General features: G+C 41.6%; 1 protein-coding gene and 1 non-coding gene across 2 annotated transcripts; both read left to right on the forward strand.

Annotated features, from left to right (window-relative positions):
- Nucleotides 1-269: 269 nt before the first annotated feature.
- CCAR1 (cell division cycle and apoptosis regulator 1) lies at nt 270-53,329 on the forward strand. The gene is made up of 25 exons (XM_036734674.1): nt 270-517; nt 1,699-1,816; nt 21,381-21,553; nt 21,949-21,993; nt 23,180-23,212; nt 24,456-24,649; nt 27,171-27,285; nt 27,371-27,563; nt 29,349-29,478; nt 29,609-29,770; nt 34,266-34,491; nt 35,018-35,131; nt 35,638-35,804; nt 36,555-36,765; nt 37,602-37,685; nt 41,863-42,048; nt 43,555-43,746; nt 45,957-46,196; nt 46,531-46,639; nt 47,890-47,972; nt 48,518-48,664; nt 48,948-49,068; nt 49,208-49,393; nt 50,000-50,205; nt 52,930-53,329. The coding sequence occupies exons 2-25, from the start codon at nt 1,744-1,746 to the stop codon at nt 52,987-52,989; spliced, it is 3,450 nt and encodes a 1,149-aa protein (XP_036590569.1). The 5' UTR covers nt 270-517; nt 1,699-1,743; the 3' UTR covers nt 52,990-53,329.
- LOC118830398 lies at nt 35,422-35,487 on the forward strand. The gene has a single exon (XR_005009043.1). It is a non-coding gene; the product is annotated as a small nucleolar RNA SNORD98 (small nucleolar RNA).
- Nucleotides 53,330-72,089: the final 18,760 nt, after the last annotated feature.

Consider the following 72,089-nt stretch of genomic DNA (forward strand, 5'->3'; position numbering starts at 1 on the left):
GAGGGGAGAAATGACTTGGCGTGTTCACGTGTTTGGCGTGTGACATGTGCGTTCCCTGGGAGGACGTACATGATGAGACTCGATATAGAGACTCTTGGAGCTGGTTCGGGCCATCGCTCCATGGTAGCCCTCACGGCTTCAACCAGCCGACAGGTCGAGGAGACACCTTCAAAAGAAGATGGCGGAAGCGAGCGCCCCGTCACGTGACGCGCTCGGACCTCCCTAAGCCAACTCCTCCGCCTCGGAGAGAGCCCGTAGTGCGCACGCGCAAGCGTCGCCAGGCCCATTGTTTTGCTCCCACCTCCGACAGCGGCTCCGGACGCGCTCTCGCGTCGGTGCGGTGTGGGTCCCCGCGTCGAAGCGTGACAAGGGGCCTACGGGAGCGCGCCCGCCCGAACGTAAACACGGTGCGTCCTCGGTGGGCAGGGCGGGGCCTGGGCGAGGAGAGAGAGTCGGCGCATGCGCAGGCGCCTGACGGGTTTGAAATGGCTTCAGCTCTGGCGGCGACCCGGCTCAGGTGAACGTCCGGTCGGGGGGGTCGGGGACCGGCGGGCTCCGCGGGGCCGGGCCAGGGCCCGGGGCGCCTCGGGGGCAGGAGGGAGGCCGCGGCCCGGTAGTCTTCGAGCGCCCGCAGGGCCCGGCCGCTGTCCGGGGCGCGATGGCGGGAGGGAGGCGGCCCCTTTTGTGCCGGGCGGCGGGCGCAGGCCCGGCCTCTCTCGGGCCTCCCCGCGGGCCTCGGGGCGGGGGGCTGCTCCGGGGCCTCGGGCCCGGGGCTCAGGGGCGGGCGGGGGCGATCCCGGGGCCGGCCGGCCGAGGCCGCTGACCTCCGCTCCCCTCCCCCACCGGCCCTCGTGGGCAGAGCCGGCCGACCGGGGCGGCGCTTGGAGATCCCGGAGGCCCCTCCGCCCGCGCGGGGCCCGAGGGCGCCGTGGCTCGGACCCTGGCCCGGGCGGGGGGCCCGCGCCTCGGGGGCGGCCGCCGGTGTCCTCGGGCCCAGCCCCCGCCTTGAACTTGGGGGTCGGGGGTGAGGAGACACTGCCCCGCGGCCATCCCTGTGTCCGGGGCAGCAGCGCCCGAGCCAGGGTAACTGGGGGGCCTTTGGGTCCCTCCCGCCCCCCGGGCTGTGGGTCCCGGTGTTGGCCGGAGCGGACACCGAGCTGTCTCAGGGTGAAATGCCCCTCTCGGAGAACCGGAGCCCTCCCTGCTTGCGGGGGAGACCGTCGGGGCTTTCGTGCCCACTTTGCTCATTGGCCGGGTGGGCTTCGTCTCATGTTTGGTGGGGGTGGGGAGGGCGTTATCTTGTTTATTCAGAACTTGGGAGTCGGGAAACCTAGGTTCAAATCTCATCTTCGATACTCAGTAGTTTTGTGACCCGGGGCAACCTCTGGGTGCCCTCGTGTCAACCCTAAATTCTCCAAGCCCTACTTGGTGGAGGGAATTCCTCAGGCAAGATATCCTCTTGTGCTCCATCCCAAGATTCTTGTGTTCTACTTGATAACAGATACTGTATTTTTATTTTACTTGCCGTTGGAAGTCTCTTCCAAATTGTCGAGCTCCACAGATCTCCCAAGTTGCCCATGACTCTCTTCCCCGCCCCGCACCCCCCCCAACTTGGGAAATGATTGTTCCTTTCTCCATCAGTAAATTGATAGATTGATGGAAATTTAAAACAGGGTTTAATTTTTTTTTTCTTAATAGATCACTGCTGTAGAAGAAAACCAGCCAGAGGTTTTGTCTTACGCCATGGCTCAGTTTGGAGGACAGAAGAATCCACCATGGGCTACTCAGTTTACTGCCACTGCAGTTTCACAGCCAGGTCAGCCCACAAACCCTCTCTCTTTGCACATTTTAGGGGTCATGCTGTTATTTCAGTTATACAAAGAGGCTGTCCACGACTTTGTTACACCTAAGTGGCAAATTGCCTTCAAAAATATATAAGCAGATACAGCTTAAGAGTCTAGCCAGACCTTTTCAGAATGTTTAAAATGCTGAAAGTTAATTTGTTAGAATGTGACTTTGACGACAGCTCTAAGCTAGTAAGTGACCAACTCTCATTCTCTAAAATATGTGTGAGTGAATTCGTATGTCTTTGTAGATCATTTTAGGGTAGATGTAGCATTTAACTGTCACTCGGTCTGGCATTAAAAGATGCTAGTGTATGCAAATGATCTTTAAAAGCAGATATGTAAGAATGACTTGCTCATTTAGGCTTTATATTTTTTTCAGAGTGATCATGGCTTTGAGTTCTACATAAATTTAGTGGGAAAAAGATTTTGCCCTATGTAAGACCTTAACAGTTTAGACCTTAATCTTAATTACTTACTGACGTAAACATAAAATTGTGGTCAGGAACAAGATAAATCTTTATGAAACAAATGAAAGTTCATAACCCTTTTTGAATTTATACACTTGCATTTCAATATCATTCTTCTTCCCTTCGTGTAGGAACAATTCTTTGCCTTTCAGTGAGATCTCCAGTCTTTCACTGTTTCTCTTTATATCAAGTTCTGAGAGATCATTTTGGCATTTTTCAGTTGGAGATCATGGACTAACAGCACATTCGGTACTAGATTATATTAGAGAACTGGATGATAGGTTAAGAACTTTCCTGTAAGGCATCAGAAAAGGAGCTGTCCTATTCTTCTTTCTCAGTACCTGAGCCTTTGGCAGATTTTCAGGTTGCCCTATTTGAAAAGTTCCATTTCTGACTCCATTGCTAGCCTCAAATCTGTTTTTGTTAAATTGTACTTGATAGAATATATCAAAAACCTAATTTTAGGTTAGCTCCAAAGAGACTGAGCATGAGTCAGGCTCTAGTCTCAGCAATTATCTTTTCCTTGAGCTGTCTTAAAATTAGAATGTAATAAGCATCTAGAGTTCATTATCTTGAAGATCATCGTAAGTGTTTTCTGTAAAAAGTGGAAAACTTTAAATTGAGTGTTTCTCTTCAGTGAACTTTAGAAGAGGTTTGTAGCAAATGAATAGTGAATAACTATTTCATACAGATACTAGCCTTTGGCACCAGTTAACACTATTATATTTTTCATTCTGGCTCAAGTAATTTTCATAAATATTAATTTACAGTAAGAAAAATGGCTTTTCTTGGGCTTCTCTTCAGTTTCACTAGAGTATATTAAGCATCTGCTATGTGCCCTGAACTGTTCTTTGATAACAGTATAATGTTCTACTTTTTCTGTACACAGCTACGTTCAAGTAACTCCTTAAACCTGGTGTATTTATATACTCTTAACAAAGAACCTTAATATGACAGGTATACCACTTAACATTGTCATGTTGTTTTTTAATGACTTGAATTAATTACACTCCCCTCCGAATGAGAAATGGCATTACTCTGTTAAAGGTGGGAGAAGGAGAAACTTTGATTTATGAACTTGTCAAACACAACCAGCCACCTTTGAGCGCAGCTCTAACAGCTGCATTCTGGGCTTCAGGGCAGTTGGGATTCCAAATGTTAATGGGATATATGCTAGTAATATGCATGCTTATGCACAGCATTGTGCATTAATCTATTAATAATTTTCTTAAAGCTTTCTTCGAGTGTGTTATTAACCAGAAATATTCAATACCTAAAAAGTCATCAGAAATGTTTGTTGCTTTGTTAATTATGATTTAGCCACAGCTTTCAACCTAAAAAACACAACAACAAATTTTCATATAGAGTTGTTTAATGTCAGTTTATGTGAAACATTCTTTAATTTCAGGGGACAGCATTCTTGGTAGCTTTTTTAAAAATTGTCCTCATATAGCCTTTCTTTAAAGTCCTCTTTTTGACATCACTACCTCTCGGGGATTGATATAGAGTCAAATTGATTTCATTTTTAGGTAGATTTTAAATGAAACACTGACAAGACTTATCTTTCACCTTTGGTCTGAGAGAGAAAACTCACTATATGTCACCCACCTTCTTGTATTTTCAGGTCGAAGTTTCAAATACCTATTCTATAAGAAGGGTTATAATCAAGGAAACTTTGTGTTGTAATATAGTGTTTGTAGTTTGTCAGGGAGAAAAAAACTCTATTGAAGCACCATGACAAATGCTTTAGGCACACACTGGGTTGTCACTCGTATTTTGTGGCAGAAGACAGATTTAATGTTCAAACCACAAAAATGCACCTTACGGAATATCTTCAACTTGAATGAAATTTTTTTCTTTTTTCTTCTTGTACTTGTTTTTATCCATGTATATGTTTTAATGTGCCTTGGTAAATAAGGTCATGTGTAGTGATCAATAAAACTGTTTGGTTTGCCTGTTTTGCTAACTAAATTTTCCAACAAGATTGGCATTTTCTTTTTTCTTTTTTATTATTTAAGTTAATAAATTATTTGCTGGTGGCAATATAAAAATTGCATAACTAATTGTATATCCTAATGAATATTTTAGAATATATCCCAAATGTTTTAGTAAATACATGGATACTTCATCAACTTGATTTCTTTGTTTGGAATATTTTTCTCATTCACATGCCTTTCATTTGTTGGTCTGGTGGCACTTCAAATGTGCCAGGAACTGTGGCAGGGATACAAAGTGGGGGGAGGGCATGAGCCCCTTTACTCAGGGAACTCACAGTCTAATGGGGGAGTCAGCATACAGATATCTATGTACAAAGTATATATGGGGTTAAAATCCGGTGGGATCTCAGAGGGAAGGTGCTGAGATTAATGAGGGAAAGGGAAAGGCTTTCTGTAGAAGGTGGGACTTAAAGGAAGCCAGAAAACCTTGGAAGTAGAGATGAGGAAGAAGAACATGACCAACATAGAGGACAGCAGGTGGCGAGTCCTGTTCAGGGAGCAATCAGGAGGCCTCCATTCACTGGATCACAGAGTATGTGAAGGGCAGGAAAGTATAGGAAGACTGAAGAGGTAGAAAGTGGGGACTGGTGATGAAGGGCTTTGAATGCCAAACAGATGATTATATATTTGATCCTGGAAGCGATGGGGAGCTGCTGGAGCTGATTGAATGTGGGGGAGGGGGATATGCATTTTAAGATGAATTTTCCAGCTGACTGGAGGGTGGATTGGAGGGAGGAAAAGCTTAAGGAAGGGAGACCAGCCATAAAGCTACTGTACTTTGATGTGGGCCTACACCAGGGTGGTGGCTGTGTCAGAGAAGAGGGGATCTATACGAGAGTTGGGATGACTGGACAAACAACAAGATTTGATATTTAATTGGAAAATGGAGGGGTAGGGGTGAGATTGAAGTGTTGGGATGGCACCTAGGGTTAAGGCCTGGGGGAATGAGAGAACTGTGGTGCCCTTAACAGTAGTAAATAGTAAAGATAGAAGAGGGAAAGAGTTTGGGGGGAAAATAATGAGTTTGGTTTTGGACATTTGCGTTTGGGTTGTTTATGGCATCCAGTAGGCCCTTGAAGATTTGATACTGGAGTTTAGGATTGGAGAATCAGCATAGAGATCATCATTGAATCCATGGGAGCTTAGGAGATCATCAAGTGAAGTAGAAGAGGAGAGAGCCCAGGACAGAATCCTGTCCTGTGGGACACTCGTGGTTAGCAGGCTTGACCTGGATGTGTATCCGGCAAAAGAGACTGAAGAAGGTAGGGGAAGCAGGAGAGAATGGTGTCCTGAAAAGCTAGAGAGAAGAAAGCTTCAAGGAGAAGAGGGTGTTGGTCAGTTTTAAAGGCTACAGAAAAGCCAAGAAGGATGAGGATCCAGAAAATGATTTGCCAATTAAGAGGCCATTTGTGCCTTTGGAGAGAGCAGGTTCAGTTGAATGATGAGATTAAGGCCCCCGTTTCGTACTATCTTTGGTGAGATTGGTCGGATAAGGTCTGGACCTGGGACTTCATGAAAAACTCTGTCCACTTGTGCACCTTCTCTATAGCATAAGAGTCTTAGAGAGTGGCTGTAAGTAGCCCTGGGGGAGGTTAAGTGACTTGCCTCTAGTCACACCACCAGCACGGGAATGACGGTTGGATTGTTCTGAGGCCAGGCATCATCTTAAGGTTGGATTGGGTTTGAACATAATTTTAAAGTTGTTTTTGTCTCTTCCTTTTTCTTCTGTCCTTTACATTTAGTCTGTTACCAGGTTTTGCCTTTTATCTGAAACATCTCTGCCTCACTCCTTGGGAAAGTGTAGTCTGTGAAAATAGTTTTGGACTTGGCGTCAAAGAGCTGAGTGTGAATCCTTTCTCAACACTGATTGTATGTAGCTGGGTGACCAAGGTCTTTTCTGGACCTGCTGCTGTTTGTGCCCTTAGCTTTACCTTCATCACCTCATACTTATTATTGTGTTTCCTAGGTAGTTTCCCCCTTTTTTTTTTAATCTAGCCCCTCTCTAAATGATAGTGCTGCTGACTGTCCTCCAAAACTTTCATCATTTGTGCCTGTGTAAGAGCCTTTACTGGCTTTCTCATGTTTACTGTGTAAAGTCCAAGCTCTTCTGCCTGAATTCCATGACTTCCATATCCTGTCTCCATCCTCTGTGTCCATTGTGACTCTCTCCAGTACACACTTACATCATATATAAGACAGGTTGACCTTCTCATTGTACATTGCTGTACTATTCTAAGTTTTCTTTGACTTCAGACATTTCCTTTGAGGAAAAGGGAGCTAGTGAAAGGAAGACTTTGTTCCAAACACCTTTCTTTGTATTTCTCCCTTGGCAAGATAACTATTTTTGTGGCTTTAGTAGTCATCTTTATATGAATGAATAATGCATTCTCACTCCCCCCACCCAGAGTAGATGTCACTGCTTCTGAAGCTCTTATCCTATCTCTGTCCTCCTTTTCATAGCCAAATTCCTTTTAAAAAAAAAAAAAGGATTTTCTCGACTTCCTCTTCAGGTCATTCACCAGGAGTTCTCTCTTCTTTCTTCTTCATCTTATATAATTCATATATCTTTCCCGATATCTCCTCCCTCACTCCCATCTCACATAAAGATGTGGCCATTCTTGTCAAGGCAGATGCTTCTACAAATGCCCATCATCCTATTCCATCTTCTCTAATAGATTGTCTCTCTAATTTTCAATCCCTCCCTTTATACTCTCTCCCTCCCTATTGGCTGCAAATCCAACAATGTCTCCTATGTCTTTTGGGGGGTGGGGCGGGGTTTCCAGGTAATCGGGGTTAAGTGACCTGCTGAGGGTCACATAGCTAGTAGATGGCAAGTTTCTGAGGCCAGATTCGAATTCAGGTCCTCCTGACTCCAGGGCCCATGCTCTATCCACTGTGCCACCTAGCTGTCCCTCCTGTGTATTTTTAAAAATTCATTTGATTCTACCATCTCTGCTAGTTTCCATCTTCTGTCTCGGCTCTCTTATGTGAAACTCCTTGAGAAAGCTTTCTGTAATCAGTTTCTCTACTTCCTCTCCTTTCATTCACATCTCACCTCTTTGCAGTTGGCTTCAGACCTCATCACTCAACTGAAACTACTCTCTCCAAAATTACCAGTGATTTTTTATCAGTCTGTTGCCTTTTCTCAATCCTCATCCTTGACCTCTGCAGCATTTGACACTGTTGACCAGCCACTTAGATACTGCCTCTTCTCTAGCTTGTCTTGACAATGCTCTCCCTTTTTCTGCTCACTTTCCTTTCTATTCTATTCGTTTAGCACTTGCTGCCTGATTGTGGTTGTTCCTTAAGACTCTGTCCTTGGCCCTCTACTAGTCTCTCTCTACACCAGCTGATTTGTTGATCCCATTAGCTCCCTAGAGTTTAATTATTAGATCTTTAGGGATAACTCCCAGATCTGTGTACCCACCCCTAAGCTCATGACTCATCACCTAGTAGACATCCCAAACTCAGCACGTCCAAAACCTTCACCCCCAATTGGCCCCTCTTCCACACAGCCATATTTCTGTCGGACACCATCATCCAGATTTGCAGCCTTGGTGTTATCCTAAACTCCTCACTAATTCTCCCTCTCCCCACCCCCACCCCCATACATTTGGTTCTCAGGATCTCAATTCTGCCATCACATCTCTGCCATCCATCCCCTTCTTCATACTTTCATGGCCACCACCCTACTCTAGGCCCTTATCACTTCTTAACTGCACTTCTTTCCTTCAAGTCTCTCCTCACTCAGTCTCTCCACGCAGCTGCCAATGTGATTCTCTTTAGGCACAAGTCTAATGATGCCGTTCTCCTCGGCCAGTTTCAGGGCCTCCCTACCTACTGCTCCTCCGCTTGACCCTCGGGTCCCTTCGCCACCTGTCTCCAACCTATCTTTCCAGCTTTGATTATCTGTTACTTCACTTTGCACGTCCTGCAGCCCTCCTTGCTGATGCTTGCACACAGCTCCCCATCCCCTGCCCTGTGCCCAAAATGCCCTTTAATGCCCGTCGTCCCCAAAGGGTGTGTGATCTCCCTCCTTTGAGGGTGGGCTCTTTTATCTGGGTGTTAGTGGTTACAGTACCCGGCACTCAGTCAACACTTAATGATCGGCTTTTTGGCTCATTGAATTCTGTTTGCTTCATTCGTCGTTGTTGTCCACCTCCTCTAGTCTATTTATTACTATTCTAGGTGTTTGGCTTTCACTTTATATCCTTTTTCGAGCTTGTTTCTTATATCCATTCATAAAGTCTTTTTGGATGAGCTGTTCTTTTTTCTAAAGTTTTAGTTGTGGTTATTTCAGAGTTGATGCCTTCCTGTGATTTTCACCTTGAGATTCTTTTCACCCCTGAGATCTCTTTACTGGAGTGGCAGCTTTTGTTTGTTTGCTTATAGCTACTGCCTTGGTTTTTCAGTTAGGACTTTGTCCCAGGGCCAGGCTCTGGCCCTTCCTGTACTTTTGGATGGGGTGGGTAAGCCCATGTATTGTCTCTGGGTGAAGTCCCACAGTTGGACAGTGTTGTACCCAACCTAGATTCTACCTCTGCTGTAGCTTGAGCATTGTTCTCTTGTAGTCTGTGGGTGGGAAACTGCCAGGATCCAGACCCTGCTCTTTATGGATCTTGCCTGGGTCTAGCTGAATATAACATTGATAGCACACTCCACCCGCTGCCAATCTTCAGCTTCCATCTAGGTTATAGGGCTTCCAAACAAGTTATACTGGCAGTCATGTACCAGAGATCTTTAGCCCAGGATTTGGACTCTGGTTCTAACTCATCCTCTGTTGGCTTCAGTCTAGTCTCCTTAAAGAATTTCCTGACTCACATCTGATGGCTTCTGCCAGGTTTCCCTAGACATCTACCTGGCTAGCGTCACCTGTAGCCTTTGGTTTGAGCCTTCACTCCAGAGTTGGGCCTGGTTTTAGGTTGATGCCCTAGACCTTCAGACAAGCTGTCCTTGGCCCAGTTTCCTTTCTTCTGTCTCCTGTAATACCTGGACTACTGAAGCAGCCGTTGCTTCTATTCTTTTCCATTTCCTCATGCCACCGTTTATGGGATGGAGTTGCTCTTTGGTTTTAAAATTTTATTGGTGTTCTTTGTGTGTGTGTGTTCATTTTTAATAGGCCTTCCTCAGGCAAACTGGGTTTGCCCAGAACCTTGCACATTGCCATCCTAACCAGAAGTGACAGCTGGCTGGTAATTGAACATTCCCTGTGCTTTTTCCTCTTCTGTACCTGTTCCTTAGGTGCCTTGCCACCCATCTTTTATCAAAGCTCTGCCTACCCTTCAAAGTTCAGCTCAAAGCCTGTCTCCTGATTCTCTGGCTTTTCTAGTCAGATGTGGTTAAGACCACACCATGCAGCACAAAATAGGTACTTACTAAGGGTGAAGTGACTTGAAGTGAATTGACTGAATTCTCCCCCTGAGCCTTTAGAACAATTTGAATTTTCTTGTGGTTCCTGTCATAATCTTCCTTGAGGTACATAGAGTCTTAGCTTTCATAGACTGTTTGAAGGCAGGTCTCTTACTCGTCTTTATATTCCCATCAAGGTTTAACATAGAAACTTACCGCTGTGTAGGCATGTAGCAAATGAATTCCTGACCCCCTTTAAGTCAACTTTATTTATACACTTTTCCCCAGCCTAAAATGCCCCAATCTCTCCACATACAGGCTTTACTAATCTTGCAAGGCCCAAAGCCTCCAGGAAGTTTTCCTCACCCATCTTCAAATTCCTGTTGTGTATACTGGATCGTAGAATTGAGAGCTGAGAGTCCTGAGCTATCACCTGACCCAGCTTCCTTATTTTATGCTTGGGGAACCAAGTTCCAAAGAGAAGGTGGCCTGCCTAAAGTCACCCAGCTTTTAAATGACAGAGCAACTGGGACTGCAAGTCTACTGTGCCACACCGTCTTATATTCAGTGCCACTTTGTTGTTTAGTTCTTCATTGTTGGTGTGCATGCTGTCGCTTCTTCAACAGGATTATAAATTAAGAACCCTTTGGGGGCAGACATCAGTTATATCGCTATCAATGATGAAGGCAGCTAGATGGCTGAGTAGATAGAGTGCCGAACTTGGAGTCAGGAAGACCCGAGTTCAAATTGGCCTGAAATACTCACTAGCTATGTGACCCTAGGCCAGTCACTTGTCCTCTATCTGCCTCAGTTTCCTTAACTGTGAAGTGAGGATCATAATAGCACCTACCTTGTAGGCTTGTTGTGAAGATGAAATGAGACGATGATTATGAAGTGCTTGCCCCAGGGCCTGGCACATAATAGGAGCTTAAATGCTTTTTCCTTTCCTGTTCCACTTAACCCCTTGTCTGCTTCAATTTCTTCAGCGGCAAAATGGGGATAATTATAGTGCCCACCTCACTGGCTCGCAGCGAGAATTAAATGAGATCATATTTGTAAAGTGCTTAGCCAAGCCCAGCACAGAGCAGGAGCTTAATAAATGTTTGGTTCCTTCCCTCTGGCCATCCTAATCATACCGGGGACCTGGCCGCCCAGGCTTAGTCTGCAGTCTCCTTTACTGCTTTTTTATTTTAGTTGATGCTGTTCCCTAATTTTCTCCTTCACCCACCCTTCTCTTGTTGCATCTGTCTTTCAAATTCCAAAGCCACTTTTTTGTTACCTCCCCGATCCCCTAAATTGGTACAGAGCATATTGCATCTCTGTGTGTACTTGGGTCATAATTCTTGTATGGATGTCAGTTACTACCCCTGCTCCCTGAGGACAGAGACCACACATCTTTTCCAAACTTGTTATAAACACAATAGCACGTAGCTACGTGGCACTTGATGGAGATTGGTTGAGTTCAAATTGAATTTTCATGAGTAGAGAGAATCCAAAAAATACAAATTAAATCCGCAGATTTTACCAGGAGATGGTGGGAGGGAAGCAGGGAGGCCTGGGTGTCTGGGGCACTCCTGAGACAGTGGCCTGACAGAGGCCTCCCCATAGGTGATTTAACCTCTCGAGGTGAAACAGGAAGGTCAGTACTTCATAGCAGAAATGCTTTAGCATGCTAGATGAGTTGGTATTTTTCATGATAATCAACAAGCTTTTATTAAGTGCTTTCTCTGGGCCAGGTAGGTACCGGGGATAAAACAAATAAAAACCTGCCCTCAAGAAGCTTATTCTCTTGGAGGAGACAGCACGTGCAGATTGTACATACACACACACATAAATGTCTACAGAAATACTTATATACGAAATAAATACTAGATAGGTTTTATGAAGGAAGACATTGGCAACTTGGAAAATCAGAAAAACCCTCTTGGAAAAGGTGGCCCTTGTGCCTAGCTTGGAAGTGAACCAGGCAGAGGTCGAGGAAGGCTTGAGGAGATAGCCAGATAGAAAATCACTGGGGCAGTCACTGGGTGTCGTTTGGGGACCCACCAGAAGGCCAGTGTGACTGGATGCTAAAGTGGACAAAGGATAGTAAGATGTAATAAAGCTGGAAGGGTAGGTTGGAGCTAGGTGGGAAGGGCTTTAAAGGGCCAATAAGTTTGGACTTGATTCCTGAGGCACCAGGAAGGCACTGAGGAGGGAAATGGAAAGACTTGTGGGGTTTTTTGTATTTTTTTTTTGAAAAGTCATTTCAGCTTCCTGGAAGTTGGGATGAAGGGAGGGGGCAGACTGAAGACTCTGAGTGGCAGGAGAGTGCAGTGGGTAGACCACCAGCTGGGCCTGGAGTCAGGAATGCCCTGTGCAAGTCCTGCTGCATACTCTAGCTGTGTGATGCTAGACAAGTCACCTAATCCCTTTCAGCCTCAGTTTCCTCATCTATGAAATGAGGACCCACCTCACAGTGTTGTTAGGATCAAATGAGAGAATGTATGTGCAGAGTGCTCTGCAGTCCCTGCTGCGTGAACAGTTGTTATGGGACAAGATGATCTTGTGTCATTAGATTGCTAACCCTACTGTGATGTAGATGATTTGGGAATTGTAGCAGAATTGTTCTTCAGAGCTGTCGGTGCATACTGAAAGGGAAGGAGTGACCACTTTGACTTCTGAGTCTTAGGCCGGGGGTCTGGGTAAGGAAGAAGAAGAAAGTTAGTTTCCTTCTTCTTGACCCTCAAGGTTATCTCCCTTAAACTTCTTTGTTCTCTTCCCACCTTTTTTCTTCTTCAGCCTATAAGCCCAGAAGTTATCTAAACTGCCCTAGGTTAAAAAGTATTTAATTTCTCAGCCCCTACCTCTTTTCTGGTTCCTGAATGGAAGAGTGGTATTTTCTAGGTCTTCAGAAAAATGTTAACATATATAGGTGTACCTTGGAGATGTTGCAGGTTTGGTTCCAGACTATCATAATAAAGTGAGTCACAAATGTTTTGATTTCCCAAGGTATATAAAAGTTATGTTTACATCATATTGTTTGGCCTGTTAAGTGTAAAATAGTATTGTGTCTAAAAACACTATATAGCTTAATTAAGAAATAACTTGCTAAAAAATTCTGACCATTATCTGAGCCTTCAGAGAATTGCAATCATTTTTGCTGGTGATGGGTCTTGCCTTGATGTTGATCAGGGTGGGACTCACGCAAGGCTGGGATGGCTGTGGCAGTTTCTTAAGACTACAATGAAGTTTACCTCATTGATTGACTTTTCCTTTCCTGAAAGATTCTATGATGCTCTTTGATAGCATTCTACCTCCAGTAGAATATCTTTCAAAATTGGAGTCAGTCCTCTGAAACCCTGCCACTGCTTTGCCAAGTAATTCTCTGTAATATTCTTCTGTATTGTTGTGTCTCAGAGAATAGGGAGGCCTGAGGAGAGGGAGGAAGATGGAGAACAACTAGTTGGTGGAGCAGGCAGAACACATGACATTTTATTGGTTAAGTTTGCGATCTTACATGGATGTGGTTTATGGCATCCCAAAATGCATACAATAGTAACATCAAAGATCACAGATCACCACAATAGATGTAAAAGTAATGGAAAAGTGTGACATGTTGTGAGAATTGGCAGAATGTGACACAGAGACATGATGTGAGCACACGTGCTGTCAGAAAATGGCACAGTGGGGGGGGCGGAGCCAAGATGGCAGCTGGAAAGCAGGGACTAGCGTGAGCTCCCCGCCGAGTCCCTCCAAAAACCTATAAAAAATGGCTATGAACCAATTCTAGAACTGCAGAACCCACAAAACAGCAGAGGGAAGCAGGGCTCCAGCCCAGGACACCCTGGATGGTCTCTGGGTGAGGTCTATCCCACACGGAGCTGGGAGCTGGGAACTGGGAACTGGGAACGGAGCAGAGCAGAGCCCAGCCTGAGTGGCTCAGACCAACCAGACCAGGAGCCAGGCAGAGCGGGCCCTAGCCTCCTGAATCAGTGAGCTTCGGCAGTTACCAGACTTGTCAACCCACAAACACCAAAGACAACAGAGAAGGTTAGTGGGAAAAGCTGCAGGAGTGGAAGGAGTTCGAGGTTAGGCCACCGGGGCAGCGGAGGTGGGGCAGCTACAGCTGCTATTGCTTCTGGCTTCAGGCCCACCTGGTGGGAGGAATTAAGTGGTGGATCAGAGCAGGAGTGCACAGCCTGCTGAAGATCTAAGCCCAGTCCGGGTTGGGGGTTCTTGGGGAAGGAGGAGTGCTGGTGCAGCAGAGCTGGCGTATCCCCCCCAAACGTGGAACATAGAACTCTTTAGTCTACAAGCAGTCATACCCCGCTGAAAAACTCAAGGGTCAAGTTAGTTGGTTGGGAATATGGCCAGGCAGCAAAAACACACCCAGATTCAGTCTCACACTTTGGATTCTTTCTTTGGTGACAAAGAAGACCAAAACATACAGCCAGAAGAAGTCAACAAAGTGCAAGAGCCTGCACCAAAAGCCTCCAAGAAAAACATGAACTGGTCCCAGGCCATGGAAGAGCTCAAAAAGGAGTTGGAAAAGCAAGTTAGAGAAGTAGAGGAAAAATTGGGAAGAGAAATGAGAAGGGTGCGAGAAAACCATGAAAAACAAGTCAATGACTTGCTAAAGGAGACCCCCCAAAATACTGAAAAATACACTGAAGAAAACAACACCTTAAAAAATAGACTAACTCAAATGGCAAAAGAGCTCCAAAAAGCCAATGAGGAGAAGAATGCCTTGAAAGGCAGAATTAGCCAAATGGAAAAGGAGGTCCAAAAGACCACTGAAGAAAATACTACCTTAAAAATGAGATTGGAGCAAGTGGCAGTTAGTGACTTTATGAGAAATCAATATACTATAAAACAGAACCAAAGGAATGAAAAAATGGAAGACAATGTGAAATATCTCCTTGGAAAAACCACTGACCCGGAAAATAGATCCAGGAGAGAGAATTTAAAAATTATTGGACTACCTGAAAGCCATGATCAAAAAAAGAGCCTAGATATCATCTTTCAAGAAGTTATCAAGGAGAGCTGCCCTGATATTCTAGAGCCACAGGGCAAAATAGAAATTGAAAGAATCCACCAATTGCCTCCTCAAATAGATCCCAAAAAGAAATCTCCTAGGAATATTGTCGCCAAATTCCAGAGCTCCCAGATCAAGGAGAAAATATTGCAAGCAGCCAGAAAGAAACAATTTGAGTATTGTGGAAACACAATCAGAATAATCCAAGATCTGGCAGCTTCTACATTAAGAGATCGAAGGGCTTGGAATACGATATTCCGGAGGTCAGTGGAGCTAGGACTAAAACCTAGAATCACCTACCCAGCAAAACTGAGTATCATGCTCCAAGGCAAAATATTGACTTTCAATAAAATAGAGGACTTTCCAGCTTTCTCAGTGAAAAGACCAGAGCTGAATAGAAAATTTGACTTTCAAACACAAGAATCAAGAGAAGCATGAAAAGGTAAACAAGAAAGAAAAATCATAAGGGACTTACTAAAGTTGAACTGTTTTGTTTACATTCCTACATGGAAAGATGATGTGTATGATTCATGAGACCTCAATATCATAGTAGCTGAAAGGAACATGCATATATATATGTGTGTGTGTGTGTGTGTGTGTATGTGAATGTGCATGTATATATGTATGTGTATGTATATATATATATATATGTAGAGAGAGAGAGAGAGGACACAGGGTGAGTTGAAGATGAAGGGAAGATATCTAAAAGAAATAAAATCAAATTAAGGGATGAGAGAGGAATATATTGAGAGAGGGAGATAGGGAGAGATAGAATGGGGTGGATTATCTCGCATAAAGGTGGCAAGAGGAAGCAGTTCTGTGGGAGGAGGGGAGAGGGCAGGTGAGGGGGGAATGAGTGAATCTTGCTCTCATCAGATTTGGCCTGAGGAGAGAATACCATACATACTCAATTGGGTATCTTACCCCACAGGAAAGAAGAGGGAAGAAGATAAAAAAAAGGGGGGGGATGATGGAGGGGAGGGCAGATGGGGGTGGAGGTAATCAAAAACAAACACTTTGGAAAGGGGACAGGGTCAAGGGAGAAAATTCAATAAAGGGGGGTGGGTTGGGAAGGAGCAAAAATAGTTTTTCACAACATGAGTATTGTGGAAGGGTTATACATAATGATACACATGTGGCCTATGTTGAATTCCTTGACTTTTTAGGGAGGGTGGGTGGGAAGGGAAGAGGGGAGAGAATTTGGAACTCAAAGTTTTAAAAACAGATGTTCAAAAACAAAAAAAAAGTTTTTGCATGCAACTAGAAAATAAGATACACAGGCAATGGGGCATAGAAATTTATCTTGCCCTACAAGAAAGGAAGGGAAAAGGGGATGGGAGGGGAGGGGGGTGACAGAAGGGAGAGCTGACTGGGGAACAAGGCAACCAGAATATACCCCATCTTGGAGTGGGGGGGAGGGTGGAAATGGGGAGAAAATTTGTAATTCAAACTCTTGTGAAAATCAATGCTGAAAACTAAATATGTTAAATAAATAAATTTTAAAAAAATAAGAATTAAAAAAAGAAAAAAAAAAGAAAAAGAAAATGGCACAATGAAACGAGGTGTACCTGTACAAAATAAGATCATACTGAAATACCTCTGGCCTGCAGTTGACACAAGGACTCCCAATCTACAAACATTTGGCAAGAGAAGAAATTACTGGCACGTAAGGCTTTAGATTGCAATGAGTTATTGAATCCTTGGCATTGCCACTTAGGAAACGTTACCAAACCCTAGAAGATGTGATATTAAAGACATGCTTTTTGTTTCTCATTGTTTAAATCGGTGTTGCTGACGGTTTCCATTTATTGGTTATATTAATGGACTCATACTCTGGCCATGATTTCTTGATTATGAGGAAAAGAGACTGTGTTGTGTGTTTGCTCATGGCCTCAAATCCTTGGTATGGTAAGTAGACTAAAAAAATGCAGGGTTTTGTCTTTTTTTTTTTTGAAAGAAATTCCCATACTTTCCTGTGGGCTCTTCTGATTAGATTAATGAAAAGTTTTCAACTCCAGCTTGCCAGGTGGACTTTCTCATGCAGGGGGGAGTCTAAATGTTGGCTTAGAAAGCCATGTAAACACTATCTGTGTTCTATTGTATTTTTATTTTGTTAAATATTTCCCAATTATGTTTTAGTCTGGTTAGACCGGCTTAGACCCAGGAGTGTTGAAGCCTGCAGTGCTTGCGTGTTTGATAGCCCTGCTCTTGTGTATCTGTCATTTTACTGTGGAAAATACATTCAGTGCAGAACATAATCCAGGTACAACTTCTCATAAATGAACTTTGACAAATCTTCATAAAAAATCTGCATGCAACTAAAAAATAAGATACACAGGCAATGGGGCATAGAAATTTATCTTGCCCTACAAGAAAGGAAGGGAAAGGGGGATGAGAGGGGAGGGCGGTGATAGAGGGGAGGGCTGACTGGGGAACAGGGCAACCAGAATATATGCCATCTTGGAGTGGGGGGGAGGGGAGAAATGGGGAGAAAATTTGTAATTCAAACTGTTGTGAAAATCAGTGCTGAAAACCAAATATGTTAAATAAATTTAAATAAAATAAAAAAAAATCCACTCAGTGTTTACCAGAGGTCTTCTCCTGGATCCTTTAATATCTTAAGTATACCAAGTAGCATTTGCACTGTTCCATTTATTGTGTCTTGCTAACGATTGCCCTTCTTCCCTTTTTGGTCCTAAAAATCCTTTGTAATGTCTTTTTGGTCATTTATCATGTGCATATCATTATTGATTATGTTCTACCTGTGTCCACCTACCATATGCCTTTCTACTGACCGAGTCATTGAGGTCGTGGAATTTGCTGAGATTAAAAATAGTGATTATTTTATTTAATTATGTTGAGACTTTAGTTACTGGCCGTAGAAGAAACCCATCCTTCAGACTGATCATCATCCTAGTTTTTAAAAAATAAAGCACTCAGATACACAAGCACTAGACATGTAACATTAGGCAAACTAGATTTTGCCCTTTAGTTAAAGATTGTTTCTCCTTTTGTGTTTGCCTATTACACTAGTTTTGAATATTTGCTAATGAATTTGAGTGCATAGCATAACTTTTATGGACAAACTTTTATGGAAACAGTAGTAATTTCAGAAAAATTAATATGTTCCCCAATGCAGATCGTGTCAGTGACTATCGTTAACAGGATTTTACTGACCCAGTCTCTAACCTGAGAATGATGAAACAGCAGGCCAGAGACAAAGTGTCAGTAATCAGATAGCCTTTTAATTGATTAGTTTCATTATAAGGAACAGATTTGCAAATTGGGAATTCCCCTAAACAGAATTCTACCCCACTGAAGTGAAGACAGAGATTTTATACATAAATCATAATGGAAAGAGAGGGGGGAAGATGCATTACAGTCATTTTTCTCAGGGCCAATGTGGTTTCCCATTAATGGAAGACAGTATAACAATCCTGGAATCCTGTGGGCGCAGTGTTGCTCAGGTCTTTGGGGTCGTTATTTGGTGGGTCACAGTAACACAGTTCTGTGATGGGAATGGGTTCTGCAGTCTTTGATTCACTTCACTTGAGAAGTGAATATTCACAAGAATGCCATGATTGTGAGCATCATCAAGGTCTGATTGATCATTTCAAGGTGCATTGTCAGTCTGACTCACTAGAGAGGCAAATGTGAAAAATCTAATCTATCATTACCCATTCATTACCCATATTACATCAATTATTATAAAAATCATAATTCCCTTCACACTATTAAAGGACTGTTTCACTGGTTCACCTGCATGAACCTGACATGTTCTCTCTTCATGTTATTTCTTTTCTCTTTGACATAAGCACAGGACCTCTAGGAATTTTTTATGTATCTAGAGCAGACGAATGGAGAAAATACCGACAACAGTAGAAATGAAGTTAAAAAAAGGTTATCTCACTCCAGCATTCAGTTAACTATGATCCATGTGATCCATGTAATTCCTTTCAGCCAATTTGCCTTCCTGCAACTGATGCAGGTCACAGCTCATCCATGCCTGTCTGTTTATGTGACTATTGTCCATGTCCACCCAACAAGTCGGGGGCCTTTTTTGCTTTCTGTTGACACTTCAAGGACATCAGTGGAGTACAAGGGCTGTCCATAAGTTATCCCTTGTTCACACCATGTAACCACTTTTCATTTATAGCAAGAATGTCAAGTTTGGTATGATATGTCTACTGTCATTGAACAAGAACCTTGTACTTGGACAGCTGATGGCCCAGGTCTAAAATGGTACCAAACTCACATAGAAACAGGGGCCACTAAACTGTACATGAAGATCCCTACAGTTTACACATTGACTTAGAAGACAGCACATTTTATGTATTTCTTTTTTTACTAATGCATCAACATATTAAAATCAGATAGGAACTACATTTTTGAATATTTAATTTTTTCACCAATTACACATAAAAACAATTTTTAACATTCATTTTTTAAAATTTTGAGTTCTAAATTCTCTCCTTTCCTCCCTCTGTGTCCCCTCCCTGAGATGGTAAGCAATTTGGTATAGGTTATACATGTGCAATCATGCAAAGCATATAGGAACTGTATTTTAATTAGGTCCAGGTCACACTTGGACCTGTTGTGGGCCACGTGTTTGACGCCTTTAGTCTAAAAACCATGTGGTTCTTAGCACCCTCTGCCTCCTTTCCCACCACTTGGCCCCTGACACTGTAGTGGAAAGGGGATAAACAGAACATTTGAGGCTCTGGCCATTGTTCCACATTCCCTTTTACTACAGATATCCCCCCTTCACACAATCTACACAGTTCATTCAAAATGGTCTCTTTACTATTGCTAACACATGACATTCTGTCTCATGTCTTGGTGCCCTTGCACACTACCTTGGCTGTCCCCTGTGCCTAGAGCTCACACTCCCCAATTAGAACCCTGAATCCTTGGTTTCCTTTGAGACTCAACTCAATTACCAACTCTTGCATGAAGCTTTTCCTGGTCGCCTTGGTTACTAGTGCCTTCTTCCCCAAGGTTATCTTGTATTGGTCTTATATATCCATGTATGTGTCCCTGCTTTTCATCCAGTAGAATGTACCTTCTTTGAAGGCATTGTTTTTGTCCCTGCATTCCCAGGGCTTTTACAGTGCCTGGTTTGTTTAATAATGCTTGTTGATTGATTAGTTGGATAATATTTGAGTGCCAAGCTGTACCTCCTGGCCCCTTTACACTGGCCTTTTCTTGAGCCTTATGGGAGACATAGACATTCTGTCCTAAGCTGATATCCACCTCTTTCTTAGAGTGAAAGAATGAGAAGGGAATGGACAATGAAATCAAAGTTTTCTCAGTCTTGGGTTTGTTGTGTCTTGTAGTCTCCCTTTGCTCCTGCTTCTGTCCAGAAAATAAAATTAAAATCCCTCCAAACAGTTCTGCTCTGAAGCACAGCAATAAGCTATCTTAAAAAATCTTTGTATCTTTCATTTCATGTCAAAGAGGTCAATTGGAATTTATGAACATTTCAAATAGGATCTGCCCACTTTCTGACATGAAAAAGCAATACTCTTCGGCAGCCATTGTAAGTTGTGTAAATTTATAACCAGTTTTCAAAGGTCTGGCGATCCTAATCTCAGAAGGGTTCAATCAGATTGTGGAGCTTCTTGAATGATTTGTGTTTGTGTCCTATACAGAATATCATCACAACATGATGTTTGTCCCCTGAGGCTGTCACTATGGTAGTTGTGAAATATTTCATGTCTTATATTCTTTAAACTGATTACTTCATTTATCGGTTGTATGCATTTAATAACCTTGCACAAAAGTTTACATTGCTTTTTAATTCCTTTTTCCTTTTCTTTGGTTTGTTTGTTTTGTTTTTTTTTTTTGGTTCTTAATTAACCCTGCCTGCTGTCTTTTTATTTCAAGGCAAACAATCTCTGACTTTAACATACCCTAACATTATAAATATTAAATCAGCAAAATAAAAAAAAAAAACAAAGCTCTAGACCAGGGGTGGGAAACCTGTGGCCTTCTAGATCCTCAAGTTTAGCCCTTTGATTGAATCCAAACTTCACAGAACAAATCCCACCCCTGCAGACACTAAGTGATCCATTTTCCTTCTCATTCTTCCTATAGAAGAGCACTAAAATCTCAAAAATTTGTTATTTTAAGTTACCATGCTGATATACATATTTTGCACTCATGTTAGACTTGCCATAAATAAAACAGAAATAATAGTTAAGAATTCTTCTGTGGAAGTGGAAGGCTTCTTTCAGTAGTCCTTCCAGACCATAGTAGATTAAAATCATTTGAAGATTTAAGCAGTAAGTACAAGTTAATAAAAGCAGTGTAGACTTTCTCTTTCACATTCTTTCCTTGTAACAAATGTCATTTTAGGCATTTGGCCTGAGTTATGGAGCTTTATAAGTTGTAGGTTGATTATGGAACATCTTACTTTCAGTGGGTTTGAATGTTCCATGTCTTGGTTTAACACAAAGCAGTTCATTCATAATCATTGGGGGCCTTGACGTGCTTTTTGAATTCCTGATGTTCAGCTTTTAGTTTACCAGCTCAGGATGTGTAGCTGTGAGCCTCAGCAGCCACCATCCCCCATACTTACATCATCTGAGACTTTACAGCTCACAGAATTCCTCATCCATAATCTCCCCTGGTAGGAGGGGATGGCTAAACCCCCTTGGACAGTTCCTAGAAGGGGACTAAATCATCCCACTTTGTTTTTTAGCTGCTTTGGGAGTTCAGCAGCCATCGCTACTTGGAGCATCCCCTACCATCTACACTCAACAGACGGCCCTGGCAGCAGCGGGCCTTACCACACCAACTCCTGCCAACTATCAGCTCACTCAGACTGCAGCCTTGCAGCAACAAGCAGCAGCTGCTGCTGCAGCCTTGCAACAGGTACCCTCTTCAGCAGTTAATGTAGTTCATTTAGAATGTAAAATTCCGTGTTGAGTCTCCAAAGAAAATCTGAGTGATGAAAGAAGAGGTGTTGATACGTTCACACATGGTTTTAATATTCTTAGATGGGGCTAAATCACGTGTGTGATAATTTAAATAAAATTTAGAAATGAGTTTTTAACAAAATGATATTTTGGTTAATCCAGCCCATATGGAAGGTCCTTAATATGCATTCACCATTTTCTTCATTTTAGCATAGTGAGATTTAACTACTTATAGTTTCTTTAAATGTAATTCTTGCTATGTATAAAGTTTGGGTAGAGTCTTCTCAAAGTTAATTAAATTTCTGGATGCTACTTTGAACAATGTTGTTTGTTTTTCATTCTTTTTTCCAGCAATATTCACAACCTCAACAGGCCCTGTATAGTGTGCAGCAACAGGTTTGTTCCTTTTTTCTTAAAAATATACATATTTGACTTTTTAAAGATAGCTATGTACTTTGAAAATGGATATATTAGCATTTTAATTTCCACCTGTTACCTTAGAAATCACTTTATCTTTCTGGGTTCACTTGTAAAATGAAGGAGTTGAACTAGATGTCTTCTATGACCTTTTCCATGGTACTAAGAGTTTGGAACTCTTTTGGGGGTGATTAGAGGGTGGGGTGTGAACAAAATATATTGAAAGATGACGTTATAGGGAAATTTTATTATTTTAATCAACTGAAGTTATGGACCAGATTAACTCTCAAACTAAGGTAAGATTTATCGTGGGAAATACCCATGGACAAATTTCATTACTGTTAGAAAAAAAAACAAAGTTTGATGCTTAGTATACATTCCCCCTGCCCTTCCAGTTAAAAATTCAGGGGCGCAAACTATTTCTACAAAGAGACCGTTCCTACCTTGACCCGGGCTTAGTTCCTGCTTGTAGTGGACGAGTGCCAACCTCTGTCCCACCACCACATGCCTTGTTTACGTCCTAGTGACTCTCAGCTGTTGTCACGTATGTGGCTGCATGGTTCTCCATCGTTCTGGCATACAGTAACCATACAGAGCTCTAGGGGGCTAAATTTTCACAAACAATGGGATGAGTAAAGTTTGCAAAATACTTAACATGCATCTCATTGGAGACCTGTGACAACCCCTTGTGCTTCTTAACATGCCCATTTTACAGATGAAGAAACAGGCTCACTGAGGTTAAATGGTCACTCAACCAGTGTCAGAGGTGAGAGTTGAGCCTAGATGCTGCTGCCTCCAAATCCAGCATGTGTTACAAATGCTAAACTGTCAGACTGTGGTGAGGAGTGGTGCTAAGAGACTGACTTAGTGAATGGTATTAAGTGAGAACAGCAAAATGGAGCCCATAGGAATCTAAAAATGTGAGGGTGTGTGTGTGCGCGTATGTGTGTGTGTGTGTGCGTGCGCGCGCGCATGATAGTTTATAATGAGTAACTTGGATTGTTTGTGACTAGAGTAGAAACGAAAATTTAGTCATAGGTCAAGACTTTTTGCCATTTTAAATGCTTGCATATGTATATATCACTAACATTTGAAATATCTGTTTGCCACATATACATATATATTATAGCTATGTGATTCACTCACTTTTTTCCCCTGTTTTTAGTTGCAGCAACCTCAGCAGACCTTGTTAACACAGGTTAGTTTGATTTCATTCTTCCTTTATTCAGAGGTCAAAATGATGAATAGATGACCCTTTATTTTCATTCCATACTTACACAAATAGATGATGGATCATGTCCATTATACTAGAAAAAGAAATGTCATCTCATTACTTACTGTTTTCTGATCATAAAAATCTTTTTAGTCTAATTCTAACCATAAAAAAAAGACTTACATTGATTTCATTTTTGCATGGAGATACTGACATTAGTTGTATTTCAAGCTTATCTGTTATATTTTTGTTTTCAATGGACTTCTTTTGGACAAGTAGTTGAGATGTAATAGATTGCATTCATAGTTTCTATGTCAGTTGTATTTTAAAGGGATGGAAGTTGAAAACCCAATAATATTGAACTTACAGCTAACACGCAGTAGAGAAGCTTCGTATCTTTTTATGTGCTCGAGCTGTTTAGAATTGAGAAGATTCCAGATTAAAGGGCAAAAATCAAATAACATATTACCCATTTCCAACAGACTCATCCACTTTTATTTCCCAGTGGAAGCAATCCTTCACATGAGACTCCTGCCCCCTTACCACCTCCAGCTTAAATCTCTACTTTACCTTCTTTTGCAGGTCATGGGGATTATCTTAGGGCTTTCAGTCTTCATCTGGTGGAGATTACAAATCTAGCAGTGTGGTGTACCAGACTAGAAATTGTCCTGTCATCCAAAAAGATGCGTTCACTGGGGCTTGTCTCCACCAGACTTCTGCTCCACAAAACCACATTTGCCCTAAGTTGGGAGATGGGGAATAGCTGTATTTGGGAACCTTGTTGCCTTTCTTGATGTCTTCCCTACTTTTCACATTGAGTGTTGCCCTCCATTCCCAATGCAAACAGTCCTTAAGAGCTGATCTAGCTCCTCTGGTTATTTCCCATTTCACCTAATTTTCAGCTTATGTGACTCCTGAAACATGAGTGGTCTGGGGCAGGCCCACCCTCAGTCCTTCCAGTCCAGTTAAGGAAAAGGGGATTGAGAGAAGAACATTGAGGATGGAAAGTACTTTTCAAAACTTTTTTTTTATTTCTAATTAGTCCTTACAATTTTTACTCCATCTCATACTAAATAGGCCCATAACCTTGTCAGTGTATATACTCCATCTTGAAGTACAGACAGAGCACAATGCAGCTCCCACGTGCATTTTTTTGCCCACATCCTCTCCAAGAGGCCAAACAAGGCACATCCTAAACAATTTACTTTGGGGGTCTCTCTGTTTCTAGCCAGCTGTTGCCTTGCCCACGAGCCTGAGTCTGTCGACTCCTCAGCCAGCAGCACAGATTACGGTCTCATACCCAACGCCACGGTCGAGTCAGCAGCAAACTCAGCCTCAGAAGCAGCGAGTCTTCACGGGAGTTGTTACAAAGTTACACGATACCTTTGGATTTGTGGATGAGGATGTATTCTTTCAGCTCAGGTAAGCTGGTACTTGGCCGTGGCCAGGAGCAAACATCTCCCACAAGCACCAGAACCAGGGCTGAGGAGTGCCTTAAAGGACCCAGCAACTCCATCAATCAGGCCATTTTTATGTCAGTAAGGCAAAGGAAATAAAGAGAGCACAAAAAAATTTAATGTATAGCAAAATTATAACTTTTGTGTGTCAGTTGGTGTGCCTGGTCCTTTTGGGGTTAACTGTGTAGGTCAGGCGTCCGTCTTTTTTTAGTATTGCTTCTCTGTAATAATTTACTAATGATAAGTTATTTTTATTTCTGTATTAACTCTATATAGTTCTTACAAGGTCTTTACATATATTATCTCCCTTGATTCTCACAACAACCCTGTGAGGTAGGTTTTGTTTTCCCCGTTTTACAGATGAGGGAGCTGAGGCAGAGAGCAGTTAAGTGACTTGTTCAGGGTCACACAACTAGTAAATGGTGAGACTCAGAAGTAGAACTCAGATCTTCCTGACCTAAAGGCTATCAGTCAGTTAACTTATTAAGCATCTACTATATAAGGTACTCTACTAAATGAGGATACAAGAAACAAAACAATCCCTGCCCTCAGGGACCTTACGGTCTAGGGGAGGAGGCTACTTTTAAACAACTATGCATACAATGTATACAGGAAAAATTAGAAAGAATCAGCAGAGGGAGGACACTAGTATCAAGGGAGACTAGGATGGGCTTCTCATGGAAGGTGGGATTTTTATTTGGGACTTGAGGGAAGGTAGGAGATGGAGATGAGCAAGGAGGGCTATGTAGGCATTAAGGAAACCAGTAAAAATGCTGGAGTTGAGACATGGAGAACTTTGCACAAGGAACGGCATAGAGGTGAATGTCACTGTAATTGTGGGATACATGTGGGTAGGAGGGAGCCAGGTCACAAAGGGCCTTTTACACCAAATAGGATTTTGTATTTGATCCTGGAGGTGACAAGGAGTCACTGGAGTTTGAGTGGTGACTGAATGGAGGAAGGCCTGGCAGGTGGAGAGACTTGAGGCGGGCAAACCCCCTCATCCACATCAGGCTGTTTCAGTAATCCAGGTGTGACATGATGAGGGCCTGCACCAGGGTTGGGGCTGTGTCAGGAGAGAAAGGGGTGAGGGGAGACGGTGCAGAGGGGAAATGGGTTTTGGCAGCCTCGAGAGAGTGGGGAGTCCAGGATGAGCCTGGGTAGCCTGGAGGACAGTGGTGCCTGTAATTAACTTAGGAGGAAGAAGAATGAGTTCTGTTTTAGACATGTCCAGTTGAAGATGTCTGATATTTCCGATCATCCAGTTGGAGATGTCTGGGAGGCAGCTAGAGATGGGAGACTAGCAGCCACTCCATTGTGCCACCTCCTGAATTAGATTCTGCCCATAAAACTTAGTAATGGTAAAAGAGTTCATTTCATTCAGCAAACATTGATCGAGTATCTACATTGTAACAAGCCTTATGTTCAGCACTAGGGCTACAAGCTCAAAAACAAAAAGGTCCCTAACCTCAGGGAATTTACTTTCTGCTGGGGTAATGAACACCAAATATGTACAAAATAATGTTGGAAAGTACAGTAAAACTAGCAGAGATCAGCTAGAGATTATAAGAGGAGAGAGCACTCCAGGCATAGGGCACAGCTTGTGCAAAGGTCTGGAAGTAGAAGATTGTTCTATATGGTAGGCTTTTTAAGATGGAACATGTAATCTTAAAAAGTTAGACTGCAGCCACACATTTTAAAAGTGAAACTCAAATGTTCAATAAGCTCATTAAGCCACTAGTAAATTACCAGTATTATACTCTTCAATAATTAATTGACATTTTTAACCATATTGATGAACTGACATGCAGTGAGATTAGGGAGTAAAAATATCAAATCTTTAGTTTTGGATTAGAGGCAATCAGAAAAAGTAAGATGAAAATGCAATAAAATATCAATTCATGTCACAGTGACGGATTTGTGACCTCAGAACAGCTACAAATTGGTCATTCAGACTCTCTTTGAGAGTTTGATAGTATGAATATATTTGCTTTTATGGTAGATGATGGCATGTGAGAAGCAGAGGAGAGAGCTTCATCTCTCTGTCCTTTTATTGGTTTTCAGTCAGCCTCAGCACAACTCCACAGTGCTCCCTCCAGCTGCCATTCCTTTCTCATCTCTTTTAAGAGCAAAGACACAAATATGGGGGGGGAACGGGACGGGACTGGAAAAGGACACCCTTGAGGAATGTGATGAGGAGTCAAAGATCAGAGATGCTTCTTTCCCCATAACCACCTTCTACATTAGACATGTCTTTTGCATTCCTTAAGTGTCTGTAGTGTCTTAGAGGGGATGGGTGGAGCCTGGGCTTTTCATTAGGATTCTAGTGCAGAGTCCTTGCCCCTCAGCATTGACGGGGTTTCCTCATCAGGAGTGCCCTGTGCTTGTGACATCACCAGTCCAGCAATGGCCTGCCTCTAGCACTTGGCCCTGCTTTTAGGGAATGGCTTTCTAGTTGGAGGTCTCAACTTGCTTTCTGTTTGCAGCGCTGTCAAAGGAAAAACACCCCAAGTAGGTGACAGAGTGTTGGTGGAAGCCACCTACAACCCCAGCATGCCTTTTAAATGGAATGCACAAAGAATTCAGACCTTGCCAAATCAGGTATGTATGTGTGGACTGCAAAAGAATAGTCGGACGCTGTGATGGAAATCTTCTAGCTCCTAAGGGCTTCTTCTTTTTTTTCTAGAATCAGTCTCAGACCCAGCCTTTACTGAAGACACCTCCGGCTGTGCTCCAGCCACTTGCCCAACAGACTGCGTTTGGCGTTCAGGCTCAGCCTCAACCCCAGTCACTGTTGCAAGCACAGATTTCAGCTGCATCGATTACACCTCTGCTTCAGACTCAGCCACAGCCTTTATTACAGCAGCCACAGCAGAAAGGTATCATGTTAAAGAGATCTGTGTCTTCTTGGGGGATGGTTCAGACAAATACATTATTTAAAGATCCAGTGCCAGAAATGTGCAGCTAATTGCAAAAGGACAGGGAACTTTTATGTTCAGTTTGAACAAAGAAAGTTGAGCGAAGAGAAAATAGAAAGAGTCTTTTTTCCTTAAATTTTTTTGCACTCTTCCGTAAATCCCAGCCAGGCTTCAAAACTCACTGCTTCTTCAACAGAAATGATTCCATAGTGCAGACCATGAATTATTTTGATTTGCCTTTCCTAACAGACTCATGAAATGACATTTCCTTATTTAAGTGTTTGCCTACCAGCTTGTGCTGATTTAAATGAGATTGTACCCAGTTGTGCTTTAAGGGTGAGATTTAAGGTATCTAGTTGTGCTCACTGTTTACCTTTGAGAGAAAAGCCACTGCTCTTTCTGTGATTAAACATTTAAATAGACAAAGATAGAATGTTTAAGCAGTAAGATCTAGTGTGCCTTTTGAAGCAACAGCACCACTTTTTATCATTCCAGCTTCTGAATTAGTTTTAGCCTGGTCATTGGGCTTTGAATTATGTTTAATTAATGACATTGCAATGTGATAATTATTACTTGAATTTCCCAAAGATTTAGACAAGTTTTTTCCCCATGTAAAAATTTTCCTATTTGAGATATTACAAGTAGTTGAGTCCTTGGGCCATTCATATTTGAGAGTAAATTGGGGCTTCTTTTGGTTCATATTTTAAGGTGGCTCTGCTGATGAAGAAATTAACATTCCATATAAAAATTGAAGCCACCCGCTCCCTCAAACTTGTATTCTTAATGAAAAAACTGCATACAATCCTAGCAGTAGTTTGTCATTTGAAAGTTCTTGAAAGATTGATATTGACTGACTTTTCAAGAATTCTTTGTAAGTTTTGTTTGTCTACAGCCTACACACTAGAGAAATATAATTCAAGTTAACAGTATATACGTCAATCTGTAATTTACCATGCCTGTTATAGACTAGTTTCAAAAAGGTACGGTCCTGATCAGGACTGGCAAGTTTACCATGTATCTTGAACCACAAGCAAGGATATGATTGAATGCTTTTTGCCAAATCCTAACTGAGATTCCTGCTTTTTCTATGCTCATCACTTCATATCTTGAAATTGAAAAATTTTGGTGCCCTTGATTTCTCCTCCTCCTCACAGTTCCACTCTGAGAACTACAGATTGTAAACCAACTTGTAATTAGGGTTTGCAAATGTTAGGTACATTCATCTCTTTTAATAATTTGAATAAGTTTTTATTTCAGCCCTGAGCAGATAGTACAAACATTTCAAGGCCCGTAAATTTTGCCTGTAACTATTTGGCCTGTGCTATTTGGAAGAGAAGAAGAATTTGAAATCTTTCTGGCCTTTGAAGAAGGGTTGTCTTTGTTTTTGTGATTTTATTTGGTTGAGTTGTGAGAGTCTCATTCCCTATATCCACAGTTCACATTTTTAATGTCTGCATTGTAACAAAAGCATTTATTGTTTGAATAGTGTGTGATTTTTGCTTGAAATAGATTTTTAATGGCTATTTCTAAGATAATGCTATTCCTCACCAATCTATGCAGAATGTCATCAAGAAAGTATTTAATGTTTGATAACACTAAGTTATTATGCTGGTGATGCTTTTCTTTTTACCCATTTGACAATTTGTAATTCTGTATATATGTAGGCAACTATATATAAAATTGAGCTAGGTGATGGCTTTGTAATTTGTAAAAATATATCCTAAAGTGTGTCTGTATCTCTTTAAGCTGGTTTGTTACAGCCCCCTGTCCGTATAGTTTCACAGCCACAACCAGCACGAAGGTTAGATCCACCGTCCAGATTTTCAGGGAGAAATGACAGAGGGGACCCAGTTCCTAACAGAAAAGATGACAGAAGGTATGGTGTTTCAGGAACTGTGGCACGGACTCTTGGTTGTTGCTTTTTTCTTCTGTTAAAATGTTTTTCTTTAAAGATTTGTTCTCTTATGCTAGAAATAAAAGTAATTTTTATCAAACTTTCTTTTAAGTCGTGAAAGGGAGCGAGAGAGACGTAGATCTCGGGAAAGATCACCTCAGAGGAAACGTTCAAGGGAGCGATCTCCCCGAAGAGAGAGGGAGCGATCACCTCGAAGACCCCGGCGTGTTGTTCCTCGTTACACTGTTCAGTTTTCAAAGTTTTCACTAGATTGGTAGGTTCCTATTGATCTCAATATTGAATTATTCAAAATCGTTAGTATAAGAGCCCCTAAGTTATAATTTGCCAGAATTTTGCATGCTAAGATTGTTTTAAAATTTAACTTGGTTGTCTAGAGTATAGTGCTGTTACAATTTATTGAAGGGCTGACGATATGACATAAGCTTGTCACTTCTACGCCTGCTACCCTCTGAAGGCCAACCACTGAGTAACATGCTATTGATTCAGAAAATCGTGATGTTGATTTTCCTTCTGTGTAAAAGTCTGCTTCTTAAAGTTGGACTCTGTGTTGTTTGTGATGTTGTGATGAAGGGCAGGGCAGGGCAGGGCTCAGCATAGCCTGGGCCTGGTGGGCAGGAGCCTCACAGCAGAGGACAGAGGCTCTGGGGATTAAAGGCTTAGTAGAAAACCCCTGTACTTGGCTTCATCAGAACCATTGTTGCTCCAAGAAGAGACGATGCTCATTGTAAAAGCCCTTGTAAGGGACAGCAGGGCTTTGTGGGAGGCCCAGTGACCCTGATGCAGCCTGAATATGTCAGTGGTGGTTGGCACGCTCTGTATGAGAAAGTATGGAGCACATTTAAAGGTGTTTTCATCAAAAATAATTAAATTAAAGTTCTGAAGCTTAAATAGAAGGTAAAACTTCAGTTACCTTGGAAGTTCATTTATGGATCACATCATTCTTAGTGGTTCCAGGTAGCGAAGCTTCACTAGAATCAGCCCGATATTAAAAGAACAGCACTTAAAAGTCAAAAACTTTGCGCATAGGAGGATTTTCCTTCTGATTCTTCTAGTATATTCAGTTGCCTCGTTCTACCTTATTCTCAGGAGAATTTGTGCACTGAGAAAAATATTTCTTAATATTTCTTCAAAATTAACCTGCTTAATCATTTTGTGTTAGTCTTTTTCCCTTGCATTCATTCTTTCCATTGGCTCTGTTGGTGTCTTTTTGCTTACAACCACACTTTACATATAGGTGATATAGCAAAACACTTGACTGTTGAGAAGTCCTCCAGCTGCAGAAATATTACAAGGGTCCCCCCTCCCCCCCACCGACATAAAGTGCCCAGTAGGGACAAAATAAAAGCAAGAGGACAAAACTTGTCAACTTTCTAGTTCTATTGCTTTGCTCTTGAAGAATGATAGCATTTCCTAAGCATTTTCTTGAATGTGAATTCCCAGAATATAATACACAGATTTAAATGCACACAAGAAAACATTCCAAACCCCAAGTATAGGTATCTGCACACGCACACGCACACGCACGCACACACACACACACACACATAACGCACGCACACACAATTCCCCAATCCCTTGCCTCTCCGTTAGTACTAAACACTGTCCATTAGGCTGAATTGAAGTTTGCAGTGTAGTTTACATGTTTTTAGGGAGAGAGTGAATGGAAAGAGGAGCTGCCTTTGTACACGTCATATCACTTTATACCAGGACATATATTACTCATAGAGGAGGCAGAATTCTTGAGAATATTTTGTGAGTAGAGGACTTGTGCTTTTTCCTCATTGCAGAATTTAAAATGAGAAAGATTTTGGAGACCGTCAGGTCCAACTTGTGCCTGAACACGAATCCCATCTCTATCATGTGGACGATTCTCAGAAATATCCAGTCCCAGTCTCTTGCCTGAGTTCAGTCCTGCATTACCAGTGGCCTTTTTGGACATTTCAAACGGGATGTCAACACATCCAAAACAACTCATCATTCCCTGCCCCCCCCCCGCCCCCCAACTTGATCCCAAAGTCCTCGGTTTCTGCTCCCCAGTCACATTTACTCCACATCTCAATCTGCTACTGAATTTTGTTTCTACCTCTTCTGCCCACACAGCCGCTACCCTCATCAGGTCCTGCCTTGGATCTTCTCCCACTCTAACACATCTTCCACTGTGCTGCCAAAGATTTGCTTCAGTGAAGCACATGACCATGTCACTCCCCTCAAAACTTGTAGGGCTTCCTCTTAACTTCCCTGGATCCTGTATCAACTTTGTGTGACATTTAAAAAACTCATTTACAGCCTTGCCTCTTTCTGCCTTTCCAGTCTTCTTCTGTTTCACGCCCTCATGCTCTCTGCAGAACACCTACTTTGTCCTCCTCGATATCGCTGTTCGTAGCACACAACTCTTACTTCCTGACGTTGTCCCTGTGCATAGAACATGCCCCCTTCTTACCTCTGCCTCCTGACTTCCCTGGTTTCTTCAAAACACAGCTCAGTCTTACCTATAACAAGAGGCGTGTCCTAGGCCCCTTAGCTGCCACAGCCTTCCCTCTGTGATGATCTCCCCATCCCCTGCCTTCCCCTCCTGTCTGTCTGACTATACACTCTTTCTATACACACACACACACACACACACACACACACACACACACACACTCTCACACACTCACTCACTCTCTCTCTCTCTCTCTCCCTCCCCCCCCCCAAAAAAAAAAAAACTTGTACAGATACAATTACTTCTTTGTTGTCTCCACCATTAGAATGTGAACTCCTTGAGAGCTGGGAGGGGCTTTTTGTCTTTTCTTTAACATCTACCATAGTTCCTGCCACATCATAATAAGCTCTTAGTAAATGTTTGTTTATTGACAAGTCATCTAGCAGCTTTTGTGACTGACTTCTAACTCACCCCCTTTCTTCTTTAAGAAATATTAAAATGATAACGGTTACTGTTTTTCTCAATTTGATTTCTAGAATTCCTCTTAACATTTTGCCGCACCCCCAACAGAAGGAACAGCCCCAGATAGTCCCAAATGTTCATAGCAGGACTTCTTGTGGCAACAGAAAGTAAAATAAAGTGGATGTGCATCATTTAAGAAATAGCTAAATAACTTGTGGCATATAAATGTCAGTCAGCCAGCATAGATTTACTTAGTGTGTTTTATAAGAAGCAAAATATATGGGGCATTCAAAGAAATATGAAAAGACTTGTATGAGGTGATATAGGGAACTAAGCAGAACCAGGAGAACTGTATACACAGTGACTCTAAGATAAATGAAACCAACACTGAAAAGCAAACTCTGACATAAATCCACTTCTTACCCTCCTGCCTCCTTAGCGCCACCCCCCCCCCAAACGCACCCCCCCCACCCTTCCATTGAGAAAGAGGAAGGCAAACCATGGTGACAAAAACAGGTATTTCTTACTCTGCACCCTGAGTGCATCCATCCCATCTCTGTCAGGAGACTGCAGCCTGAGCCCTCTGCAGTAGTGTTTTCTCATTGATCTGTGAACTCTGATTAATTTTCATGATGAACAGATGTTAAAATGTACCCTTCCTCTTCTCAGTAGCGGGAGGGGGGGGGGGGGACGGGACGGGACGGGACTCTGAGCACAGCACGAATGGCTGTTGGTTTTGCTAAACCAGTCCTTGGCTTCGATAATGACAGGACAAGTCAATGATTGGTGTGAAAACAGAAGACATTGTTAGGCCTTGAGTAGCTGACCCTAGTCATGAAGATGTTTCTTTATTTATTCACATCTATTATTCTTGCCCTTAGTTCTACATTTTCTTTTCCACAAAAGGCATTTCTTTTTTACTTGTCTTTGCCATCCTGTGATCCTCATTTCTCCTGAAAAGCACCCACATTCTTTATTTTCTACTGCCTTCTAGAAAACAAGTTTGGTAAAAAATATTTCCCAGTAGAGTTCTTTACTTTACTGAGTCTGTGGTGCTGATATGGGCACTTAGAAAATCTCTGCTGGTACAGGGGGCACGCAGTACTTTCTCATCCTTTGCAATTTTTTTTCAAATGTAGCCTACTTTGAAGATAAATTTGAGAGATTAATAATCCTTGTAACTTTATACCTCTTCTACTTAGTATCATAAAATCCATATTCACCATTCATTGATTTCAAGTTGGTTAGATGAGCTGCAGTGTGGATATTTGGCTTTGGAATGGATTGTTGTACTGAATTATTTGAATATGAATGTGTCTGATTTTTTGAGGATTCACTGCAGACTAAAGGCTGAATTTGATTATGTGATAATCTGATTGAGGAGCGCAGGAACTGAACACTTTTCTTCTTCACCTTTCCAAGATTGCAGCACAGAAAATAGCTTGTTTCTCAGACCAGCTCAGGGCCCCCACTTAAGAACTGTAGAGGAGGGACCTTAATTAATAGCTTTGTTTTCAAAAGGAACATACCCCATGCACTGTAGGCTTCCATGCAAAGTAGGCAGTGAAGGGATTGCTGAGATAGCAACAAGTGTCACTTGTCAAAATGGGTGAATTTTTTTTTAAAGCAACTTATTTCTCAGTAGATCCAATTTCTCCCTTTCCTAAAAATTGCTTTCTCTTTTCCTCCTTCTAGAAGTAGTAACTCTTGCTAAACTTAAAAGCATGCTTTCAGTCCATTACTGTGTAGGTCACCATATAGAGTTAACTGCTGGGGCAAGCATTTGGTGTCCAGCATTGTGCGACTCTGCCCCATGTCCATACTAAGCTTGCTACTGTGTTCATCATTTGTTTCTGTTTTGCAGCCCAAGTTGCGACATGATGGAACTGAGACGTCGCTATCAGAACCTGTACATCCCTAGTGACTTTTTTGATGCTCAATTTATGTGGGTCGATGCTTTTCCTTTGTCAAGACCCTTCCAACTGGGAAACTACTGTAATTTCTATGTCATGCACAGAGAGGTAGATCCTTTGGAGAAAAATGTGGCTATTCTTGACCCGCCTGATGCCGATCACTTGTATAGTGCCAAGGTTTGTATTCCATCGGGGACTTGAGTTATTTGGATCAGAAAGGAAGAGAAATGATCGTTTTTAAGTAGCCTCTCTTTGCCCTTCATCCTTCTGCTCTCAAATTGGGGAGGCAGTTGCTTGTCCCATACGTAGTTGGAGGAATCTGAAGATGAAAGAAATGGTGTTAATGACATCATGATGTGCCTAGAAGAAAGAAGGGCGCTACTGGGTCTCTGCCTTGAGGGCACCCACCGCATGGCCAGTAGTCTTCAGGGGGAGCAGTTGGGACGCTGCTTACCGCACATGGCTTTGTAATATTTGCAAAACACTATTAATAGCATCCCTCGAAAAAGGTGAAATTGGCACAAATGTAAGGTATTTATGATTCACTAGCACTGCTGTAGCATCGTGCTCTGGGGGCACCTTTGTATACTGGAGTTCAGATTCTAAATTGCGTATCCAAAAGTTGAGGGTATATGTACTTTCATTTTCTTCTTTACCACTTTAGACTATTTTGACAGGATTGAATTATTTGACTATGTAATAGGTAATGCTGATGGCTAGCCCTAGTATGGAAGACTTATATCACAAATCATGCGCTCTTGCTGAAGATCCACAAGAACTCCGAGATGGATTCCAACATCCTGCTAGACTTGTTAAGGTAAAATGGCTATCCATTGACAGGGGTTTTGTTTTTGTTTAATTACAATTTCCTATATGTGAAAGGGAAAGCAGTTTTTAATTTTGGGTTATTCCAGAGTTTATGTAGCATACTTGGTATCATCATGTTGTTTGTAGAATGTGAAGATGTTGGTACATTAGAGTTGTGTGCTGAATGTAACCCCATGTTAACAGTGGTAATGAAATGGAGTGTATTTTCACATCATTAAAGTTCTACCTTGAGTTTGTAACTGAGAATAAATCTGGATATGAGGAATTTTTTGCAAGGATGAGTTGTGATGAGTAAAATCCTATTCCATTGCTGAAATACAGTGTGGAACATGATGAACTGAGCTCTTCCTTGGCCAATATGCCCACCAGGGATAGTGAAGTGAATTTTGTGAAGGGGGTGTGTGCACGTTTCCTTTTCAGGTACTTGCATCATCTGACATTTGGAGCACAAGCAGTATAACAAAACATTTAATCCATTCTTTGTCTTTGACTTAGTTTTTAGTGGGCATGAAAGGCAAGGATGAGGCCATGGCTATTGGAGGCCACTGGTCTCCTTCACTGGATGGACCAGACCCAGAGAAAGATCCCTCTGTGTTGATAAAGACTGCTATTCGTTGTTGTAAGGCTCTGACAGGCATTGATTTAAGTGTGTGCACTCAATGGTAAGTACCAATCTTCTCCATATGACTGGCATGAATAGAAATGTGCTCATAGCTTATGTAGATGTGTCTGTCAACCAGCCTTTTTTCCCCATCTCATTCAGCAAGCTTTGGTGATGCAGGTAAACTCCTCAAAGGGAAGTCCCATTTGTAGCAAAAACTTGTTTGGTGCCAAAAATGTTCAGAGCTGACTTAAGGACTAATCATGATGAATTGCAAGCGGAACTGTGTTTTGTTATGCTGTACTTCTGCAGGGAATGTATGTTGGAAATGTTTTTCATTTCATGCGTAGCTGGAGAAGACCGACAAGAGAGAACTTCTTTCGTTATAATTCTTTTGTCATAAAGTAAACGCTGTAGTTGCTGACTCACTGCCCAGCCATATTTTCTCTTGAGGCTAATTTGTCTTGTGCGTCTTGTACTATTGTTCAGACCTAATTTGAAAAAGCTCTCACTTTCCACACACACTCGATTTGCGCCCCTTCTCTAAGGGTGCCTGGGAGTGTGGGGTGACTAATCGAGCGCGCAGGCCCGGGGCCGCGTCACTTCCTGTGAGCATGCTCCGCTCCATTGAAGGGAGCCAAGCTGGACAAGCGCACCAAAGAGCAACTATGGCTTCTGTAATTTTTTTTTCTTTAGACCAGCCTGAGGTTCTGGCAGCAAAAGTTCTTTACTTGATGTGCTACAAGTGAACTAGGGTCTTTAAAGTGTATTTTAGAATTTTTTTTCCAACATGCTTCTTCCCTTGCAACAGGTACCGTTTTGCAGAGATTCGCTACCATCGCCCTGAGGAGACCCACAAGGGGCGTACAGTTCCAGCTCATGTGGAGACAGTGGTTTTATTTTTCCCGGATGTTTGGCATTGCCTTCCCACCCGCTCAGAGTGGGAAACCCTCTCCCGAGGATACAAGCAGCAGCTGGCCGAGAAGCTACAGGGTGAACGCAAGGAGGCTGATGGAGAACAGGCACTGAACGCTAATCCCTTTTTCTATTTCCGCTTCTCACAGGCACAGGAACACAGGCACAAATGCACATCACATACTACACGATAAACACACACGGAGGAACATAACTGGTAACAGCGACTGGCAATCCAGCTTTCAGCAGAGTAGTTGTACGTTCCGTTCTCTTTAAAACCAAAAAACCAAAACCAAAACCAATTCGTCAATTATGCTAACTTAATGAATGCTGAGACCACAGAGGAAAGTAAATTGTGCTTAAATTGCACAAAGCTTTGTTTTCATCATAGGTCTAGTTGCTGGAATCTGGGACCAGTTGTTGAGCGAGATTCAGTATTAAGCCATTTTAAACATTTTGCCATTTTCTAAAATTATAAAAAATTTTCTTTTTCACGGTCATCAGTTCTAATCATGGATATTTGAAATTGGACAACCACAAGTCTGAGAGCTTTGAAATTTCAGGCTATGTGGCAACGTCTTTGGTACATTTTAAAGGTCTGACTAAATCAAGATTAACTTTGGGTGGCTTGAAAATTGGGGCAAGATCACACACTGTGTGGTTAGTGGAGACCATCAGTGTCTGTGCATCCCTGATATCCTTTGTGTTGTAATTTATCACCCTTTTGTGTTTCACAGATCTGGCTTTGATTGGCTGATGAGTGTCTTTGTGATCAGTTAAAGTGGTAGAATGTATGTACGTGGACTTGCCTAAACAATAACTTTAGGAGAAGACAATCTGAAACACTTGTGACCTTGCACAGATCAGCAACAGAATTTTAAGAATAAATTAATATCCTTTTAAGGCTTCAGAATAATAATTACACTCTAACTTTGTATGTCAGGATGAAGAAGAGAAGGATGATGGTGAGGCGAAAGAAATCTCCACACCCACCCATTGGTCTAAACTTGATCCAAAGACGATGAAGGTAACTTTCTGAAGATGCTGTTCACTTGGATCTTGGCACCAGGGGCTTCAGGGGCCTTTACTGATAGAATAATTTCTAGATGGAAGGTCACTGAGGAAATTTACTAAAAAATACAACTTAGTAGCCATTTAATAGAGTGTCATGCCCAGAGCATTCTGTTAGGTATTTATTTGGAGAGATACGAAGATAAGTAACAATGTTGAGCTGCTCAAAGATCTTGGGATCTAAGAGAGGTAACACAGCCATGCAAATAAACACAATGCCAAATTAGAAACTTAAAGAGACTTGGAGATGTAAAGTTGAACACACATTAAGCAAAAGATAATCACTTGGTCATCATTTTATTGAGCCTTACATTTTCTATATAGAACAAAGTTGTGGACAAGTTAAAGTTAGATTTTTGTTTATCTTTCTAAATCTCCCTGCCCATTTCAAAAAATACATTATTCCTGGGCATGGGCCTAAGCTGCCATAGGTAAGCTTATATTTTGGGAATGTAACTCCTCTTCAAAAGACATCTCCTTTTCCCAAAGAGATAAATAGCCTCAACGTAGTCACACGTTTCAAAAGAAACTAGAAGTAAAAGCCCAGGGATCAGGAAACGTCAAAGGGAAGGAGAGCTGAGCTGTCTTGTAGAAGGTATAGGATGCCAGCAGCAATATTTTGGGTCTCGTACTCCCCACTTGGCAGCTTTCGACACACCTCTGGCTTCAGCCCACTTCAGACTTGTTCCACTGGGCACTCTAGAGCTGTGCAAATAAGCTGTCCTAGAGGACCATGTGCCTATACTCAAAGTGGAAAATGAGCACTACCTCTAGCAGCGTCAGCAGTTGGATTATTGCATGTTGAGTCAGTCACATTACAGGCAGTTTTGACAGTTTATGGTTGGGACATTTGCAAAGACCCTTAATGGCGCATAATGTAGTGAAAACAAATTTTCATAATGTGATCTTGGTGATTTGTTTTTTTTTGTTGTTTTGTTTTTTTTTTTAGGATGTTGGAATTAAATAGAATTTGAAATATCTTCATAGAAATAGATTTGTTTTAGAGCTTGAAGGGACTCTAGATCATGTAATCTAATGCAGTCATTCAACTTAATGATGAAATTGAGGCCCATAAAGATGAGCTTTTATGCAGAAAAATAGAAGAGATAAGGTTATGTACCTATATATCTGAAATTGGCTTCAGTCATTCTGGTTTATTTGAGAGAATCTTTGGTCTTAGGGAAATGACAAACCAACTCCTAAATACCATCAAGTAAATTGCCCTTGAAATTTCTTTCTTTTGGATCCTGAACATTAGAAATGTTTTCTACATTCTTTCCAGGCAAATAATATAGTGTCCTTTGCACAGATCCCTGAAACAGGAGCAAATAGGAACAGAGAAACATCTGAGTGAGAATGAAATAATACAAAAAGGAGCAAATCTTGAAAATCTTTAGTTAGCTGGCATGATATCGCTAATCCTCAGGCTCTGGCTCTTTCTGCCCAACATTGCACCAGTTAGTGACACTGACACTAGCAACTTATGCAAATTTGAAAAATCCAAGGTGTTCCAAAAGTCTTAACTCTGTTTTAAATTTTTAATAGCTTCAGACTGCACCAAGACTTTTGAGACACCCTATGTAACTGGAAATTAAGAACACTTAAAACCATCAGTTGCCTGTAACAGAGATGTGCTGATTAGTTAAATTACTGGTTAATTGAGAGTTAAGCAAAACCCTTTTTTGTTTTAATCTTTGTTCCTGAAATTTTCCTTGTGTCATAGCCCACTTTGCTATCTTATTACTGAATAAGAGTGTATCTAATAAAGCATCTTTCATCAGGCCAATAGTTGTAAAGGATTCACCATTTGTGCTAGCTGCTGAGGTAAGATAGAAAGATAAAAAATTCTTAGTCCTTTCCCTAAAGGAATTTATGATTGCTAAGGGATGTTGCAACACATACACAGGTAAACGTAATACAAATTAGAACATGGTCGTGTATAAAAGAGGGATCCCAAATAAGACAAGATTGGGTGAGGGAGCTGATTTCCAGCTGAAGAGATCAGGATGAGCTTCCCCAAGAGCTGGAAGGGCTGGGGTGGAGACCATGAGCAAAGGACAAAAAGTATACTGTGTGTGGGATATGTTTGAAGGGCAAAGGTCCATTTTGATTATAACTTAAGAGGGTGTGAGTAGAGGAGTTGATGTTACAGAAGGCCATAAATTTCAGGATAAGGAGTTTTTACTTAGTGTCATAGGCTGCAGGGAAACAATGAAGATTTTTGATGAAGATTGGCATGATCATAGGAGAAAAAACAGTATTAAAATTAACATATTAAGAATATTAACAGTGGTGCGCAAGATGAATTGGAACAGCGAATGAATGAATGAATAAGTATTTATTAAGTGCTTCCTAAGTGTTGGGAGTACAAATACAAAAGCAAAGACAGTCCCTTACCATAAGGAGCTTACATTCAAATAGAGAGAGACCACACATTGAGAAGTAGTGGCCAGAGATTAGTATTTTGTCTTGGAAAGGTACAGGGATATTGAATAGAAGAGATCTAGAGGTTGGTGACGGAGTTGATTTGATTATGGGACAGTTTAAGGTTTGGAGGAAGTGAAACAGATGAGTTAGGCCTAAATGGAGTGGATGACTGAGGCAGTTGTTCACCAGAGACCCCATGGCAGGACTTCTAGAGATGAAACCATTATGTTTCTTTAAGGCATGGTTGAGATGGTGAGACTAGTGATGGAAAGACCTTGTAGGAAACTCTTTGTCATAATCCAGGGGAAAGGTAATAAAGGTGGTGGCAGTGAAAATGGGAAGCAATGGGGAGAGGGATGAGAGACATAGAAGATATTGAGTACATTGTGTGGAACGAGGCTGAGGAGGTCATCCAAGATGACTCACAAGAGCACTGATTTGGGGAGATTGGTGCTGCCATTGAGAGTGAGAAAGAAGAGCAGGTTTAGGGGGAAATCATAATTAATGGACTTTAAGAGCCACGAAAGATCTTGGAAGTGAAATGAGTTGAAGTCATACAGAAAAAAGTCATGCCATGAATGTAAGTCTCTTCCCACTTTGTTACATGCCCCATTAGTAATTCTACAGCTCCTTGAGTCATCATCTTTACCATCAGGTCTTTTAGTTTACAGAAGGGACTAAATATGATTCTTTTAAAAAAAAAACAAACCACTCAATTCTCCATTGGATCTGTGATCTCATTCACTTGGAAGCTCTCTACAGCTATGTAGAGTCTATACAACTCTTGTCCATGGGGTCCACCCAGCCTGCTGGAGGCCTCACTTTCTTCTGACATCGCAGGGCTACCAGTGGAGCCTCTGGGTGTTCGCCTGTCATGGAACCAGCCCATCTTCCCTTCCTGTCACACCTTTCTTTGATCCCATCTTTACATCTTCTTTGAAATTGCCCATTGTCCATAAGTATGACCAGATGAAACAGATGGACAGTGACTGGTCATCTAAATTGAACAGGAGGAGGAAAACAGGCTGAATTATCTTGAGGAAATTACAGAGCTCCTCTTAAGGACTCCATTCTTCCTATGGAAACCACAGTTCATCTTAAGGCCCATACTGTACTGGCAGCAAGATATGGAATACACCAATCTGAAGAATTAAAAAATAGCACAAATAGGTCCGTGGAGGGATGCCTTGTGTGTGTGTGAGCAGGCTTCAACATGTAACCGAATGAGGAGCTTCGAAGAACAGGAGTTTAATCTGATACCGTGTGATTGATTTCTTATAAAAATGGAGTACAGCATTTGTAGTGGATAGAGAACTGGTCTTGAAGCCAGAACAGTCTGACCCACCTTGGCTGTGTGTCCCTGGGCATGTCTTAAGCCTTCAGAGATCATGCTGACTTACAGTGGGAGGAGGGAGTTTCCTCATCAACAAAATCACGGGTCTCCCACCATTTCAAAAATGAGAATATTGGATTATTTAAAAAATCAATTGAGGATTCCAGATAATTGAGTTCCAGTTAATCAGAGGTTTATTTTAAGTAAGTTAGACTATGATTTTTATTCACTTGTTTCATTATTAAGTTGCTTGGTTTTTTTTTTGTTTGTTTTTGTTTTTACTAAACTCTAGACCTTTGTTGAGTTGGTTCCGTATTTTGATTTCATGCTTTTAGATTGTGTTAATTTATATGCTTAATATATACTCATTTAGGTAAATGACCTTCGTAAAGAATTAGAAAGCCGAGCTCTTAGTTCTAAAGGATTAAAATCCCAGTTGATAGCCCGCCTGACAAAACAGCTGAAAGTAGAAGAACAGAAAGAGGAGCAGAAGGAGTTGGAGAAATCTGAAAAAGAAGAGGAAGAAGAGGAAGACAGGAAGTCTGAGGACGACAAAGAGGTATGGCCATGGTGCAGAGTGTTGGGGTCTAGGGTGTATGTGTCAGTCCGTTCATAGGCGCTCCAGGAGGATTGTACATGCCTGCATTTATTTCTAATCCTAGCTACTTCTTGGTGCCGGTGGTAAAGAAGTATCAGTGCTGTCAGTAGGGCATCTCTTTGTGGCCAGTCTTTTTGTGGTGAGCCTCCCCACGTATCTCGAGGCTGGGCCTGGAGTAGTCACTGTGAGTCTCTGCTTGAATAGGAACCAACAGGGCTTGGGTTGTGCTGGCAGAACTTTCAGGAGGATTTGTAAAATTTAGGTGTAGAAAGCTAGTCATGGAGTGCTTTTGTCTCCACCCCCTCTCAGGGAGTGGGTCCTATTCCAGTCTTCATTGCCTTTTATTGTACTATAATAATTTGGTTAGATTGGGTCTTCAGGTGAGTCATGAACTTACAATGTAGTGTGGTCAGGCCCTCTCAGCCTTAGTGATTCTAACTTCAGAAGCATCACCTTTTCAAATAAACATGACAAGCAATTGAACTCTCTTTTGAAAGGGTAACTATACAAATACAGGCTTTTGGGAAAATCAATTTTGGTTGGTTTCTGTTATCTTGAATTTATGATTTATATCATACCACACTCCTGCTCAACACGTTCCAGTAACTCCCTGTTGCCTCTAGAAAGTGGCACAAGTCCCCCTGTTTAACCTCTGGAGCCTTTCCTTCATCATCTCACGGCAGCCTCCATTTCTAGACAGTCCTCATTACTCCCCCGCACACCCTGTGGTTCAGCTTAACCATGAGACGTGTTGTCTCTCCCATAGAGAGCTCCATCTGCCATCTTCATGCTTTGGCACAGGCTGTCTCCTGGGCCTGGAACACTCCCTCTTCAGCTCTCTGCCCGTTAAAAGCCTTTGCCCTCTACAAAGTTCAGCGCCTCCTCCTCCTACACAAGACCTTTCCCTCGAGCTGCCAGTTTCTCATCTCCTCTCTTCCTCCTTGAAAACGTCTTTGAATCTCTTTTGATTCTTCTTCTGTGTGCATGTTATTTCCCAATACAGAATGTAAGCTCCTTGAGGGTAAGGACTGTTTGGTTTTGTCTTTGTATCCCAAGCACTGTGTTGAGTGCCTGCCGCTTTACTACTCATTGATTGATATGTGTGCTTTGCTGTGATGCACATGGTTTACAGTAGGGTTTCCTGTGTCTTTGGGAGGTGAGATGTATACCAAAACACCAGCAAAAAGTGAAACTGAAATAGGTGGAGAGAAATGTAGATCTGTGATAGTTGGTATCTTTTGTTAGCCTCTTCTGTGAGTTTGTTTCTCTTGTCAAACTGTTGGTTGGGTCACAACAAAGAACGGTAAGAAAATTACATCTTGTCTTTTGGGGTCATTTGGCTCAGGAACTTTTCTTCTTCCTAAAGACTGCCTCTTTTTGGTAACCCTCATTTGATACGTGATTGCATGTTTGGCTTTTAAAAATAAAATAGGTTTATAAACACAATTTGAAATTTGAAACACGTAGGAAGAAGAAAGGAAACGCCAGGAAGAAATGGAGCGTCAGCGCCGCGAAAGGCGGTACATTTTACCTGATGAGCCAGCCATCATTGTACACCCTAACTGGGCTGCAAAGAGCGGCAAGTTCGACTGTAGCATCATGTCTTTGAGCGTACTTTTGGACTACAGACTAGAGGATAACAAAGAACATTCATTCGAGGTAATTTCACTTTCATTTTGTCCCTTTTTAAACTGACAGGTGTTATTTAATAGGTTGAGGGGGGAAAGTCTTTGTTATTGCACTACACGTGGAACTTTTCATACTAATGGGTTGGCTTTATTAGCTCTTTTCTATCTGTCATTTCCTTGTACTGTTCTACATTGCTTGTCATTCTAAAACAACTTAGCAACATGCAGTTTTGTTTTTACTAACGAAGTACCAGAGCTGAAGAATTATAAGGTATGTGATTTAGCTTATAAAACTTTTTTATATTGGGTGTCTTGCATTTAGCCAAATGTTAAAAGGTTTACACACCCTTTTTCTAAAATAAAATTGAAATTTTTCATACCTAAATTAGAATGGTATTCCTTAATTAAAACAAAATGGAACAGCATTCTCAGACTTCTTGGCATAAGGATAATGTACTATAAGTTAATGGTATCGACCTCAAATAGAAGTAGATGCCTGCAGGCCACATATTGACTTTAGAAAGCCACAAATTAACATTATGTATATTTGTATAGTATTGTATTTTTATTTACTTTGTTAAACATTTCCTATTGACCTTTTAATCTGGTTTGGGTTGCACCACTAGCTGCAAGTTTGACACTTTCTCTCTACATTCTAAAACACTGTGTAGCTTTATATTTTGGATCCATGGAATAGCAAGGCCAAAATTCTATCATGGTATCCATCGTTTGGGCATAATCAGTTCCAAACAGAAGTTTTTATTGTACAAGGTCTCTCTCTTTTTTTTTTTTTTAATTTATTTTTTTAGAGGGGGTGAAGGCAGGGCAATTGGGGTTAAGTGACTTTCTCAAGGTCACACAGCTAGTAAGTATGTGTCTGAGCTAGTAAGTGTCTGAGGCTAGATTTGAACTCAGGTCCTCCTGACTCCAAGGCCAGGGCTCTACTCACTGCACCATCTAGCTGCCCCCACAAGGTCTCTTTCATAATCTATGCTTGTATTGGATCCATTATACAAATCTTGATCTACCAGACAGAATGGAGGAAATTAGGGGGAAACTTAGAAAAGAAATTTGTTTTCCAGATGGATAGAGTTCTTCAAGGAGAAGAAAGAATCGAAACGAGAGAATATTCATTCTGCTCTAGGGCATTAGACTACTTTCTAAATAGCTTTTGTTGTCACAAATGTCTAAGATCCCTTTTCTAGGAGCTGTTAAGGATCAAAGATGTGAATACATTGATCACGGCAAGGTGGGAAACATCTGTGTGGCTCCAGTGAAATCCTTTGACTTCTGGATTTCGTTTTGATCTAAGATTCCTTCCACTCTAAATTCTGTGACCCTGGGAACTCATTTTCTTATAGAATAAATAGAAGAAACATCCACATTTGCCTTGCATACCAGCTCCCAGTTTTGAGGGGTTTTAAGTTTTATAACTCCTGGTTATTTTTAAGTACCATTCCTGGGCTTAGTCAGACAAATCACTCCAACTAAGAATGGCCATGGCATACCACAAAATTAGCCATAAATATCATAGTCTTGGTCACTTTAATATTAAACATGCTACATCTCTTCTCTTTATTAAGTGCTTCATCATTGAAGAGGGACCATATTAATCCAGTTCTCAGATACATTTACTACATGCCTATTATGCTTAACTATTCTTTTTTGTAATTAATGCTGGTTTCTGTCCACGTAAATAAGGTATGTTTCACTTGGTCTGTGTCATATTTGTGGTTAATGAACTTAGAATATATGTTCTCTTTTTAGATTTTAACTAATGCATTGGATTTTCATTTTTGTTTTATTAAATTCTCTGTTATAGGAGGATACACATTCTGGCTAATCAAGTGTTGATTGAGTTCCATGTTTGTAGCTAGGGTACCAATTTTCAAATAATTAAAAAGCCTTTGAATAATATTTGAATTCTTCAAAAGAATTATATAATGAAGCATACTTAATTTAAAACTGCATTAAACATAAGCTAATCTTTGATTCAAAACACATCAAGATTTTTCAAGTCCATAAGGTTATTATGAATGTCAGCTGTCATTATAATCTAGGTGCTGGGTAGAACTATATTATGAAGATTTATTTTCAGTAGACTCTTGGAAGAGGCAACTGTGACTATGCTGAAAACTAAGGTTACTCTTTTTCTGTTTAGCTGAATATTCTTTGTTTTAATGTCCAAAGGAGAAGACATTTTAAAAGGATTTTTGTTTTATTTTTTACATCTTTGTGTAGGTTTCATTATTTGCCGAACTCTTCAATGAAATGCTTCAAAGAGATTTTGGTGTCCGCATATATAAATCATTAATATCCCTTCCAGAAAAAGAGGATAAGAAAGAAAAGGATAAGAAAAGCAAAAAGGAAGAGAGAAAAGAGAAAAAGGAAGACAGGGATGATGACATTGACGAGCCAAAGCCAAAAAGGAGAAAATCAGGAGATGAGAAAGATAGAAAAGATGACCGAGAAGACAGAAAGGTCTGCCATTTATTTCCAGAATTAGCAAAATATATTTGGATATTCCCGCTTTGTACTTCCTCCTGTCTAACCTGTCTTTTTCAGGATTCTGAAAACTTTAGTTTTGCTTTCTTCCTACATTTTTTATAACGTAGAAAAGTTCAAAATGTTTTATGTGCTCACTACTGTTCTTTCACTTAACAGTCTTGTCTAGTTTTCTTAGTATATTTATTCTTGTGCATCCCCAAAAATTTATTAGGAAAAGAACACTTTTTTCTCCAAGTAAAATAATAACTTACTGTTTAGGATTTGGCGAGATTGCCTCTTGTTTAATTTTGAAGCGTTTTAATTACAGAAAGAAGATAAAAGAAAAGATGATAAAGATGATGATGAAACTGAAGAAGATAATAATCAAGAAGAATACGACCCCCTGGAAGCTGAGGATGCTGAAGACGAGGAGGATGGTCTGTTCTTCTTTGTCCATTTCTAATTACTTTCAGTATTTGAAAGCATATTTTCTGCATGCATTTAAGTGACTATTTTCAAATTCTGTATTTTTAGATGTCATAATACATGGCAAGGATTATTTATGCTCTCTGGCATATTATTTTTGCTACATCATATTTTACTGATAACTAATTTGTTCCTTATCCATAATGAAAAAAAAAATCCACCTTGAAAAATCAACTAGATTATGGGAAGTTTATCACCAAAATCCTCGCTTCATAGGAAGAAGCTTTCATAAATTTGCTTCTATTTTCTTCAGATCATTTACTTATGGCTTTTTTTTCTCTTCAGACTTTCTAGCTCCTTAACTGTACTTTTCTTCCTGGAAAGATTAAAAGCACAAATGGTATTTTGAATAAATGCCTGTATGTGAGCATACCTTTAGATAAAATAAACTCTGCTTCTACTGACTAGAACAGTTAGAAACAGCCTGTACTTTAGAGCCAATGAAAATAAACTTCACAGCAGTTGAGTACTCATGCAACATCATACCAGTATGAAACTGTGGAGCCAACATCAGAACACAGGTCTTCTGATTCTTCCTCAAATTATTAGGCTCAGAAGACTTAGAGCTGGAACGAACCCTTGAGGTCATCTCATTGAAGCCCCTTATTTTACAGGATACTGAGAAACAGAGATATGGCTTATCCTCCATCCTCTGGCACCAGATCCTAGGTCTTTCTACTGGTGATTTTCATCTCTATTTTTGGAGTAGATAAACCACATCTGGGCTTAGAACATTATCATGTATTATAGGTATTTGTCCCTAATTTGTAGTGAACTTTTGAAATTCTGTAATCAGTTTTGGGCTGTGCTTGATATGAGAAATTTCTTGCTTTTTAATCTCTTCATCAAATGGTTTATGTGGATTGAGTAATTTGCACTGAATACGGTATTATTTCCTCATGCATTTTTTGATGTTTTATTTCTCATTCCCCATTGCAAGTGTGTCTTCCTACTCATCCCCCTAGTACTCGTAATATGCAAAAGAATGTGTGCAATAAGCCTATTTTTAATGACGTTATTTTTAAGAAGTCACAAATATCATTGCTATATACTAGATCTTTTTGGAAATGATTGTTCTAATTTGATATTAGAAAACAGAAAAGTCATTTCTAACCCTACTGTTAGATACTCCTATTATTTAATTTTTGCTTTGATTGCTTTGATTTTTTATTTATTTGAGTTTGTGTTTTTGTTTTGATAGACCGGGATGAGGAAGAGATGAATAAACGGGATGACAAAAGAGAGATTAATCGATATGGCAAAGAGAGAGCTTCTAAAGATAAGGTGCTTCAAAGTAATAAAATACTCATTTAAGAAATAGTTCGGCTTCTAGGTTATCTTGCTCTTTATATAACAGCTCTCACTTTAGTAGAACATGTTAACTTGAACATTTACAGATTTTTAATTATTGGCTTCATTTAAAATTTTCTTTAATTAAAATGTCACCTTTCTCTCCATGGCTTACTTTTCTACCTATTAAACATGTGCTTCAAAATAAGCCATAGACCCGTAGAGCATTATTCAGTTGTCTTGCTTGGGGGCAACTAGATAAAGTAGCTCAGTTGTTGAAGCCAAGAAATACTAGTTGAACTTTCTACCTCCCCCAACTGTTAGACCCTTTTTGGTGTTCTTGAAGCACTGAGGTGGAATTTTGGGCATTGAATGTCCAAAGCAGGGGTGGGGCACCTGGGACCTTCAGGTTCCCCACCCCTGGTCCAAAGTATCTCATACTTTTAAGGAAAGGATTTCCTTGTTAGCATTCATTTGGTAACATTTTGAGGCAAAACAGCTATCTACTGCCACCTTCACTTGTCCTTCCTCTTCTTTAGGAAAAAGACAAGACACAGATGATTACAGTGAACAGAGATCTTTTGATGGCATTCGTTTATTTTGATCAAAGCCACTGTGGTTACCTGCTTGAGAAGGATATGGAAGAAATACTATATACTCTCGGGCTTCATCTTTCCCGTGCTCAGGTAATTTGTTTTAGAAATATTTAACAAAACAATTTTTAGAACTATTTAACAATAAAACCTTCAGACATGTTTTTAAAGGACTCTTGTAAGCATTTTTGTACATAATCTACATCTTGGAGTATTGGAAAAAAAAGAGCCTGACTCTCCTAGACAACTTAAAGATTTAATTTGTAGTAGTAAATCATGCAGAGTAATTCTCATAGCAGATCTTGCAGAAATTTATGTTCCTTGCAAAGTCATTACACAATTTCTTTTTGTTTTTTGTCTTTTTTTTAACTAACAGGTTAAGAAACTACTTAATAAAGTAGTACTCCGAGAATCCTGCTTTTACAGAAAATTAACGGATACCTCAAAAGATGAAGAAAACCATGAAGACTCCGAAGCATTGCAAGAAGATATGCTGGGTAATAAAAGTGCAACATTTCAAAGCTTAAGTCTTCAGGCGGCATAGTTGATAAAAATTGGACTGTTTCTTTTTTAAATATTTGTTTTATGGCAAAAGAGTAACCACTTAAAAATTTGTACATTTTAATTCTAATATAGGAAACAGATTGCTGCTCCCAACACCTACAGTAAAGCAGGAGTCAAAGGTCATGGAAGAAAATGTTGGCCTGATAGTGTACAATGGTGCAATGGTGGATGTGGGGAGTCTCTTGCAAAAACTAGAGAAGAGTGAAAAAGTCAGAGCTGAAATAGAGCAGAAGCTCCAGTTACTAGAGGATAAAACAGGTGAGGAAAAGATCAGCCTGTTCCCCCTCTCTTCCTCCATCCTGCAGTTTGGTGTGAAATGCAAAGTCATTCCCCAGGGACTTTGTTAGCCGTTTATTGCTTGTGCTCAGCCCCTCTGACTTCTGTGCCAGCTTCACATGGAGGGCTGGAGGGCTGTGGTTTCTAAACCTCTGATCTCTTATAATCTAGGAGATAAAATTACTTGGGACCCTGTCACGATAGGGGTTTGCCCTACAACCTCTCGTTTTGTTGCACCTGCTTTAGAAATTCTGCCTCATTGGATTGTTGATTTAGAGCTAGAAATAAACTTAGATGGATCCAGTCCAACCCACTCATTACAGATGAAGAAACTGAGGCCAAGAGAGACATTTAGTGGCTTGCTCAAAGTCATGCCAATAAAACTGGAAGGAAGGAAGGCAGTGAGCCAGACACGTCTAAGTGCTGTAGACATCATCTAAATTTGATCCTTACTACAGCCACGGGGGTGGGGGGCAGGGACTGTTAGGGTCCCCGTGTACAGTTGACTAAATGAGCGCTTTAGCTTCCTAGTGAAGCTGCAGTTGCTGCAGGGGTGCTGATTGATCATTTGGAATGCCCTCTTTACAGGGGAGGACGAGAAGACTATTTTACATTTGGAAAATTCTAACAAAAGCCTAACTTGTGAACTCAGAGAAGTCAAAAGGGACCTTAGTCAGCTGCAGGAAAACCTGAAGACTTCAGAAAATGCAAATTTGCAGTTTGAGAACCAACTAAATAAGACAATCAAAAATTTATCCACAGTTATGGATGAGATTCATACTGTTCTTAAGAAGGTGAGGAGTTTTTACTTTTTCCCCTTTTGTTAGTTTTTTGTCATTTTTGCACTTTGTTGCATTTTATTCTCTCTCAGTTGGTGTATAGTATTTTATCGAGTGGTGCTCTGGCTACTTTTCTAATACCTTTATAACCCTCCTTCCATACAGCTTCCATCAGAAGTGGCCCCTCGGATTGGTTAATCTTTTCTAGGTGACACAGAGAAGGAAAATGTATCCTTAGCCCCTTCTTTTCTGCTCAGACGCATCTTTATTCTTCTCATTTTAATAAACCAGTATCTTGAGCATTTGTCATGCTCTCAGTAGTGTTAGAAGACAAGAAACATGAAGGCAGTCCTTGTCCTGCCCCAAGATGAGTATTACTTAGTTAAGAAAATTTACACACAAAGAACTATTAAAGGTAACATAATTAAATGCTAAATTTTATAGTGTGGGTGACATGCTGAATATTTCTCATTATTGTGGCACATAAAAACTGCTTATAAAATTCTCAAGCTCAGTTGCCATTTCTGTCATAACCAAGCGATGAGTTCTACCCCTAAAAACCATCTCACTCAAATCAGGAAGAAACAGACCCTCCATAGGAAAGAGAAACTTGCTCCCAGTGAGAGTGGGTTGCTGTAAGAGGATCGGCTGTCTAAGGGGCTCCACATCATTCAGTTTCTTCTCAGAAAAGTGAGATGATCATTTCCCAGAGATGAGATTTCTGCTCAATTTAAAGGTTAGACTTGATAATTTCTGAGGTCCCTTCCAGTGCTGTCCTTCCCTAGCTCAGCAGTCTGTCAAAATCCAAGGAGAGTAAATGCAAGTGAATAATGCTTCTAAGGCTTTTTAGTTCACATTGTGTAGCACCACAAATTTTAGAGAAGCATGTAATAAATCCTGTTATTTTCAAAGCTGTCCTTGTCCACATCTGTGCTTCCTTATGTTCTCTAATGTGTATTAAAAAAAAATTTTCATTGGGTCTCTTTTTTGGCATCGCTGTAATTAACTCTTTCACCTCATCTCCTCTCCCCCCCCCCAAAAAAAAACTGAGAAGAAAAGCGACCCCTTTGTAGCAGATAAGCATAGTCAAGCACAATTAACCCCCCAGCAACCCAAATTGTGTGTTACTTTCTGTACCCATCACCTTCTGTCTCTTGAGGTCCTCTGGAGGATGCAGTTGGTCATTGACATTAACGAGATTTCTTAAGTCCTTGAAAGTTGTTTTTCTTTATACTCTTACAGTCCTTGTACAAATTGTTCTCCCATTTCTGCTCACTTAACGGTCTTAATTCATACAACCTAATATTGTCTGAGATTCTCCTTTTCATCATTTCTTGTGGCACAATAGTATCCATTACATTCATGTATCACCATTTGTTCAGCCATTCCCCAAATTGATGGGCACCCTCTTAGATTCTAGTTCTTTTTTTTCCTTTTAATTCCCCCTTCAGGATTAGGAAGTTTGTTTTGATTGTGAGTATTCCCTCTCCCAGTATTATCCTTCCTTTTATCGTAACACTTCCTTTCTTTATTTTTCTTTGTTGAGTTTTAATGCATTTCCACACCATTCTGTATGTTCAACCCTTCTTTGTTCATTTTACATAAGAATGAGCTTCAGCCACTGTCCCCCCTTTCCTCTTTGTATAATCTTATGCATCCCAATAACTTCACTCTCAATACCCTTTGATGATACTCAGGTTTTGAGGGGAGACTTGTTTGTACTTCCCCCATCAGAATGTTAGCATCACCCAGCTCCTTCCAGTTGCTCAAACAAATTGACTTTTCTGGGTTTCTCTTGACCCTTGTGCTTGTATCTCAGAACTTGTACTCATCTGTTCTTGTCATCTGCTCAGAGTCTTTTTGTTCGTCTCCACCATTGATGCCTGAACTGGGGCTCTGCTCCGTGATGTACTTTTGGGTGGGTTGGCTGACTGTGCATCACTTTGGTTCCTGCATTGACCTACACCTCCCTGACTTAGTCCCTCCTGCATTGTTGAGGTTCAGAAGGCTACATCTTCAGTGCCAAGGGTCTCAGAGCCCCTCAGCATGGGCACTGCTGTGCCACTCTGGTGAGCCTCCCCTCTCACTGCCCTGGACGCGGAGTCTTGCACCTTTCCAGCCTAGTTCTGGTGGCACTAGGAGGCCACCAGCTTTGCTGCTTGTGCTCGCTATGGCTTCAGTGGCCATCCCCTTCCTATTGATTGTGCAGTTTTGGGGTGGAAGAAGTCACTTGCTAGAGTTTCTCATTGGACTCCTTTATCATGATTCGCTCTGGCATGATTGTCAGGTTTTTACTAGAGTACATTGTGCCATGGGAGTTGGGCAGTCTGTCTCCATACAAGCACCATCTTGGCCTGAAATCCCTTTCACTGGTAGTTTTATACTTAGGTGGGCACCTGGAAAAGATTCATACCAAACTTTTCTAGTTGACTCCGAGGTTAGTGGACCAATATCCAACATACTAGTGTTATCTGGTGTTCTTCATATCTAGTGCCTCCTTCTGATGTTTCATGTATTGTTTTTGTTTTGTTTGGGGTGGGGGGAGGAATGGTTGCCCAAAATAAATACTAAGTAAAATACAAAGAAAGCTCTCCAGTGTGGTCACATGTGTTTGTAAAAGCCGGTGATTGCTCATATCTAGGTGTATCTGCTTTTCCTTTATAGTTCATATTTTAAAAATTTTATTTAAAGAAAACTTCAGTGAAACAAAAGCATCTTTCTTTGTTCATTATTTTGTAGGATAATATGAAGAATGAAGACAGAGATCAAAAATCCAAAGAGAATGGTGCAAATGTATGATAAAATTTGTTTTTGAGAAGAATGGTGTTACATAATGTAATATATAAATCATGATACCAGAATGTTCGAAAGTGATGCATGTTCGATTTAAGTAGTATAAATATCTGTTAGTTCGAAAGATGTATAAAGTTTTATGAATGTGAGTCTCTGCTTTTGAAAATTGCTTGTAATTCATAGCATTCAATTTACTAGACACTCTTTGAGTGAGATAATTTTGCAAAATGTTTTAGGATGAACTTTGTTATAGTTTTAACCCTAATAAAGTTCATCAATTTAATGGACAGTAGCAAGTATTTAATTACCAAATGTCTTTCATAAAAAATGTCTAGTTAAATCAAAATTTCTTTATTTATAGAATTATCATTTTTAGGTTTTTATTTTGAATTCAGTCCATCTTTTAAAAATCCAGTGTAAATCATAAAATAGCATGCTGCATAATTTTGCAAGTTTTTTGGGGAACCCAACATTTTTTACTCACCACAAAAAGCTTCTTCCTTCTTCTAATCATATCCTTCTTCTCAAACTGCTTATTAAAATTCAAGCCCCATCAAATACTCGGAAAGCAATAGTAAGCCGCCATTATTCTTTGTTTAACTTGGTGGGGTTTACATGAAAATGAAGTTGAGCCTTATTGGAATGTGCTCTTTGTGCTCTATCACCAAGAGTTCTGCTTTCCTCAAGAGCGTTTATGATGTAAAAACACAGTGATTGAAATGTATAGTTCAATTCGAGGCCAGTAGATGTCAGCATAATGCCTTACATGGAAAACATTGTTATTTAAATTAAATTCCTTTCATTAGGATTGATTTTTTAAAAATAGTTTTTCTCTAGTTCCTTCAGAGTGTTACTGGATGTTAAATCTGTTACAAAGCCATGAAATGATTTACCATCTTAAACAAAAAGGCCTGTTTTAAGTTTCATAATACTTAGTGATGCACATTTCCAGAAAAAAATTTTAATGAGGTCTTTGGAGTTTTCTTTTTTGCTAGAACAACGAATTTTTAGTCTTGGTGTCCCAGGTAATCAACTGTGAGGACCCAAGTGCTCCCAAGTGGATCCCCACAGCTGCTCTTACTCCCCGAGAGCCGGATTCAAATGCCCCAAACAGTTCTGTTCCGGTCGTTTTTGTCTGAAGTTGCTGAATGTCGTGTTTGTTTGGGATTCTCTGAAAGACCAGCTCATGTACAGAAATGTTTCTTTCTCTCTGAGCAGAGATTAAATGACATAGAGTGTAGGTGAAAAATGTTCTTCTTTATTTTTTAATTAAAATAATTTTTTAAAAGAAGATGAGCTTTTGACTCAAGAAATTAATGCTGTAGTTCTTGAACATCAAGTTCTGTTTCTACCTCTCTCTTATCCTCTCATCTCTGTGCAAACATTGAACTTCTTATTTATGGAGATATACTCATCTCAGAATAGATGAAAAAGGCTGAAGGTGTGTTAGGCTTCTAGTTTTCCAGATTAAATAAAAGCCAGAATAAAGCAAAGGAAAATGAAGTTCAGACCATCAGAGTATTATTCAAAAGGTTTTTGTTTGTTTTTTCAATAAATTTTCTTAGATACAGATGGGGGAGAACTAAACAGATACCAAGACCAGGCACAGAAAAGTCTAAGGCAGATGTGGGGAAAAAAAAGAATGGCAGTATTTTAGTAGAGGTTTAAACCGCCTTTTGTCCATTTCTTCAATTTTCACGGCACTTTGTGATGAGGCCCAGCTCACAAAGGCACCCAAGTCATCAGTGAAAATGGTAGTTAATTGGGATCGTCTGTCATCAACTAGTCCTGAAGGTGTATGAACTCAATTGGTCTAGTCACTGTGGCACAGGCAGTGTTGCTTAGTGGTTAAAGGGCTGGCCTCAGTCAAAAAGGCCTGGGCACATTCTGTCACTGACATATATTAGCTGTGTGGCCCTGGGCAAGTCACCTATCATCTTAGTGCCCAAACAACTAAGACTCTTTGAGGTGCCAACCTGCACTGATAGAGGTAGTTCCATACCAGGACCTCCATACATTGATGAAGTCACAGATGTGGTCAGTCTCTGTCTTGTCTGTCTGCCTCCTTCAGGTTGCTAGGATTGCCTTAATTTTGATCCAGTCTGTACTCTTTACAGTGACAAGTCTACAAGGGATTCCCCCTCCCTCCCCATATACAGATTTCATAACTTAAGAATAGCATATCTAATGCTAAAATTTGTGAATTTGCTTTCCCTTCAACCTCTGAAGAAAGACTGAATAAGACATGAGAAATCAGAAAACCGCCAGCTTTTTTTTTTTAAAAAAAAAAAGGATGCTGCGGTTTGATGCTGAAGATAGTCTCAAATTGATTGTGTTTACACCTTTTACATAGAGCTTAGTTTAAAAGTAGGTTACTTCTGACTATTTAGGGGTCCTTTTAGCTGGGAGACACCCTTCAAGCGCTTCTAAGGTCCATCTGTTTAGAAGATAAGTAAAAAACCCAGAATCTATTACCTCTTGGCCGCTGGTAGGTAGTGATGAACAAGGTACCCATTGTTTCAGATTAAGAGCCTGGCGGCCATAACCAAAAAAACATAGTCACTGAGGAGATTCCCCTCACTGCTGGGAGGCTCCCCTGCCAACCCCATCCCTACCACTTGGTCTTCAGTGCTGATGAAAACATAAGAAAGGACACCCCCACCCCCACCTCTTTTTTTTTAAAGCAGTGAAAATGATAATGGGGCAATGATAGCTCTTATTTTAGCACGTATGGGGTGCAGCAAGACATGGTACCTACCAGAAATCATTTAGTTTGGAGATTCATGACTGGCAGTGTGATCTAGCTGCCAGCTGACAGGGGTTTCTGAAAGGGACACCCCGAATGTTAGTATGGTGTGTGATCAGACACCTGCATTTTAAGAGTAAGCTGGTAGGTGGAGAACGCACCTACGTGTTCAGGGTGGTAATGGGAGAACTGAAACTATCCTGGAAATGATTATCCTCCGCCACCTAGTGTTTATGTAAAACTTAATATTTGTCAAAGTGTCTGTCTAGCATGAGCTAGGAATTGGCGTGTTCCTCTATAGATCTAGGCTAAGGATAAAAGGAATCCAAAATAAAAACATTAATGGCAAAGGAGACCTCATTAGACTACACACTAATGAATCTTTTAAGACTTCCATAGTCATGAGAACCTACTCACCAGAACTGAGGGGTGTCATCCATGTTCAGGATGTGTCCACATGAGCCACCATTTGTCATAAGATAAAAGATCTTCCTAAGTACCGTAGTAGAATTGTCAGTAAAACTGAAGCAGGCATGTGATTACCCTTTGGGAAACAGATAATTACTGGCTGACAGGTTAAATCTACTTTGGTCCCCAGGAAGTCTGACTCCAGCTAACAACTGACCCCAAGAAGATTGGCCCAGATCCAGAGCAGCTTAAGGAAGGGCTTTTGGGGTCAATCAGAGGCAAGCTCTCTAGGGTTCAAAGTCCCTTCCTATGTGTTAGCTGAAGTTTTGTAAAAGGGAAAAAAATGAGTAGGTTAACCTGGGAGCTTCCATATCATAGCTATTCTGCAGAGCCCAGTATGTGGGAGGGAGGACACAACTTCCCTGCCTTCATTTCCTGCCTGTTACTGATCCGCCCTTGGTGTTTTCAATATAGGGACTGGGCCTGTGATTTCATTGTCACAGGGAAACTCCGTGGGGAAGAAGCTCCCTGTGGCCCAGCTGCTCAGACACCTTACAAGTGAAAGAAAGCCTTGGTTGCCTGAGCACTGAGAGCTTGGGTCACTTGCCCAGGGTCACACAGCCATTGGGTATCCAACACTTGGTACTGTAAGCCACTTGAAATGCCTTCCAAAGTAAGCCTCAGTCTTGTATGTGAAGGAAGACAAATTCAGACAACCTTGGTTCCCTCCGACACAACTTTTATCTGGGTATCCATGAATGCAGGAGGCTTTTATTAAGCTGATATTTATACCACAGAATCAGCCCTTCCAAAGGTCCTCATTGCCACCTCATAAATGAGACCTCTACCTCATCATTATGTCAAGATGAAGCAATTTCAGGCCGGACAGGTCTGCCCACTTGGAATTTACATGTGTGTAAAGCTGGGGAAAGGAGGATTATCCACAGTTGGGTTGCTGTCAGTTTGCACCTGTGTGAGGTCTGCTTTTCTCTCTGGGGTAAGTGTTTTATAGAATTGAATAAAGCTGTTTCTTCCCTCTGAGAAAGTGGAGTGGTATGGTGACTTTTGAGTGGCTTTTAATGATAGGGAAGATTCTCTTGGGCTACTCATACCTAACAGTGACCTAACAAATTGTGATGTATTTTTAGAGCCAATTTAGAGAAGAGAGACTGGGAAATCTCTCCTCTCCATCTTCAATCATTCAATTATGCCCACTGTTCACTTCATAACTGAAGGGCTTCTTTTGCATACTTGAGTGATTCTTTGTCCAAACTCACAGCCATGCTGGTGTGACTGAGCGAGCCTGGAGGGGCAGCACTGGATCTTTCCAGTGACCATACTGACACCTGAGGGCAGCGGACAGAGATGGGAAACTCCCAGAGCATTGGTTCACTTCTTAGCTCCCCAGCATCCCTATCTCCCAATCCAAATTTGACCTTCCCAGCTTTCTTTTTAATATTTATTCATACTTTTGTTTTTGCGGCAAAGCATCAATATATCATATGCCATGTTCCCTACCCATGGACCTCCCTACCACTCACACTTCCACAAAGAAGTGGGGATGATCTCCACAGCTTAAATCTCTGCTCTTGGATCTGGACTTCTGTCTCATCTCAATTCCTTGGATTTCAGTTCCCCAGAAAGGTCCTATGTTCCTACCTCAATGCTGGCCTTGATCTTAGCATTAGCTGTATCCTGATTCAGTCCCTACCCTCTTCCCAGTGGGGGCTGACCACTCCACTCCACTCTTCAATAGGCCTGGTGATTGTCCTAATTACCGCTACCTCTGGTATTGAATCCAGTATGCTAAACTTTTTAGTCGGACCCCTTGGAAAGAGAATCCTCTGAATTAGCAGGAAAGTAAATTATGTTACAGAAACCTGTCTCTGGAGGGCATCATATGGTACGCTATGGACGCTACTTCATAAAATAGAAAATAACACATTTCTGTTACTCCAGTTTATGCCCCATACACTTTCAGGAATTTCTCTACCCTGCATAGAACCATAAGCTGTTGAACTGGATGAGAGCTCAGACATCAGGTGGTCTGACTCTTATTTTATAACTGGAGAAATCAACATTTCAAGATGAAATGACTTGCCTAGTCATGCAGATAGTAAGCAGCCAAGTTGGCTACAAACGTGGCTCATTGGAGTTGACTCCAAAATGCCCTACTGACCAATGCCATGCTGTATCCTTTGTTTTCAAAGCCAAGCTAAGGTTGAATCAACAGCAAAGTGCATTCCTTAATTTTTCTGGGCCTCGGTTTCCTCACCTGTAAAATACTACCACAATGTCTCTGGCCACCACCCCTCCACCTCTTCTTTTTTTTTTTTTGGAGGGGGGAAGGCAGGCAAATTGGGGTTAAGTGACTCACCCAAGGCCACACAGCTAGTAAGTGTGTCAAGTGTCTGAGGCAGGATTTGAACTCAGGTCCTCCTGACTCCAGGGCCAGCGCTCTACTCACTGTGCCACCTAGCTGTCCCCACCCCTCCACCTTTTATTCTGGGATAGAGATTGATGTCACTACCATTCCTGGCAAAGGCATCAAGGTAGTGCAGTGGACAGAGCAGCAGGTCTAGAGTCAGGAAGTTGTTGCTCTGTCATTTTCAGTTGTGTCCGACTCTTCATGACCCCATTTGGAGTTTTCTTGGCAAAGATGCTGGAGTGGGTTGCCCTTTCTCCAGTTCGTTTTATAGATGAGAAAACAGGCAAACAAACAGACCCTGAGTTCAAATCCAGCCTCAGACCCTTGCTAGCTAGGTGACCGCAGGCGAGTCACTTAACCTTTGCCTCCATTTCCTCATCTCTAAAGTAGGAATGATTGTAGCACCTGCCTCACAGAGTTGTGAGGATCAGTGCCTGGTACTTGGTAAACTCTATATAAAAATTAGTCACGTATATGTGTTGCCTTCTATTAGAATGGAAGCACCTTGAGGACAGAGATTGTCTTGTTTCGATTCTGTTCCCCCAGTGCTTAGTATAATACATGGTACATAGCACTTTTTCATTCATTTATCTCTGGGGTCTCATCCACTTCCAAGTCCTACAATCAATCCTGTGTTCGTGGCTCCCAAATATAATGAAAAGAGCAGAACATGATGTATGCAAAGAGGAGATCACTTTCAGCAGGGGGCTGGGTGGGCATTGGCTTCTGAAGGAAGGTGGACCTCCTTCTGGGGCTCTAAGGAAATGGAGGATTTTCACAGACACGGCTACCGGAAGAACTTGTGGTAGGCATCGAGAGTGTCCCAAGTAAAAGCTCAGGGGCAGGAGTGAATAGGACAGAACCAGGGGACACGGAGCATTACATATAGTGTGTGCACAAGAATAGAATGCAATAAGCCTGATTCCAACAAGCGAGACCTCAAATGCCAGGCTAAGAGTGTCTTTTATCAAAGAGAACCCAGATGGTTTTTAAAGCAGAACATCAGGTTAGATCTCTGCAAGAGGAAGTGTGGTGGGGCATCCATGTGAAGGAAGAATTGGAGAGAAGAGAGTCTAGCACTGGCAGAACTGTGAGGCTGCTCTGAAGGGAGTTGGGGCAGTAGAGAAAAGCTAAGTGGAAACTGGAAAGAGTTCTGGAATTGCAGTAAGAAGCAAACTTATGCTTAATTTCCATCTCTTAACCTCTCCAGCCTTTGTTGTTGTTCAGTTGTGTCCTGCTCTCTGTGACCCCATTTGGGGTTTTCTTGGCAAAGACACTGGAGTGGTTTCCCATTTCCTTCTCCAGCTCATTTTACAGATGAGGAAACTGAGGCAAACAGGCCAAAGTGACTTGCCCAGGGTCACACAGCTAGTGAGTGTCTGAGGCCAGATTTGAACTCAGGAAGACTCCGGGCCCAGTGCTCTATCCACTGCACCACCTAGCTGCCTTGCTCTCTGTTAATTTGCGGGTAAAATGGCAGTAGCACCTACTTCACAGAGTTCTCATGTGGATCCAATGAGACCAAAGCATTTTGCAAACCTTTGGGTGCTCCAGAAATTCCAGTGATGATGGTTTTTATGTTGTAGAAAAAGCTCTGGATTTGGAATCACAAGAACTGAGTTTGAATCCCAGCTCTGAGGTATATTTCCCATAGGACACTAGACGAGTTCCTTCCCATTCTGGATCTCAGTTTTCTTTTTGGTTAAATTAAATCATCTCCGAATTTTCTTCTGTCTCCCAGTCCCAGGAATCTCTGCTAAGAAGGTGCCCATTGCCTAATAGCAACAAGTCTTTTGAAGAGCCCCTTGCCTGAAATCTCTCCCTACCATCAAGTTCTTGTGCTCATTGATTCTAAGTGCACTTTTAAAAACATCCATCCTAGATTATAATAGCCATTTAAACTTTTAAAATATTCCTTAAGTCTCAGTTTGGCTATCTCAGTTACCTATAAATATTTAGCTCTCGGCATCAGTATACAATATCTTGAGAACAGATGGCTTTCCATTTCACCAGGCCCAGAACCCATGTGGCCTGGGCCAAACATCAAAGGCTGCCATATAATCGCTTTAATTTTTTCACTTTATTGCACTACTGCAGCTTCATTATTGTTGGCATGTGGTTAATAAGGTCCTCTGCCATCTGAAGTATGTTGAGGGCCTTCAGATTCAGGGGATATGTTTATCCTTAAACTAAAATTTTTTTTTTCTGCTGCTGGTTTTGAAAAGAATCATTTATTGCTATTTTCATGGCAGCCACTGCCCTAACAGCTCCTCTGAGGAGGAGGAGCTATGGCCTTTGGTTACATAGGCAGTTTCATCTAAACGGAGTTAGATACCATTATAAGGTCACTCGAAAAGAACATAGGAAGCATCTAATGATATTTTTTTCAGGAACCCAGCTCTTTAAATGTAATCTACAAGAAGCCATTAAATGAAGTTTGTATAAAGTAAGTCCATAGCTGAAGTAGTCTTTAAATGACTTCTGACATCTGAGCAGAAAAAAGACAAAGAGTTTGGACACCACATTTCATAAACTCTACATTTCAGATTCAGGACAACTGAGGCACCAAAAATGTCACTTAGGACCAACTGCCAATGCCAAATTTTCCTTTCCAAAGACCTCTAGTTCATTTCAGGGGAGCTGGATAATGGTTAAAATTTAATAAATATTTGGATTCAGCTGCATAATCCAAGGACGGGAGGCGGGGTGGAGTTGGTTAGATAATGGTACACTGGGGGTCTTAGGGGACAAGAGCCACAGGAGCCAATAATGGTGGCTCAGCCGCCAAAAAAAAAAAAAAACAAAAAAAAAATTGAGCACGACTAGGGACTGCATTGAGAGCTATTGTATCCAGGAGGGAGTTAATACTGTTCCTTGCTCTGTTCTGGCCACATTTGGAGTATTGCAAAGGCTACATTTTAGGAAAAACTTGTATACACTTGGAACAGTGGGAGGATTCGAAACCACATCTTCCAAGGATCCAGAGATGTTTAGCCTGCAAAAGAGACTTATGCTCCACCCCTGACTCCAACTCCAATAACCACTTTCAAGCATCTGAAGAAGACAGTCCCGTAGTCAATAAACATTTATGAGGCACCTATCATGTTCCAAGCACTGTGCTAACCACTGAATGGTTATGATGAAGAGGGACTGGACTTGTTTTACTTGGCTCCAGAGACAGAACCATAACTAGGAGATCCCAGTGTTAAGGGGAAATTCAGCTAGTGTGCTGGGAGACTGGAGGTCCAAGTGGACACTGAGAGTCTGACCATAGTTGTGACCCTTTTGGGAGAGGGAGGTGGCCTGTGCCTTTCACCTCTGGTCCTTTGACCTCTCCCGGGCCTATCTTCCTCACCGTATGCCCTAGATCATGAGGTGTAGGGATGGTGGTCTCTGGACTTCTAACAGGAGATTGTACCTCCTCCCATATTAGCACTTGGGATAAAGCCCTGATCCCCCTGTCCAGATAGCAGGATCAGGAGCTACGAGGAGAAGAGGGAAGGAAGACTTCTCCTAATGACTATCCCCAAATGGGAGTAGGCTTCCTCTGGCATTGGTGACTCTTCCCCTTCACCAGAGGTCTTCACAAGAAGCTGGAGAGCTGCTGGTCAGGGATGTTGTGGAGCAGATCTGGTTCTAGGTCAAAGAGAGATGACCTTTGAGCTGCCCTCCAAGTCTGGAGATTCTACACTAACTGCTGCTTTCCAGGGGAGGAAACGTATTTAAAGAGGGAGAAGTAGCTGTCCCCAGGGCTCCCAGATTAAGGGCTCATTCCTGTTCCATCCCAAGCTGGATCCAACATGTTCCCTTTGCTTTCCTGAGCATCAGATTTCCAGCCTCCCGGCCTGGGCAAAGGCTGTCCCTCTTACTGACATGCTCTCCCTCCTCCCCTGTGCCTCCCAGGATGCTTAGTTTCTTTAAGGGCTGTGTTAGGTTGCCAATTCAATTTAGTTCAATACACATTTATTAACCCCTGAAATGATGCCAGGCCCTGTGGTAAGCATTGGAGATATGAAGACAAAAATTAAACTACCTATTCTCAAACAGGGCAGCTCAGTAGCACCATAATGCACAGAGTTTGGAGCAGTCTACACGAGAGATGATGAAGGCTGATGGTAGCTGGGTGAGTGGAAAGAAGATGGGCTTAAGAAATGTTCTGGAGGTAGAGTTGACAAGACTTGGCAACTGACTGCGTGTGGTGGGGTGATGGATAGCCAAGAGTGGAAAACAACTTCAAATTGCTAAAGTGGGTGACTGTAAGGGAAAGATAATGACTACTGTTTTACCTATACTGAATTTGACATAGGGATCGGCATCTCAAAGCACTACCTCCTGTGAAGCACATAGTAGGCATTTAATAAATGCTTGTTAAATCATTCAACCATTTATTAAGTGCCTACTATGCCAGGCACTGTGCTCAACATCATACAAAGAATAAAACGATCTCTATTCAGAAGGAGCTTATACCCTAAGGAGGGGGAGGGGGAGGAAGAGAGAGAGAATATTAAGGACATGCACAAATATGTACAGTCTAAATATAAAGTGAATAAATACAAAGCTACACAACCACAATTAAACATAAGGTAATATATTGAAATGAGTTGTTTCTCTACTACATCCTAGCATGGTCTGCCGTCTTGGTCTTGTTCACATTCCATTTCCGGAGCTTGCTAGGCTCTTCATCTCCCTTCAGGCAAGGAAAAGGCGAGATCTTGTGTGTCACATGAACAATTAATATTTAATGTCTTGTGAATCATTCCTTCTTGTGCAAATGGTCCTTTTCAAACAGGACTTTGGCCTCACAAAGGCCACTGTCTGTTCCTGGCTCCAAAGCATAAATATTTAATGGAGGGAAAACCACCTTTGAAGCTTTTCTTCCAAAAAGGCAAGCGTACAGGGTATTGTAGCCAAGGGCTATACTTAAAATAATTCTAAACCCATCTGCTTTGTATCATAGGATTTTATCAGGTTTTTTCATTCAGGGATAACCTGGGCTGAGGCTATGGGAAAGTAATTTCCAAGAGGTGAATGTTAAAGTGCCAGTAGCTGCTGCCCAATCCAAACAGAGACCCCTTCTTTGCCCATACAACCAACCAACCAACCATCCTCAAAAGATATGGATGCTTAGAAAATAGGAATCTACTTTGGCATCCCAAAGCTGTGACTTCAAATTCTGCTGCGGCTTTGTTCCCACCTGAAGATTTGAAGGTGTGGACCACTTAGTTTGTTATGGTTTTCAATGACTCCAAGAGGAAGGGTTCCATTTTAAGACATGACAGAGAAAATGGACCCCTTAAAAGGAGGGTTCTTCCCATTCCTTCCACAGGCTAAGCTCCTTTAGAGGTCATACTGTTTTTTCATCCTTATATTCCCTGATGGTCAAGAAAAGCAATCTCACATCGTTGATAATTGAATGGGACAGACATCCTGTCTTCCCAGTAACACACAAGTTCTTTTTTCTCTTTCAATCCCCTGTGCCTGGCAGTAGACCCATAGTAGACCTTCAATATATGTTTATTAAGTTAAATTACATTGAATTCTTTTCTTATAGTTTTTTTTCTTTTTTTTGGAGGGGAGAAGGGAAAGGCAATTGGGGTTAAGTGATTTGCCCAAGGTCACACAGCTAGTGTATCAAGTGTCTGAGGCTGGATTTGAACTCAGGTCTTCCTGACTCCAGGGCCATCTGCTCTACTCACTGCGCCACCTAGCTGCCCCGATTACATTGAATTCTTAAGGAATATAGATCAATATATCAATATCAAAGGTGGGGAAGATTATCAGAATCAACCAATAAACTATCAACCAAGAGACAAATGTTTATTAAGTCCCAGCTAAAATCCCACCTTCTACAGCAAGCCTTTCCCAATCCGTCTTAATTCTAGTGCCTTCCCTCTCTTAATTGTTTCCTATTTATCCTCTATAGGGCTTATTTGTATGCATTTGTTTGTTTGTTTTCTCCTTCATTAGATTGAAAGCAGGGACTGTCTTTTGCCTCTTTTTATATCCCCAGCTCTCAGCACACTTCCTAGCACATAGTAGGCGCTTAATAAGTGTTTATTGACTTACTGACCATTAAACACCTGCTATGTGCCAGGACACTGTGTTAGGCACAGAGGATGACAGTACAAAGAAAAAGAATCACCATTCCCAAGCAATTTACATTCGAATGCGGGAGACAACACACCCATGTAAAAAAATACATATCGCATAAATGAAAAAGAATGAACACAAAGTAGTTAAATACAAGGTGTCTGGGCAGGAGGGCACTAGCAGTTGAGGGGATCAGGAATGGCTTTCTGGAGAAGATGGTGTTTGAGCTGCATCTTGAGGGAAGAGAGGGACTCTGAGGCTGAAGGAAGGATGGAGTGCCTTCTAGGCTTGGGAGACAGCCAGAACAAAGGCAGGTAGATTGGATGAACTGTCACGTGTGAAGAACATAGATAAGACTAGTTGGATGTAGAGCTTGGGAAGGGAAGCCGTGTCGAATGAGAAAGTTAGGCTGTAATACTACATCCATAGCTGGGCGGAGACGGGGCGGGGAGGCGGGGAGGAGATGAGAGAGAGAGACAGAGAGAAGGAAAAAAGAAAGAGAAAGGAAGGAAGGAGGGAAGGAAGGAAGGAGGGAAGGAGGGAAGGAAGGAAGGAAGGAAGGAAGGAAGGAAGGAAGGAAGGAAGGAAGGAAGGAAGGAAGGAAGGAAGGAGGGAAGGAGGGAAGGAGGGGAGGAAGGAAGGAGGGGAGGAGGGAAGGAGAGAGGGAGGGAAGGAGGGAGGGAGGGGAGGAGGGAGGGAGGGAAGGAGGGGAGGAAGGAAGGAGGGGAGGATGGAAGGAGGGGAGGAAGGAAGGAAGGAGGGAGGGGGGGAAGGAAGGAGGGGATGATGGAAGGAGGGGAGGAAGGAAGGAGGGGAGGAGGGAAGGAGGAGAGGAAGGAAGGAGGGAGGGAGGGGAGGAGGGAGGGAGGGAAGGAGGGGAGGAAGGAAGGAGGGGAGGAAGGAAGGAGGGAGGGAGGGAGGGAAGGAGGAGAGGAAGGAAGGAGGGAGGGAGGGGAGGAGGGGAGGAAGGAAGGAGGGGAGGATGGAAGGAGGGGAGGAAGGAAGGAAGGAGGGAGGGGGGGAAGGAAGGAGAGAGGGAAGGAAGGAGGGAGAGAAGGAGGGGAGGAAGGAAGGAGGGGAGGATGGAAGGAGGGGAGGAAGGAAGGAGGGGAGGAGGGAAGGAGGAGAGGAAGGAAGGAGGGAGGGAGGGGAGGAGGGAGGGAGGGAAGGAGGGGAGGAAGGCAGGAAAGAACACCTAAAATGGAATGGCTCATTGGAGTCAACTATTTTGGTTTTAGAGTTTTTAGAGCTGGAGAAAGCCCTGGCGATCTTGTTCCACTCCCATTACTTTCTCAGCTTTGATAGAGATTTAAAGAAAAAAAAAACAACTATAATAGATCCTCAATTTCTGAGTTGGCTTTGGTGTTAACCCTTCTAGAAGCAAGAGAGCCATATAACCTTGTGATGGTCAGTTCAGTGACTCCCTGCCAGACACCAAGAGGTCCCAATACAGTGTTTACAGGTGGAAGACAGATGACATCCACCAAACATGGTTCGACCCTAAACTTTTAGCTTGTTCTCGCCCAGAGAAAAGGACGCCATTCATCAAGTCTTTGCACATGCAGATTGGAGCGCCTCACCGTGTTTTCTTTAGCACGGACACACATGTGACCAGGGCCGGGCTTTGTTTTTAGAAGCTGCCCCAGGAGGGTGATTTACATTCAAGGTGTCAGGCTGTTAACTGAAAGTGGGAAGAAACACAGCGTTTCTTGGAAAGGGGCGATTTTTACTCGAAAGGTGGTAATTTTCCTATGAGTCAGCCCTTTGTCCTCATCCACCCTGCCCTCTCCAGCTATGTTACAGTGGTAAGAACACTTCTGACCAAGACCCAGGATTGAGGCCCAGCTCTGCCATTAGCTAAATGGGTGACCTTGAGCAAATTGCTAAACCTCTGTGATTCTCAGTTTTCTCGTCTGTAAAGTAGGTATAATCACACTTTCACAGGGTCTTTGTGAGGATCAAATGACAGAGTATTATAAAGTGCTTTTCTAAACCTTTAAGCAAGAGACCCATCAATTAATAAGCAGTTATTAAGCACCTTCTATGTGACAGGATACAAAATGAGGTAAAAGACAGACCCTGACCTCAAGGAGCTTCCAGTCTAATGTGGGACATATCATGCAAACAAATATATACGGAGCAAACTATATACAAGATAAGTGGGAAACAATTAAGAGAGGGAAGGCATTAGAGTTAAGAGGGGTCCCAGTAAAAGACGGGATTTTAGTTGGGACTTAAAGGAAACCAGGGAAGTCAGCCAGGGGACAGCCGGAGAGGATGGCCAGAGCTGGGAGATGGAGGGTCTTGTTCCTGGAAGAGCCAGGAGGCTGGTGTTGCTGGATTGAAGAGTTGGAGAAGCAAAGTGTAAGAATAATGGAAAGTTAGGAGGGTAATGAAGGGCTTTGAATGTTGAGCCGATCACTGTAAACTACTCTCAATTATTTTTTCAGCTTGGGCAGTCTTGGTGTCCTCAGGCATTCATTTTTCCAGCTAGGTTCTTTGCCAGATTCAGGTGCCAAATAAATTTTTGATCATAGGATTATAGTTTCAGAGCTGAAGGGTCTTTAGATGCCCTGTGATCCAACCCCTTCACTTTAGAACAATGAAGCCCAGAGAGCCTTTGATCGATTTACCCAAGGGCACCCAGTACTAAGTGGTAGAACTGAGATTTAAACTGAAATTCCCAAATTCAATGAGGTAGCTATGAGGTGCAGTAGATAAAGCACCAGGTATGGAGGCAGGAAGACCTGAGTTCAAATCCTCCCTTAAACTGAGACACTTACTGGCTGTGTGACCTTTGGTTAGTCACTTAACCCTGTTTGCCTCAGTTTCCTTATCTGTAAAATGTGTTGGTTATGGAAATGGCAAACCAGTCCAGTATTTTTGCCAAGAAAACCCCAAATGGGGTCATTAAGAGTCAGATGTGACTGAACAACAACATACTAGAAGGAGAATTACCCCTGACTTCCCTTATATGCTGGTATCCAAACTGTCCTTCACAAGAAAGAAAAGTGGCTTGTCGGTTGTGCCCATAAGGTTGGAAGAAGGTAATGCTGTGTATCGGTCCTGTGCATCTGGAGAGAAAGGAGGGGTTGATTGACTCGGTATGTTCCAGCTGTGAGAGCCCCACCTCCTGCTCCATTCCCAACCATAAAAACGCAAATTCAGGCCAGCTGTGACTTACTAGTGCTTACTTATGTTAGCAGTAAAACTCTTTATTAAACTTCTTAAAATAAAAAGCAGAGTTGAAAAGCCCCTGAAGTGGGGAGGGGAGGAGGGGTGGAGGCGGAGAGCTTGTGGTGTAAGGCCTTAATCTCCTCCCCTGGAAAAACTCAAGCCCAGAGCTTGCCCAGCCAGTGTTCCAGTGTGAATATGTTATTCTAAATTCCCTGGGAAAATGGACTAAGCATTTCTCTAAAGCTTACTAAATACTGGGCACTGTGCTAAGTCTCATTTTATTCTCACAATAGCCCTGCTAGGTAGGTTCTGTTATTATTCTTAATTTACAGTTCAGGAAACTGAGGCAGACAAAAAGCTCAGGTGACTCACTGAAGGTTACATAGCTAATGAGTGTCTGAGGCCGCCTTTGAACTCAGGTCTTTCTGACTCCAGGTCCAACAATCTACCGCAGGTGTTGCCTAGCTACCCTAGCTCTAGAGAAAGGTCAGGGCTGGATATATAAATCTGGAAATCACCTCTGCGAGAGAGTCTTTTGACCCAGGAGAACAAATGAGATCACCAAGTGAGAAAGTAAAGAGAAGAAAGAGAGCCCAAGCCAGAGCCTTGTTTGGGGAATACCTGTGGTTGGGGGGCCTGAGATTGTTTGTAATCTGCAAAGAACATTGAAAAGGGCCATTCAGACAAAGAGTGCAATCAGGAAAGACTAGAATTATGAGAACCCATGAGGAGAGAAGATCTAGGAAGGGAGGATGGTCAGTTTCAAAGGCGACAGAGAGGTCAGAGAAGACTAGGACTGAGAAAAACAAGGTCATCACATTTAAGCAAAGAAGAGATTGTAGACAGTGGTATGCTGATCACTGTTTAACAATTTGCTCTCTAAAAAAACCTGTATGCATATATACACATATGTAAATTTATTATAAATTTTATATAAAGGATGGGTATAACACATAATTTACAAATAATAATAAAATTTACAATACTCATTGTTGTAAATTCCATATAACAAATTGATTCTCACAGGATGTTTTCATTCATTTTTGCCAAACTCTCATGTCCATAGCCAACCTATGGTTGCAATTCAACCATGATTTCACAAATGGAGTTGCATCCCAATCCTCTAATTCTTTTTCCAATAAATTTATTGTCATTAAATCTGATACGTAGCCTACTGTTAAACTATTTCTCACCCTTGTACAAATTATATTCATTAAACTGAAACCTCTTTCTCCTTCAGAGCTACTGATGGCAAAAGTGCTAATTATCTTTTTGTATAGTTTCAGGGAGTGGAATATTGTTTGATGTAAAATTATTATTTACAAAACTTCCAAAATCATACAAATCAATTTCATGTTTTAAGATTTCACTTAAATGGAATAACATTTTTTTCAATAGCTATCCATGATGTAGTTAGTTCTTCATAAGGCCAAATAGGTGGTTGTATTAAATCAAAATAATTAAAATTGCTCTCATCATTTCCATCTGATAAAAGGCATAAGCTCACATATTGAATTATATTTTCCAGTTAACATATTCCTAAGAAGAGCATTAAATGGATTATTTCTGTTCAATGGAATGTCTTTAAGTTTATCTGACTTAATCACAGTCTTTAAGTTGTGATCCATACTTTCCAGCACCAACCTTTACATTTTCCAAAGCTCTTATGGGGCATTTGATTGATTTGGCGGCTTTCGGAATGTTTGTTCACCTTGGCATCGATGCAGTTCAAAGTAATGAAAATCCTTTAAGAATGTCAATTATTAAAGTAAGCTCTTGGGAAGACATTAGTGTTAGCTAATCTCTTTGTCAAATGAACAAGAAAAATGCACGCATGATGTAGGATTCGTACCCCTACTGCCAGGGCTGTGCTTGGCCCACATTCCACTCATCTCGGTCCCAGTACTCAACTAATTTAATCATTTCAGTTTTCAAATTCTTTAGCTTGCTTTGAGTTTTATTGGTGGTGCTGTTGTCATTCAGTCATTTTAGTCACGTCTGACTCTTCGTGCCCCGATTTAGGGTTTTCTTGGCAAAGATACTAGAGGGGTTTGCCATTTCCTTCTCCAGCTCATGTTACAGATGGGGAAACTGAGGCAAATAGGGTTAATTAACTTGCCCAGGGCTATAAAGCTAGTAAGCATCTGAAGCCAGAATTGAACTCAAAAAGATGAGTTTTCCTGAATCCAAGTCCAGTGATAAACAGAATCAAGTTTACTCAGAACTATTTTAAAATGATTAACTTGTGTTATTTCAGGTATTGCATTGTCAAGTGATGATTGCAGTCAATGATTTAAAAATTGTTAAATGATGATTTTAGGCAAATTTTCTAACAACTTCATAGCCACTTCAGACTTTCTTTCCAGCATTGTATCAGTCCTGTTACAGACAGATAGGTGGCCCAGTGGATAGAACACTGGGCCCAGAGTCAGGAAGATTTGAGTTCAAACTCTGCCTCAGATATTAACTTGCTGTGTGATCCTGGGCAAGTCACTTAACCTCTCTGAGACTCAGTTTCCTTAAATTATCTCTCCTAGATCTATTTTCCAGGTCGGTGGTTTTTCCAATGAGATATTTCACATTGTCTTCCATTTTTTCATTCCTTTGGTTCTGTTTTATAATATCTTGATTTCTCCTAAAGTCACTAGCTTCCACTTGCTCCAATCTAATTTTTAAGGTAGCATTTTCTTCAGTGGTCTTTTGGACCTCCTTTTCCATTTGGCTAATTCTGCCTTTCAAGACATTCTGCTCCTCGCTGGCTTTTTGGAGCTCTTTTGCCATTTGAGTTAGTCTATTTTTTAAGGTGTTATTTTCTTCAGTATTTTTTTGGGTCTCCTTTAGCAAGTCGTTGACTTGTTTTTCATGATTTTCTTACATCACTCTAATTTCTCTTCCCAATTTTTCCTCTACTTCTCCTACTTTCTTTTCCAAATCCTTTTTGAGCTCTTCCATGGCCTGAGACCAATTCATATTTTTCTTGGAGGCTTTTGATGTAGGCTCTTTGACTTTGTTGATTTCTTCTGGCTGTATGTTTTGCTCTTCTTTGTCACCAAAAAAATGATTCTGAAGTCTGAGTCTGAATCTGAGAGTGTTTTCACTGCCTGTTCATGTTCCCAGCCAACTACTCGACCCTTGAGCTTTCTGTCAAGGTATGACCGCTTGTAGTGTACAGAGTACTTTGTCCCAAGCTGTAGGGGCTGCGTTGCTGTTTTCAGAGCTACTTCTACACAGCAAGCTCTGCCACACCAGTGCTCCTCCTCCCCCAAGAACCACCAACTAGGACCATGACTCAGATCCAAGCAGGCTCTGCACTCCTGCTCTGGTCTCCTGTTTAATTCCTCCCACGGGTGGGCCTGGGGCTGAAAGCAACTGGAGCTGGAGCTCTGGAAGCAGACCCAGAGCTGCACCACTTCCGCGCCTCTGGGGCTGGGGCTGACTGCACACTCCTTTCACTCAGTTCTAAAAGTTTTTCCCACTAACCTTCTCTGTTGTCTTTGGTGTTTGTGGATTGAGAAATCTGGTAACTGCCACAGCTCAATGATTCAGGGCCCTATGGCTTGTTACACCTGGCTCCCTGTCTGGTTGGTCCTGGTGCAGCCCATGCTGGGCTGTGCTCTGCTCTGCTCCCAGCTATGTGTGATAGACCCTTCTCAGCGACCATCCAGGCTTTCCTGGGCTGGAGCCCTACTTCCCTTTGCTATTTCATGGGTTCTGCAGCTCTAGAATTTGTTCAGAGCCATTTTTTACAGGTTTTTGGAGGGACCTGGGGGAGAGCTTAAGCAAGTCCCTGTCTCTAGTCACCATCTTGGCTCCGCCCTCATGACTCAGTTTCCTTAACTGTAAAGTGGGACAATAATAGCTCCTTCTTCACAGAGTAGTTGTGAGGAAGAAATTAAATAATATTTGTGAAGCGCTTAGCACAGTGCTAGACACATAGTAGGTGCTTAATAAATGCTTCTTCCCTTTCCCTTTCCCTCCATCAGAACAAAATACAATTAAATTCACTTTCAAACATTTATCATCAAAGCCACAATCATCTAAAGTAGGCAATAATGTATTGAAAACACACTCTGCTGTGACTGACACCAATCCTTTTAAAACCACAAATAGCATTACTGTTCTGGAGCTGATTGAATTGTCTACGGACTATGTTTTACAACAGGCTCATAAAAAAACTCCTAAAAATTTAACATTCAGCTCTTGAGGGCTGGTCCAAGCCAGCTCTAACATACAGTTGAATTCATAGGAAACCTTGGT

The sequence above is a fragment of the Trichosurus vulpecula genome, chromosome 8 (assembly GCF_011100635.1).
Source record: "Trichosurus vulpecula isolate mTriVul1 chromosome 8, mTriVul1.pri, whole genome shotgun sequence".
In the NCBI taxonomy this organism is placed as follows: Eukaryota; Metazoa; Chordata; class Mammalia; order Diprotodontia; family Phalangeridae; genus Trichosurus; species Trichosurus vulpecula.

Bases quoted from the DNA above. Each gene is read 5' to 3' on its own strand.
- CCAR1 (XM_036734674.1), top strand. From the start codon at position 1,744: ATGGCTCAGTTTGGAGGACAGAAGAATCCACCATGGGCTACTCAGTTT. The intron at 1,817-21,380 runs GTCAGCCCACAA...TTTGTTTTTTAG, and splicing joins CACTGCAGTTTCACAGCCAG to CTGCTTTGGGAGTTCAGCAG. The intron at 21,554-21,948 runs GTACCCTCTTCA...TCTTTTTTCCAG, and splicing joins CTGCTGCAGCCTTGCAACAG to CAATATTCACAACCTCAACA.